The 72,089-nt window shown below is 40.3% G+C and overlaps 3 protein-coding genes and 1 long non-coding RNA gene across 5 annotated transcripts; 1 reads left to right on the top strand and 3 right to left on the bottom strand.

Annotated features, from left to right (window-relative positions):
- Nucleotides 1-11,642: 11,642 nt before the first annotated feature.
- On the bottom strand, nucleotides 11,643-17,241 carry LOC131303448 (uncharacterized). The gene is made up of 2 exons (XM_058330320.1): nucleotides 17,014-17,241; nucleotides 11,643-14,046 (listed from the first exon to the last, which is right to left on the bottom strand). Exons 1-2 carry the CDS (start codon nucleotides 17,030-17,032, stop codon nucleotides 11,873-11,875), a joined length of 2,193 nt encoding a protein of 730 aa, XP_058186303.1. The 5' UTR covers nucleotides 17,033-17,241; the 3' UTR covers nucleotides 11,643-11,872.
- A 9,682-nt stretch (nucleotides 17,242-26,923) lies between these two features.
- Nucleotides 26,924-39,996, top strand: LOC131303458 (lectin-like). Of its 2 annotated transcripts, none has more exons than XR_009192061.1 (3): nucleotides 26,924-27,187; nucleotides 27,477-27,595; nucleotides 39,373-39,996. XR_009192061.1 is itself a non-coding variant. In XM_058330334.1 (3 exons), exons 2-3 carry the CDS (start codon nucleotides 27,576-27,578, stop codon nucleotides 28,606-28,608), a joined length of 381 nt encoding a protein of 126 aa, XP_058186317.1. In that variant the 5' UTR covers nucleotides 26,924-27,187; nucleotides 27,477-27,575; the 3' UTR covers nucleotides 28,609-28,727. The 2 variants fall into 2 exon arrangements, 1 of the variants encoding a protein (XP_058186317.1); XM_058330334.1 differs by lacking the exon at nucleotides 39,373-39,996 and adding an exon at nucleotides 28,248-28,727.
- LOC131303460 (uncharacterized) lies at nucleotides 31,782-34,841 on the bottom strand. Its single transcript, XR_009192062.1, has 2 exons — nucleotides 34,606-34,841; nucleotides 31,782-32,030 (listed from the first exon to the last, which is right to left on the bottom strand). It is a non-coding gene; the product is annotated as an uncharacterized LOC131303460 (long non-coding RNA).
- A 1,382-nt stretch (nucleotides 39,997-41,378) lies between the features above and the next one.
- LOC131303450 (uncharacterized) lies at nucleotides 41,379-50,992 on the bottom strand. Its single transcript, XM_058330322.1, has 2 exons — nucleotides 50,880-50,992; nucleotides 41,379-43,328 (listed from the first exon to the last, which is right to left on the bottom strand). The coding sequence occupies exons 1-2, from the start codon at nucleotides 50,899-50,901 to the stop codon at nucleotides 41,509-41,511; spliced, it is 1,842 nt and encodes a 613-aa protein (XP_058186305.1). The 5' UTR covers nucleotides 50,902-50,992; the 3' UTR covers nucleotides 41,379-41,508.
- Between the last annotated feature and the right edge of the window lie 21,097 nt (nucleotides 50,993-72,089).

Below are 72,089 nucleotides of genomic sequence, written 5' to 3'. Positions count from 1 at the left end.
TTAATGCCTAAGTTAGAATATTAATTTGTGGAGAAAACTATATAGAGATCAAGCAAATTATGTTGCAAGAGTACTCGTGTGACTATCCCTATATCCCCATTGCATGGGGAGTGAATATATAGACGTTTTAGAAGCAGAGCCCTAGTATGAGCAGTGTTCTAAAAAGCGGCTGCCTAGGCCTATTAGCCCCCGCGGTGGTCCAACACCTAAATTAGACAGCCGACTAGTTGGGTGTCTAGTCCTTGCCTAGGTGTTAGGCGACCAACTAGGCTAGTCGCCCCTTTTCTGCCCGACTAGTGCCTAGCGATTTTTAGAACATTGAATATGAGTATATCCTTGGATCGTGGGATACGATGTTGACAAGGGTGGCATCGATTATCTCCAATAGCCAGCCCTATTCCGAAAGTAACACGACCCAATAACTTGGGAGCGTCTATATAAGAGCATCTCCAATCCAATACTCTATTTGAGAGTATCAAAATATTCTATTTTATTCATAAAGTAATTTTAGAGAAAATTACTATTCATATTTACTCCAACCATAAACCCTCTATTATTCATAAAGTGATTTTAGAGGAGATCCTCTATATTTTCTCCCATCCTCTAAATATGGAGGATCAAAATCACATCCTCTCAAATAGAGGAGGCTTGAGAGGATGGGTTGGAGGAATTTCATACTCTCAAATGGAGGAATAAAGCATGGGTTGGAGATGCTCTTAGAGCATCTCCAATGCACCCTCCATTCCTTTATTTCTCCATTTGAGAGGATCATTTTTGGAAGAAATACCATTCCAATCCATCCTCTATTTTCTCCTCCGTTTGAGAGGATCAAGTTTGGTACTCCAAATATGGAGGATGGAGAAAAAAATGGAGGATGTCCTCCATTTCACTATTCACCCTCACCAAATCCCATTTTGTTCATCAAATTAGTTTTGATACACTAATCCTTTATAAAATTGATACCAGTCAAAAGATATGTACAATATCTTCAAAATAAGACCCATATTGAGTATTGTTTTAATGAAGTTAGAAAAATGAAAATTTGAGTTTTGGAGGGAAAGTGGGAAAGTTTGAGATTTGGGATGAGTTTTTAAAAAATAGAAGTAGAAATAGAATATTGGGTTGGAGTTAGATTTCCTCCAAAATCACTTTTGCAATAAAATATATTATTTTAATACTCTCAAATGAAGAAATGAAGGCAAAAATGGAGTATTGGATTGGAGATGCTCTAACAAGTTTTTCTTTCCCCTCCCAACTCCAAAGCTGGCTCGTATGCAGTTTGCTCCCGCGCGTATTCTCACACATGCACACACGAGACATACAGCATTAGAAACGAAACCAATAGATCGATCTCCATCTGCTCGCGGACAACCGGAATCCGATGGGCCTGTTATGTGGTTGTGGCGGGGGCTATCAACTCGTGCATATGATCTGATCATCATAAATACATAATTTTTTTTTTTGTTTCTCGGATCATTTGCACTTATCCTAATTTTGCTCGATCGGCTAGGAACCAAGATGAAGAGACAAGTGGGAAAGACTCGAAGGGGAAGGAAATAGCAGCAGCTGGAATTAACAGAAGACGAATTATCACAAGGCCCCAACTCAATTTCTTGGCGATTCTCTACGAACACGGCGTAGCCCTCGACACTTCTCGTCCTGACCAGCTCTGTCAGCAGCTTTATGACGGTGTTTTCTTAAAACCCAACAAACTGGTGAGTAATAACATTGGAGTATTGGGAGGAGACTTTTACTACGTACTAGCAAATATTAAGGTGAAATTGAAATAATTAAAAAAACACAGACATGCATGAATTCTTTGATCAAGAATCAATCTGCAGCATGGTCGAGTTGAATGACCATTATAATAATATCATTGTAAGCTATATTTATCTAACCAACAATTACTGAAGCTAATCATAATTAAAGCAGAAACCAGGGCCCGGCCAAGGTATGTTGGGGGTCCTAGGCCAAATCATCAAATGGGGCTTCTAATTTTTTAACAATTACAATGTAATAAGAAATAGTTTCTATATATAACAATATTAGACCACGTTTCACCCAAAACATGCTTTGGTTTAGTGGTTTGGGTGTTTTTTTGTGTTGACTTTGATAAAGGTTCCAAACCTGGCTAGAACAGTTTTTCCCGTGATGTTATTGTTATTTGACAAATAAAAACTTATAAAGGAAGTGCTGGGCGGGAATCAAACCCGGCCATGATGACGTGTGGGTTAGTAGTCATCTTACCAGCACACCAAGAGGACTCATAGTAAAAATTGTAAAAAGTTTTGCTATTCCCATATATATGTGATTTTTTGAGAGAATTCGTGCATGAAGCTACTTTTTTTCTTTTTAATCATGGATTTTGTTCATATTTTATCTCGTTGTTGCAGAAGTACTATGTTGATAAGAATTCAAAGAAGAATTGCTTCGTGTTATTTGCCAGAGAACTCAGCATCGTCCACGGTGCAAGTCCTCAATATTGGGGATGGATGAAAGATAAGGAAACAAGGTAAGAAAATCATAGTCTAGCAACTTCATCTTGCCATTAATTCGTGTTGCAAGCCCTGTTTAACACTTAACCACTCAAATCAATAACACCACAAGCAATGCGGCCAAATCACGAGCGATTCCTTCATGCTAGGGTTGATGCGAAGATGAATACCCTTGAGGTTGTAGAAATGGGAGAGTGAATTAGTGAGGACTCCACAGAGGTGGTAGTCCAGTTGGCAGGGTTCACTACCCTCCTTGACGGAGACGTGGATTTGAGTCCCGGCAAGTGGCTTGGTCTCACGTTTGTAGATGAGTCTTTGGGCTATTTGGGGGGTGGGTGGGGTGTTAAGCCAATTGTGCACCAGGTGGTGCTATGGTGGATAGGGAGCCCCTATAGTCACGCCCAATGAGGGTTATTGCTAGGCTTATTGCCCCTTCCCATTCTTTTGACTATCAAAAAATAAAAATAAATAAAAATCAGTGAGGAAGTCAAAGAACCACTCGGCCTTGTAAGGTGACCACACTAAGAATAGGGAAATTTTTATAAATGGTCCCTCTAGTTTGCATGAATTTTCATTTTCATTTTCGTCCCTCTAGTATTAATTTTCATTTGGGGGGGGGGGGCGGGGGTGTTTAAGCCAATTGTGCACCAGGTGGTTCCATGGCAGATAGGGAGCCCCTATAGTCATGCCCAATGGGGGTTATTGCTAGGCTGGTTGTCCCTTCCCACCCTTTTGACTATCAAAACATAAAAATAAATAAAAATCAGTGAGGAAGTCAAAGAACCACTCGGCCTTGTAAGGTGACCACACTAAGAATCTAGTAAGTGAGTGATGGAGGAGAAGGTGCTTGAGGAGAGTACAAGATGCGTAGGTGTATTGGTTTCTTGGGACCATAACCCTTTTTGGCTGTCCTCCTTCAAGAATAAGGGTTTTGGATTTTTATTCTAATAATTATTTTATTTCTCTCTGATCATTATTCTTATTTTTCTCTCTGTCACTCTCCAATTATTACTCTATTTCTCTCAACACTTATTACCTATAAATTCAAAATACCAAAACGAACAGGGTCTTAGTGTTTCACTAAGTCTAAGCCCACCGCACAAGTCCACCGCGCGCCACGTGGGGCCTACTTTAGCCCCACAAAAATATAGATAAATATTTATAAATTTTAAAATAATTTTTTATAGAGCCCTGTAAAAAAAATCATCTCCTACGGGTATCCGTAGGTATGTTTTCTGAATTCGTAGGGACGAAAATACAAATTTAGAAAACATACCTACCGATATCCGTTGGAACTAATTTTTTACAGAGTTCCATAAAAAAATATTTTTAAATTTTATTAATATGTATTTTTGTATTTTTGTGAGGCTTGGAGTAAGCCTCACGTGACACACAGTAGACTTGTGAGGTGGATCAATTTGGTGGCCGCAGCAGTGTCGTGAGTGGTTATGGGCAGGCTTATAATCGTTTATTCACTTTGTTTCTCCTATGACATCCCAAACTCTAGAGCTATTTAATATGCGTGATGTCCTATTTGAGTGAGGTGGTTCCTTTATAAATTAAGGTCCACATGAATTCTGGGATGCTATTCATGAGATTTATGCCTGGCAGATGTCAAGTTTGGGTTTGGTTTGTTTGTCCTAACGTTTACGTGGCTGAGTTTAGCTAGTCGTTAGTTTAGCAGTTGCTGGCACATTCCTCCTGCAGTTATCTTGTTAATTACTTAATTTTGTTAAGTTGTTGCCTGTTTGTGAGAATTTTCGCGTGGAGTCTTTTTTTTTTATCGGCAAAAATAAATTTCATTAACGGAAAAAGGGGAAGGGAATCCAACAAAGAGTTGAACAATACATCTCTAGAGCAAAGCCCGGAACACCCAAAGGTCTGAAATAGATAAGCAATAAAGCCCAACCATATAACCAAAATGTACAATGAAAGTCCAAAACACCCAAATCCGGCCCAACCCTTGGACCGGCCCACCCAAACCAACCCTCAAACCCTAACCACCTTCAACATCCACTGTTGCACAAAACACTAGAGCCCAGCCTCGCTATTAAGCCGACCTAGTCTCTCCCAGATGTAGAGATTGGTGAAGGGAACCGGCCTACGAAAATGAACACCGAAGACAGTCAAGGCAAAGAGGAGCACACCACCACCAACATCAGGCCCCAGCAAATCCCCAACAACACTTGATCTAAATCAGCAACAGCAAAAACCCAGAGCGATGAAAATGTTGACCCCTCACCAGACTGAGAAACTTGGAGTGGCCGTCGACCGGACTTCGGCAAACAAAGCGACCTAAGCAATCTAGCCATGGGAATCACATACACCCCACCACCACTGAAAGGAAGCATCATCGATCAAAACTGCATCTTTACCGATCATTTTTGGAGTTTTGAGAAACCTGCAAAACAACAGTTAGAGAAAAAACAAACTATGGTACACCACCCATGACCACCGCTCCACCACCCACCACCACAAACACACCACTTGCCAGATCATCGCCACCAACCAAACCCCTGCACCTCTGAGACTCCCCGCACCACCCAACACCGCTAGGCTCCTGGAGGGACCAAGGAACGTCTGACCGGATGCGAAAAAAGCAAGAGCTCAATCGCCACACCCTCCCACACAAGGGAAGGCGGTGAAATGAACACCAAGCAGAGAAAACAAAGGGGTGAGAGAAAGCAGCGATCAAAGGGTAGAGGGAAGGTGAGAGAGGGAATAGGGGGAGATAGGAGGGAGAGAGGAGCCCAGGGGGAGGGGGGAAGGCGCCCCCCCCCCCCCCCCCCCCCCCGGCGAAATGAACACCAAGTAGAGAAAACAAAGGGGTGAGAGAAAGCAGCGATCGAAGGGTAGAGGGAAGGTGAAAGAGGGAATAGGGGGAGATGAAGGAGGGAGAGAGGAGCCCGGGGGGAGGAGGGAAGGCCCTCCCCCCCCCGGCGGTGACAACAAATGAGAAACCCTAGAGGGGAAAACTCACCTAAGGGAGAGAGAGAGTCGTAGCTCTTTTTGGGTGGAGTCTTTTGGTACAACTTATCTTATCTTATATGTGGTCCCAAGCCAAACTATGATGTTGTTTGATAAAACTGAAAGCTTAAACTAAAACCTAAAAAATTAAGTACTATAAGCTGAATGAAGAATTTTTTAGATTGAAAAGATGTTTGAGAAATATATTAAACATTGGATTGAAACAAATACCAAACAAACAAAACCGAGTCTCATGTCCCAATAAATTTAGGCAGCTCGCTACATGAATCATATTTTTCCATTGAGTCTATGTCAGGGCTACCTGTTTAGTAAGCCCAAATTCTCTCGTATCACCCCATTCAAAGTCAGTTAATCCTTCTAATCTTACTATGATGAATTAATTATAGTTCCACTAGTTGTAATGATGTCAAGTATATATCTGCAATTACAGAGGGATACTTCACACAAGATTGAATGCTGAATTAAAACAAATGATGAATTATATTAGTTCCATTAGGTCTAGTGATTCTCTTATAATTTATTAATGATCACCATGTATTTGTGGTAATTTGTGGAGTGGTGATTGTGGTGCCGATGGTGGAGTGATACTGGTGGTGGTAGAGTGATGGTGGTGGTGGTGGAGTGGTAGATAGTGGTTGTGGAGGTTTTGGTGGTGGTGCTGCAAGCTGGTGCTGGTGGAGTGGAGGCGTGCATGGTTGAGGGAGTCGTGGTGGTGGTAGTCGTAATGGTGGCAGCAGAAGTGGCAACAAAGTATTTATGGCAATGGCGGAATGGTGATGATAATGGCGATGACAATGATGGTGGTCACTGCAAGAAAATGCACTATTAGTGACTAAATTTGCCGACGCAGCACAAATTTCATTCGTAAATGTAGGCTTTTGGCGATGACAAATTGATTATGTTGGCAAAGAATTGCAACGTTTGCTCTTTTCCTTGGCAAAGCTTTTGGGAAAAGTCAGCTCATGGAGGGAAAGATTTTGCCAACACCCAATTATTCTTTGGCAATGTGTTATGGATAGGTAAAAGATGAAATCTTTCGGCGACGAGCTCTTCAAGTTGGGAAAAAGCTAGACCCATACAATTCATACATGGACCTTTTTTCTAGCATAATTTGACCAGTAAGACATTTGAATTTTTTTTGTTTTAAGTGAACATTTTTTGGCTTGTGATTGGAATGTTTAATAATTTTTATTCCTCTTTCAAAAAAGCGAAAACTATGGAAAATTTTAATTTTTTACTTTAAAAGAAGAAATTAAGATGAAAAATGTGGACTCTTTTTTTTTTTTTTGGTCAAACTATCACGTGATTTACTCATAAAAATTTTACCAAAGAATAAAAAAAATAACAAAAAAGGAATTCCATAAAAGAGTAAATCACGTAATACAAAAAAGATTTATGAGTAAATAAAAAATAGAACCCATTCCCCGCTATGGGTACACCAAATGTACACCGCATTTAGTGGGACTCATTTCGGAATTCCACATAAATGATCGGAGACGCTCAATTTTTTTAAAATATTTTCCAAGGGTCTCCGCATAAAATGAGCTCATCTAAATATCGATAAAGGCTTGATTAGTTCTTTGCTCAATTTCCTATTAGTAGTTTGTCTATAGAATCGATCAAGTCTTTACCGATATTCGGCTAAGCTAATCTTTTTCGAAGTCCCTTAAAAATGTGTTTAAAAATTAAGCGACTCTGATAGTTTGTGTAGGATCTCAAAGTGTGTCCCATAAAACGCAATATACATTTGGTGTGCAATGGTATATCCACAGTTCTATTGAATCTAGTTGTCACGTCCCTGATTTTTAACATAAATAAGTAATACATTTTAATAAAAGAACCTCGCGCATTGTACATATTACCCAAAAGAGTTTCCTACCTGTTTAATTTACAAACAAGTCCCCATGATTTAAGAAATACAACCTTGGCACTACGGCCCACATTAACTTAGATACAATACGACATATTCAGGATGTTACAAACTTTAGTCAAAAGATAATTCACGAGCAAATTAGTTACAAAGCCATCTTTGGCCAAAAGTTAGTCTATTTCAAAGATGAATTAGTAACTAAATGAAATTAGCTTCCAAAAATTTTCATGTCCAAGCACACCATTGCATGCAGTCTATTGCCCAACATTAAAACCTGAAAAGAAGGATTTTTTTGAGCTACACTAGCCCAGTAGGAAAGTCTTTACCAACGCTAAATGCAAACTTGTTGATAAGTGCAAACGAAGAATGATAAGAAAACTCAGCTTGAATATATATATTATTCAACCGACTTGAAAGTGAACTTCTATCCAGTTTAAGTGCATGAGTCATGTGACACAAACGACTTAGATAATCCCAACTCGACTCGCTAACCCAAACTCCCACCATTTGTATTTCCACCCCTTGCGTTACCGTACAACGCCACAAGGATTACCGTGTTACCACCCCGTGCGTCACGGTGATCCCTAACGACTCGGGTTACCCTATTCCCACCCCTTGCGTTACAAAACCCCTCTAAGTCTCCGTATTTCCACCCTTTGCGTTACGGGACTCCCTAAACCAACTTCCAACCCATTCGACTATTTTCTCACACAATATACAAGCTAAGACTTACCCATGACCACATTCATAGATGGGACATCATACGTTATGCCAATGTCATCACAAATGCACCAAGAACAATCACAAGTATCAATAATCTATAGAATACACTCTAACGACATTTTAACTACGTAATTTCTTATTCGATTCTTACTAACGGAAGACCATCGGAACAAGGATAGCATCGAGAAGTCAAAGGAAGTCAATTAGATAAGCTTAAGATAGGTTAGGAGGTGTCCAAAAGGATTTAGAAGTGATTGGGGGTCAAAACAATCGACGGAGAAGTAATAGGAGCAAAACTGGAGTTAAGCTCCTGGTATCGATACGCGCATAATCCGTATCGATACAACACTAACTGTCCAAAAAGATAAGCTTACTGTATCGATACGCCACATAATCCGTATCGATACCACGGGGCTTCGGGTAGCGATTTCAGCAGATTTTCGAGGCATGCTCAACAAACAAAATCCAACAGCCCAAGGCATGAATTTACACCAAATCAACACATAAACACATAGAAGAGGTAAAGAAGTCCCTACCTCGCAACAATGACCGAGATTCAAGCATTTTGAACGAGCCCTAACCTTTCGAACTCCGAAACTTAGATTCAAGCTTGACCCACGGATCTCCGAGCTCAAGAATGCGAATGGAAGGCCTGAGGGAGGTTGATTCTTGAAGATTTTGGGAGATGAGGTGGAATTTTGAGTGAGAGGAGAGGAGAGAGAAAGAGATCGGCAGGGAGAGAGAGGGAGAACGGATGAGAGATAGAGAATGGAGATAAAAAAAAAAGTTCTCCTACTCCTCACACACCCCTATATATACTCATGTATCTTTTTATTACACCACTCCCTCAATTCTCTATTCTTTCACTCTAGTCCTCAATCCAAATATCCGCCAATTTATCCATATTTTCTCGATTAGGCATTTAGTTAACAATTCAAAAATTAAAATTATTCGGGTCTCTACACTAGTAGTAAAAACAGAACCCACGGAAAGTTTTCGCTCGTAAAATTGGCGCTCTGATATTTCCATGCGTTCCGAGCATAAACCTGTTTACACCCATTTTTGGCTAAAATTAGAAAAAGAATAGAAGACTGGCCTTGGAGGTAGTTTCACGCCTTGAGAAACCTTATAAATCGGTCACCTGCAAAATTGGGCCAGTTTGAATGCAAAAAGGCCAATTGAGTTTGCAAAGTCTTGGGACAACCCACTAGGTCCGAGCGTTTCATCCAGGCCCAAGCCAGTTCTTAGAAACAATAAGGCCTTCTAGTAGGTCCAAATCAGCTAAAGCCTGGGTTTTTCTCCAAGGGCTCACAAGGCTTTAAATGATGGAGGTCTATGATTCACCTCAAGCTCAGGCCCAAGTGACGGATGAGCCTGCTTTTTAAAACGTCTCATATGGCCTTTAATTGGCAGGAAAAGGCCTTAAGTTGCTCATAACCAGCTTGAAGGCCTAGGATGTTCTTGCTTAATAGGTGGTCTAGGTAAGCTACTTACAAGCAACTCAGGGCCCGAGTCTCTACTATTCTTCAGCATGAAGAAAGGCTTGGGACACATGGCAGCCATACACGGCGACATCCCAAGCAGCTCACAGGTCTAGAAGGTTCTCTCTAGCAACATACAAGCTGCTCAATAACAGCTCAATTAGGCTTCTTGTATAAAAGCTTAAAGAAAGCAAATGGTAGGGCACAAGTCCCACGAAATCTCTCTATTCCATATATAAATATGTGTGTGTATATATACACACACACATACCTAAAAATAACAAGTGGGCCATCAAAAGTGGCTCAAGAGCCAATGAAATAGCTGAAAGGTTTGGTAAAATTTTGGCTTTTAACCTTGGCGGGCCTAAGATCTTCTATCCAGGCATTCAAGCAGCTTACAAACAGCTCAAAAGGCCTAGAGATTCTGTACAGCCAAAATTCTTTTTACCCTTTTACAAGTTTTTATGCAGGAAATGAGAATTTTTTCAGGCCTTCCAGGCCTCAGCAGATTTCTTGGAATGAGGAGTAAGGCTTGGACATGTGGCAATCACTCATTGGAGGAAGTAGAAGCAGCTCAAGCCTAAACCTTTACCAGGAGGACACTTGACAGCCATGCATAAAGGCCTTTGGAAGCAGCTCAAGTAGCCGGAACTTCTGCCTATAAATACCACATTTGAAGGCCTCGGCCTTGGTCCATGACCATCAAGCTCACGACTTATCCAATTTATCTTTCAATTATCTTTACTTTACCGTTCAATCTAGCCAAGAATACATTTTATTTCATTTCATTTCATTGCAATCAGACTTTGTTTAACCGTTAATAAAGTACTTTTAGGTCTTGTTCTACTTTTCTTTCCATTTTCTAACAACAATTAGGAAATTTTTAATTCCTTTTCGATAAAGCAAACCACGAACCTCCTAACGGTTTTACCCTTAAGCCGTGTACTTTCGTTCGATTAAGAGTCAGATTAAGACTTCCAAGCATTGATACAAATTTAGACAGCAATCTCGTCCTAGCACGCCTGGGATTCCAAGCGGATTTGGTTTAAAGGCATTATTTGGTTCAAATCTGACAAAATATGAGATGGACAGACAGAGAAACATTGAACGAGACTCAGCAGTGCTATCTGCTTTGGGATTAAAGACCATGTCAAAGGCATTATTTGGTTCAAATCTGACAGCCAAGAAAAAAACTATCAAGGAGGGAAAGAGCAAGATGGATTGTTGCAATGATATATGGTGACTGTTGTGTTCGGTTGGTTTCATTTATATTCATCGATCATTTTGCTGCTGTCAGACTATGTGCCTAACATCGTCAGTGGGATTATCTATAGCTTTTTAAAAAATATTTTATTGCAATTTGCTTTCATTTATATCCATTTTCCTTTCCTCTTTGCACAAATATTTTTAGTTGGTATGTCTTCGTAAATATATCATAAGCTTACAATTTTAAGATTAACAGGCTGAACTGGATGCTAAGCTTAAAGAACAATCACAAGCCAATTTTATTGATTTGTTGTCCAAAGAACATGTTTCTGTCAATGTGCTTGGGAAGCGATCGGTTTTTTTAAGGAATACGGGAGTCCCAAGGACACCCCCTCATCGGTTATGTGAACTGTGTATTATTGGGGCTACGTGAACTGTATGCTATGTGAACTGAGCGCTATATGAACTGTGTTATGTGAACTGTAGAGGGTATTTCTGTTTGAAATAATAAGTCAAAAACTATATTGGGTAAAGATAATATAGGAGGAGATTATTCAAGGTTGAGATGAAACCGAAGCTAAATAAAGGACCTGCCTCCAAAAATCCCAACTACGAGGTATTTAAAGGAAGACGTAGAAAATCTTCCCAAGACTAGTCGCTAGCTGGATTTAACAGGGTACATGACATTGCCTCTCACAATCCACATATATGAACATCACAAGGACTCCTATTCCAAGAGGGAAGTTGGATTAATTGATATAACTAACACAAGAGGAAAGTTCGGTGGTTTATATATCAGGAGCTAATCATATGGTAGTCGTAATATGTTACCTAAGATAAATTAAAAAACGCAAACAAACAACAGAAATAGATACTTGATAGGCAAAAAGAAATTTTTATTAATCTTTGAAGATGATAACGAAGATTAAAAAGATCACGGGCACACCGGCAAAAGCCTCTTGAAAATCACACCCAAAGAAAGGCAAGAAGCCGACCAAAAACATCACAAGAAGCACGAAAGCCGCAAAGTAACCTAACACCAAATTAAAACAGCCACAATCTAAAAGAACGGCTACTAAACAATTAAACATTCATACCCTTAGTTTTGTTTACCTAAAAACGGCCTCAGCTACAGCACGACTACGAGGTATTTGGAAGTGATCAGTTAAGCCAAAATGTGCCATGAGAAGCCAGAGATGAGTGAGATACTCCCCCCCTCGTCTCAACTGTTGAGCATGTTGTCGTCCTTTGCATTGGCTTGCAGCATAACCCAATATTTCCATCCAAAAAAAAACAATTACATTCCATATACGTTCCTGTTCGTCGTGTCTTCCTTGTTCCTGCTCGTACTTTCCGAGTTGTGACGCGAGCTTACAGCTGTCAAATATCACAGAATTACTCATGTCCCCTCCTCCAACAACCATGTTCTCATCCTTCACCAAGCCTATCAACAAATCCGCAGCGTCTTCTTCTGTCACGTCTTTAAGCGACTTGGATGTACGCATTTCTATGAAGTCCGCAAGGTTGGAATATAGGTCTCTAAACTTGATTTGTCCCATCCCAATCGGCAACATATCCGGATGCTTAACTAGGAGGTATAGCATATAGCGCGACATGCACTTGCCCCTGTCGTGGAAGTACGACGGGGTATTAGTAACATCCGGCTTCATTATGAAATCGAGTTGGTAACGTATCTCTGTAGCAAGGTGCCAGACAAGAACGCTCCGCTCGAATGCCATATCCACGCTCCACTGAAGATCTTTGCGGTTGTACATTTCGAGCACTAGGCCTCCCCGATAGCCGTACAGGGACTTTAGATCTGTGTCTTTGTTGTTATTTCTTCCCCAAGACATAACATCCTTGACCCGTTTAAAGATTTGTTTTGGTAAATCTTCGTTTAATCCGAGATAAAGTGGGTCTGGAGGAGTAATGCTCTGGTACCAAAAAATCTCGGCAACTTCCTCAATGTGTAACAGCTTTAGGATTTTGAGGCAAAACAAGGGTTTTCTTCTTGTGGCAAAGCAGAATTCTAGCAGACTGAATTGTTCCACGGTTTTCGACCACCTCTTGCGTTTTCGACCCCAGTTTGTTGGTATCATGGTACGGATATGATTGATATTTTCTAATATTGCATATTTCCCACGCTTAATCAACCAATGAGCAGTTTGGTCGGAGAGCAATAGTTCCCCAAATGCACATAAATCCAGAATCAAAGCAACTACCAACAACACCAGAGTTATGGTTAGGTCAGTCTTGGAGGAGTTTTTTACCACCAGTGCACCGTCCAGTGATACCATCAGCAATACGCCTAGGATCAGAAAACTTCCGACGATTCGTTGAGTGACCCCCCAAGCCGAATAGACTACTGTTGCTTTGGTGTACATAACATCGTACATCAATCCGAGTTCAATCTCGACTACCGTTAAAGCCTTCTCAGGGTTCATTGCGTTGCTTTCAAAGATTGCCCTACTGGCATCCCGATCTTGGAAGCCAAGTATGAGGTCAGCGAAGAGACGCTTGACCATCTCAAAGAAGGCATTGGCCAAAAGTATTTCCTTTGCATCGTGAGATTCGGGAATCCGATCATCGACCACCGGGACCTCAGCCTCAAGAACTTGATGCGCGGTGACATGGTACCCCTGCAACTGCTTCATCTTACATTCCTCCATTATCTTGGACTCGCTAGTCGGGATTTGAGGAATCGAGTCCCTAAACCTTTTCTCGCTCGCTGAGAAGAGAGACCAAACTCGTTCGCAGTACTTGATCAGGCCAACAAAGAAGACCACGACAAATAGTGGCGAAAGACGAGACGACGTTGACCACGACAAGAGCATGATGTACGTGGTCGTCCCTGCTTGGGCAATGACGCTGAAAGAATGCCTCAGCCATAGCTCATTGTCTTCCAACGAGTAGGCGGTGATGGTGTCCATCCCACCCAAGTGCAAGAGCAAAAAAGAGGCCCAAAATGCCGTTAACTGGTTATTCGAAGAGCGAGGATTCCTGTTCTTACCCTTCCAGTAGACTTCCCCGATATCATCCGACAGGATGCCGATGGCCATTGTGGCTACAGAGTCGGCAAGCAAGTAGAAGAACCAGACAATGGTTCTGACCCAAGGTTTGGCGATGTACTTTCGGCGGTTTCCGAGACCGACGAGGACGATTTGGGCAGTGAGGCTGAGCAAGATCAATCCTCGGGGCTCCCATTCCCTCCACAGGTTCGTCCAACTCGATGGAATGAGTTGGCGGGTCTGTCTTCTGCTGATCAAAATCACACTGCCAACAACTGATCATACAGCTATTTCAATATGTGAAATCATGTCGAATACTAGTTTATAGCAGTAGGAAAGTAAATTAACGGACTGAACTTTCTAATTCTTACGCTCCATATGTTGTTCCGGTGGCAAACTTTCCAAGGGAAAACAATTTATTACGTTTCGTTGCAAGAGAGAAATGACTTATTCACGGCTCCGCACAATCATGGCCGTAAATTTCAACGATCAATGGTTGAGTTTTGCTTTTCAAATTTGACCCGTAACAATTGTTTTTTAATCCGAGCCGTCCAAAATACTATTGGACATGCGCTATTGAACATCGTAAATTTATTTATGGATTGCTCCGTAAAGAAGTTTTTCTCTTCATTGCAATCGTGACAAGCATGGTGCTAGCTAGTGGCTATGGTAATGATGATGGTCAAGGACGAACTGGACATTTTCATTTTTTGAGTGAACATGTACGGAAAAAAATATTGCTGTATTAAGAAACTTTTAAAAATGAAAAGACTATCATTAATTAATTCTACTGTAACAATCATCGTTACCATATGTACCTCCCTGGTCCATTTTCTTGTTGTGTGGTGTTCGGTGTATGGCTGACTAGGAAATTACTCTCTCCATCCCAATTTATTTGTTCACTTTTTAAATTTTACACATCCCAAAATATTTGTCCAATTTTAAATTGATTTAAAAAAAAAGTCCTCTTAATACCCTTTCTCTTTAATTATGCCTAAAAGAATGTGCAATATCATGTAGTATCATAATAGTGAGGGGTATTGTTGGAAACTTAACTCTTTTTGGTAGTAGTCATTTTGTCTGGTTAAAAAGTTGGAATCTCAAAACTAGACAAATGTATTGGGACACAGGAAGTGACATAAGGGTTGTTTGATAATCTAAATTCAGCACTTAAAATTAAATCAATTAAGTAATATGTGATTAAGTAAATTTGATAATAATATTTCACATTGCTTAACAAATTAAGTGTCTTAAAATGTAGGCTAAAAAGTTTTTAAAAAATATGTGTTTTCATTCAACCACCACCACCACAATCACTCCCGCCACCATCACTCCGCCACCACTACTATTCCACTACCACCACCGCCACCGCCACTCCACCACCACCATTCCTCTACTACCACTACTACACCACCACCATCACTCACCACCACTATTACTCCACTACCGCCACCACGATCGCCACCACTCCACCACCACCGCTGCCGCTGCCGCTACACCACAACTTCACCACTATCACTCCACCACCACCACCATCACTACTCTATTAATACCACTACCACTTCACCACCATCTCCATGCCATCACTACACCACCACCACTACTCCACACCACCACCACCACCACCACCACCATTACCACGCCACCACCACCACTCCACCGCCACCAATACACAACCACCGCTACCATTACGCCACCGCCACCCCTCTCATTGTACCGCCACCACCCACTGTCACCATTACACCACCACAACTCCATCGCCACCATTACACAACCACCACCACCATTACGCCGCCACCACCACCCTCATTCCATCACCACCAGCCCACCACCCCCACCACAATCACCACTCCACTATTATCACAAATTCGTTGTGACCATTAGTAAAATTAAGAGAGGATCGAAACTAAAGTTATTTACCATTTTCTTAATTCAGTACTTCATACATTTATCAAACAACTTTTCAACTTAAAAAATTCAGCATTCAGTATTTAATTTTTCAGCTTTCAGTTTTATCAAACATCGGCATCCATTATTCTTAACCGTACAAATCATTTGCCATCTACCTCAATATGTGAAACTAAACTTATATATTCATTATTCATTAAGTAAAAATAAAATCTGAAGTTCTGAACTAAAATATTGAAAAATTCTAACGAAACGAAAGCACAAAAATGTGAGCATTCATTGTTAAGTGTTCCCATTTTTAATGGATGACCATGAAATTAAGTTTTGCATGAAAATATCATCGGTACGTACGTCCATCAAGAATATCTTGCAAACAAAAACACTAATTTGCCCAAATAATCAAGATACGTCAAAACTTACAAAGACCGGATTAAAGCCCTAATTTCACAATTCATAGAGAATAATCAGCTCGGTTCCTAATTCGGTGTCAAAACCTCCAAACACCAAAAAATCATTTGAATTTGTTTGGGGAAATGACGGCCAAGGACGTGTTTGATAATTAATACACACTAAGGACATTTTCAGTATTAACAAATGTTTTCAGCATATCATTGACGAGTATTAATTATCAAAATAAGTTCTGGGCGGTCATTTTCTCAATTTGTTCACATTCCCCTGCTTCAGTCCGCGCCAATCACTGATCATATTGGATAATGGTGTGGTGCTAAGAAAACGGATAATTTTCTTTGGATAAGTTCAGTTCGTTGTTGAATTATTATTGACAATTAACATTTTGTGACTTTTTTCCTCTATCACAACAAACACCAAAAAATGTGTAAATTATGTTTCGGAAAACATTTTTCACCAAAATAAAATTTGTGCTGCAGTATTCCTTAACTAATCATCAAGGCCAGCCAGGGGTAAGCCCAGCAAGCCCGTGGGCTTGGGCAACAGTATTAAAAAAAAAAATCAGTGGCAACATTTTAATAATCGTCCGTTATGTATCATGTCGGCTAATGCCTAATGGTATTTTAAGCCTTTCAATATTGTTGCACCCCCATATACCGGTGAGACGAGAAACTACATGTGTATGGGTGATTTAAGCCGCACTCAAAATAAACTTTTTAGGCCGATACTAGCTTGACCGTTATGAGTGATTTAGGCCACACTCAAAATTAACCTTTTTTGTCAAAAATAATTTTCAGAAGTTGACGACTGCTACAACCATTTCCCGTTACTTGTCGTTCAATATATACTTCCGCTCCAGCTACCGCCCGATACCCCATTATTCAAAATCTTGAAAATGCCAAGTTGTTAGATTAATGAGATAGTACCTGCTTGAATCAACATCATGATTTGTGTGACTTTACTTCCAGATTAGCTGAATGGTACCCTTCTTCTCCAATAGACACACACAGAGACAAAGAGAGAGTGATGGCTATATATTTAAGTGGGGTCTCATTTTATCTTTGATGATTGAGTAAAAAGGAACTGAGAAGGAACGACGGGAAAAGCCCCTCTCTCTCTCTCTCTCTCTCTCTCTCTCTCTCTCTCTCCCTCCTGGATCGCTGGACTTGTCCACCGTTATTAGAAAAAGAACATGGCACAAGTGTCCAAAAGAAGAGATTATTCACGGTCCCAATGGCCCCAACTCCCTTCCCCATCACGTAAGAATCTGGTGCAAGTCATCCAATCACAAATAGAAGTGTTGCGCGGAAGTGACGAACAAATCACAAATTGTTGTAATGTAAGTGTTAGATTTTTTGGAGAGTTCCAACCTAAAATTGATTGGCTATAAATGTAGTAACCAAGCTTGAGTGGCTTAAATGAGCGATGTCGGACAAGTCTAACATTCTCATTTATTCTCACTCATGTGCAGCCCGGATGCACGTGAATGTGACAAACTTAGGCGACAGAGATGAAAGAGACTTTCCTACCAGAAGTGAGGCCACCGAAGATTTAACTATGATACAATGTTAGATTTCTTGGAGGGTTCCAACCTAAAACCAATTGATTATAGGTAGAGTAACTTTTAGAATATATTAACCAAGTTTGGGTGACTTAAATGAGCGATGTGGGACAAGTCTAACAGTAAGCATCACAAACGAAAAAATTAAACCAAACCACATATTAAGGGTGAGAGAGAAATGCAAACAATCAAAGGAGACAGACATTTATGTGGTTCAGCTTACCGAAATGCAAATCCGGTAAGCTAACATTGATCATCTGACTTGTGTTTATCTGCAAATCTCTATAATCAAGTTAACTCTTAGATAGTTGGCTGCTGTAGAAATATTGGAATCGAACGAAAAAGAATAAGTTATTAGCTTGAGATATTTATCATTTGTACTAATTCCCTATTCTTCTACAAAAACTATTTAGGATTGTATTAGCATCGTTTTTCAATCTGCATGCATGTGCAATCGCTTCTTAATTGTCATGTGTAGCCTCTTTATGTATATTTTCACGTAACATTTTTCTTGACTTGCATGTTATTGTGGGGTATATATCATATCCTGAGTTTTCTTCATAGTGGGTAAAAGTTGATACATTTTTTATTTTGCACCTAAATGTACGTGTAATGATGATGTCTCCATAGAGGATAAGTAGGAAAAGTAGAAGTAAAAGTTGATATGAAATGTGTAATGATAGTGTCTTCTTAATAAGTTAGAGTTACGAAATTAGACACTTAAAAAGAGACGGAGAGAGTATCTACTTTATGAAGTTATAAGCAAAATCTCTGTAGTTTCCGAAAATAGCATCCACATAGGGGTATGAAGATTTGAAAATTTTGGAAAACATAATCAATTTTGGTGAAAATTACGTTTTGTTGTTGTTGGGAATGCCTTGTATTCTTTAGTCCCACATTGGTTAATTATGTTGTTCCCGTTTTTGTAGCCTATTATAAATAAGGCTTTTGGGGTACTTCTAGAAATTATCTTTTGGGCTTTCATATTGTGGCCTTTCTAGAGTTACGGATTATAGCCGGCTCTTTGTATCTCTTCTTCACGTTGGTTAGTGAATCCTCTCTCTCCTCGCCCGTGGACGTACCCATCTTGGGGAACCACGTATATCTTGTGTCTTTGTGATTTCTTGTTTAGTTTTCAATTTCTCGTTCTTAGCTTGCATTCATAGCGTTCGTTACAACAAACTGGTATCAAAGCCTTAGGTTGCAAAAACTAGGGTTTCGTTTCCGATTGTGGCTATGGCGGCTAAATTTGAGATTGCGAAGTTTGATGGGCAGAGCAGCAGTTTCAGTCTTTGGAGAGTAAAGATGAAGGCTCTGCTAACCCAACAAGGATTGCACAAGGTTTTGTTAGGCAAGACTAGTTCTGGAATCAAAGAGGAAGATTGGGATGATACGGATGCCAAAGCTCTGAGTTCTATTCAGTTGAGTCTGGCAGATGACGTTCTTCGCGAGGTGGAAGAAGAAACTTCAGCAGCAGGAATTTGGCTGAAGTTGGAAGGCATATATATGACAAAGTCGCTCACCAACAGGTTATATCTCAAACAACGTCTTTATACGTTTCGTATGCGAGAAGGTATACCTGTTAAAGATCATTTAGACGAGTTCAACCGTATTATTATGGATCTGAAAAATATTGATAGTAAAATTGAGGATGAGGACCAAGCCCTAATTTTGCTATGTTCTTTACCACTTTCGTATGAGCACTTTGTTACAACCCTATTGTATGGCAAAGACACGATATCCATGGAGGATGTTAAGGCCAGCCTATATTCGAAAGAATTGAGGAAAAAAAGTGTCAGGTGAGGGTGATGCACATGCGGAGGGTTTGTTTGTTAGGGGAAGAACAACAGAAAGGGTGGAGTCGAGTAATAGGGGAAGATCCAGATCATCAGGTAAGAAGAAGGGAAAGTGCAATTATTGCAAGAAACCCGGGCACTGGAAAAGTGACTGTTTAAAACTCAAGGAGAAGGAAAAAGAAAACCAGAAAGGGGGTAAAGTAATTGCTGGAATTGCTGAAAGTTCAGATGAGTCAGATAATGTGTTATCAGTTACAGAGGGCGATTCTCGCTCTAATACCGAGTGGGTTCTAGATTCTGGATGTTCATACCATATGTGTCCGCATAGAGAGTGGTTTTCTACTTATGAGGCGGTCAATGGTGGTACAGTTTTGATGGGCAACAACATGGCCTGTAAGACTGTTGGTTCAGGAACGATTCAGCTTAGGATGCATGATGGTATTGTTAGGACTTTATCTGAGGTTCGACATGTTCCGGATTTGAAGAAAAATCTTATATCCCTGGGTGCTCTTGATTCTCATGGTTGCAAATTCCTCGGTGAAGGTGGAGTTTTGAAAGTCTCAAGGGGTGCATTAGTACTGATGAAGGGTCAAAAGCGTGGTAACCTTTATACACTCCGGGGCAGTACAGTTTTAGGTGCTGCAGCAACGGTTGCTTCATCCAAGGTTTCAGATTCAGACTTGACTCGTTTGTGGCATATGCGCCTTGGGCATATGAGCGAGAGGGGGATGACAGTTTTGAGCAAACAGGGTTTGCTATGTGGCCAGAAAATTGAGAAACTGGATTTCTGTGAGCATTGTGTCTACGGCAAGCAGTGCAGGGTAAAATTCAGTACAGCTGTTCATCGCACCAAAGGCATGGTGGATTATTTTCACTCGGATCTTTGGGGTCCCGCAGAGGTAACTTCTAAAGGTGGTTTTCGATATTTTATGAGTATTATAGATGATTTCTCTCGTAAAGTTTTGGTGTATATGTTGAAACATAAGAGTGACGCCTTTAATACATTCAAACAGTTTAAAACTTTGATTGAGAATCAGACTGGTAAGAAAATAAAACGTTTGAGAACTGATAATGGTATGGAGTTTTGTCTTGGCGAGTTTGATAGATTTTGCAGTGATGAGGGCATTGTGAGGCATCACACAGTGAGAAAAACCCCTCAGCAAAATGGTGTGGCTGAACGAATGAACAGGACTCTTTTGGAGAAGGCACGTTGTATGTTGTCCAATTCCGGATTGGGCAAAGAATTTTGGGCTGAAGCCGTTTCCACAACATGCTATTTGGTGAACAGGTCTCCGTCGACTGCTATTGAGTGTAAGACTCCGTTTGAGGTATGGTCAGGTCATCCAGCTGATTATTCTGTATTGCGTGTTTTTGGGTGTCCAGCTTACGCTCATGTGAATGAGGGTAAATTGGAGCCACGAGCCAAGAAGTGTATTTTCTTGGGTTATGCAGCAGGTGTCAAAGGGTACAGGTTATGGTGCTCTGATGATTTGAAGTTTTTGATCAGTAGGGATGTGACTTTTGATGAAAATTATCTGATTAAGGAGTCTAAGCAGGTTGATGATACAGTTCAGGAACATAGTGTTCCAAAGCAGGTGGAGTTTTTGGGTGAAGCTTCCGACTCAGGGAAGAAGCACATTGAGAAGCCAATTGAAGAGGAGTTCAAGAGTTCAGACACAGAGGTTGATGCATTAGTTGAGCAACCACGCACTATTGCTAAAGATAGGCCAAGGAGGGAGATTCGGCCTCCTGAAAGGTATTCGGCTTATTCTGAGATGGTGGCCTATGCTTTATCAGTTGCTGAAACAGTTGAGTATGAGGAGCCTTCAAGCTATACGGAAGCTGTTTTGAGCGCTGAGTCTGCACAGTGGTTTGTTGCTATGAATGAGGAGATTGAGTCTCTTCAGAAGAATCAGACATGGGAGTTAGTAGAACCGCTGAAAGGGAAGAGGATTGTTGGATGCAAGTGGATCTTCAAGCGCAAACCAGGTATTCCAGGGGTAGAAGACGCTCGGTTTAAAGCTCGGCTAGTGGCGAAAGGATACAGCCAGAAGGAAGGTGTTGACTACAATGAGGTATTTTCACCAGTTGTAAAACATAGTTCCATTCGCACTTTACTTGCTATTGTTGCATGTTATGATCTTGAGTTAGAGCAACTTGATGTCAAAACTGCGTTTTTGCATGGCGAGCTTGAGGAACAGATTTATATGCGTCAGCCTGAGGGATTTGTTGTTTCTGGTAAGGAGGATCACGTTTGTTTACTTCGTAAGTCTTTGTATGGCCTCAAACAATCCCCTAGGCAGTGGTATAAGCGGTTTGATACTTTTATGATAAGCCAGTCATATTCTAGGAGTGAGTATGATAGTTGTGTATATTTTCGAAAACTTCCAGATGGTTCATTTGTTTATCTACTGTTGTATGTTGATGATATGCTTATTGCTGCCAAGAGTGTGTCAGAAATCAACAGGTTGAAACAACAGTTAGGTGGTGAATTTGAGATGAAAGATTTGGGTGCGGCAAAACGTATTTTGGGTATGGAGATTTGCAGAGATCGAGTAGCTGGCAAATTATTTTTGAATCAGAAGTCTTATGTTCTTAAAGTACTTGAGCGCTTTGCCATGCAGAACTCGAAGCCAGTCAGTACCCCTTTGGCAGCACACTTTCGACTTTCAGCTGAGTTGTCACCACAGTCGGAGGATGAGGAGAAGTATATGTCTCAGGTTCCATATTCGTGCGCAGTTGGGAGCCTTATGTACGCCATGGTATGTACTCGTCCTGATATTTCACATGCAGTTAGTGTCGTTAGTCGTTATATGGGGCGTCCAGGAAAGGCACATTGGGAGGCTGTGAAATGGATACTACGGTATTTGTGCGGAACTGCAGGTGTTGGTCTATTGTTTGGGATTGTCAATTCTGGTGATCATGCTGTTGGTTATGTTGATTCGGATTTTGCCGGTGACCACGATAATAGGAGGTCTCTGACAGGTTATGTCTTTACTCTGTCCGGAAGTGCCATTAGTTGGAAAGCTACTTTACAGGCTACAGTTGCGCTGTCTACAACAGAAGCGGAGTATATGGCCATTGCTGAAGCTGTGAAGGAGGCATTGTGGATGAGAGGTTTGCTTTGTGAGTTTGGTCTTGCACAGGGTGTGAGTTCAGTATTTTGTGATTCGCAGAGTGCTATATATTTGACTAAAAATCTGATGTATCATGAGAGGACTAAGCATATCGATGTCAGGTATCACTTCGTTCGGGATATTATCTCACAGAAGCAAGTTGAGGTGAAGAAAGTGGGTACGGCAGATAACCCAGCAGATATGTTGACTAAACCGGTTCCGGTTGCCAAGTTCAAGCATTGCTTGGGCTTGCTTGGTATTTGCAGTTGATCGCCCCTCGGGGGCATTTGGCGAGTGAGAGGTTAGAAGGGGATAGCTATATTTGGTGATTTGGTTCAGTGGAATTCAAGTCAAGGTGGAGAATTGTTGGGAATGCCTTGTATTCTTTAGTCCCACATTGGTTAATTATGTTGTTCCCGTTTTTGTAGCCTATTATAAATAAGGCTTTTGGGGTACTTCTAGAAATTATCTTTTGGGCTTTCATATTGTGGCCTTTCTAGAGTTACGGATTATAGCCGGCTCTTTGTATCTCTTCTTCACGTTGGTTAGTGAATCCTCTCTCTCCTCGCCCGTGGACGTACCCATCTTGGGGAACCACGTATATCTTGTGTCTTTGTGATTTCTTGTTTAGTTTTCAATTTCTCGTTCTTAGCTTGCATTCATAGCGTTCGTTACAACAGTTGTGACTTCAAATGCATTGAATTTTGTGTGTTTCCTAAAGAACTTAGAGCTCTCAAAAGGGACTAAAATTGTGCGAATGATCTCTTACGTAATTACGGGTGAGTTTCCTCTATACTAAATGGAAAATGGCTAATATTTTTACGGATTTCTAGATTGGTTATTTTCCTCAAATACACCTACTAAAATACCATTTAGCAAAATTAACTTAACTATTATTATTAGCCTGAAGACAACAAAATTTAGTGAAAACAACCCCACTATACTCACGCAATGCATGACTATATTCTATTCAACAAACATAAAAAATTCTCAGTCTTCGCCTAGGATTCTTCGTTGTATCTAAATGGAGTATCATGCAAGAAAAAAGTACCAAGCAATAATGAGACAAATGGTTTAGAAAACATAAGACATAAGGATCAAGAAGAAGTTCAAGATGCTATAGATTTTTCCGTACGCTAATTCTGTTTTTGTTGTTGCCGGGTTGGTATCATGTGATGCCCACCTGGCACATACGGGCCGTTCAAAAGTATATTGGATGGCTCGGATTTGGAGAAAGAGAAAAAGGAGAGAGAGGGTTTTAATTTGAATCATCCAACACACTTTTGAACGGCCTGAATGCACCGAGCAGGCACGGCCACGTGGTATTCATCTGGTACCCAAAAATTTCTTGTCTTTCACGCTAATTACTGTGGCAGCTATTTAATTTTGTGGGTCCTAAGGGCCATGAAGTACTGAAAGAGTAAAGGTAAAAAGGGAAATAGAAGAAGTGTAACTTAGAAACAAAACACGGACAACAAAAAAGAAAGAGACAACGACAATTGGCCCCGTTCCAACTAACCTTCCTTTTTAAAAAGTTTTTTTTCTTTAATTTTCAAATTCAAATATAATGAAAATGAAAAAATAATTTTTTGATTTTTCTTGCACCGTATAAAAGATCTCAATGAAATCTATCAAACAAGATCCATATTGGTAGAAAAATTATTTGCATAAACATATAATTTTTGAACTTGAAATTACATTCTTTTTTCCAAAACCTTCTTTTTGTTAAGTTGGAACACCCTGTGTCACTGAATCACAACTATATTGAAGGTGCTTTACGAGGTAATAATTTGGCTACATATATGAAACACTTTAAAAGGGTGCTGATTTTAGCACTCCTCATTTTTGTGTCATTAACAAAATGTGGAGTGTCAAAATCAATCCTAATATGAAATTGATTTTGAGGTCATTAACAAAATGGAGAGTGCCAAAATCATTAGCCTTTAAAAATCCCATAAAAAAATTGCCTTAACTTGACTTTTTATTACATTATGATAATGATAGTCTCTTTTTTCTTTAATAATTATCGAGAACAACGTATTTTAAAGAAGTAAATTATTTTCACTTGAAATAATTTTAGCTTCAAATTTTTAAAAAATAAAATTATTATTTTTAACATAAATTAATTATCAAAAATAAAATTGGGCCTAATTTTTCGAAGGAAAAGAAAGATGTACACAGAGAATTTTCTTTCCATTTTGGTTAATTCACAGGGTTTACCTATTGCACTGGTAACAAATTATTTGTTAGTAACCTATCGTAACATTTTAAAGGGTCCAGATCATTTTTCAAACATACAATAATAATCAATGAGGGTGCATATGATACACACTCAAATAAGAGATGTGTATTATAGTACTTCTCCTATATTCTTTTCAACAAACATAAAAAAAATTCTCAGTCTTCGCCCAGGATTCTTTGTTGTATCTAAATGGAGTATCATGCAAGAAAAAAGTACCAAGCAATAATGAGACAAATGCTTTAGAAAACATATATAAGACATAAGGATCAAGAAGAAATTCAAGATGCTATAGATTTTTCCGTACGCTGATTCTGTTTTTGTTGTTGCCGGGTTGGTATCACGTGATGTCCACCTGGCACATACGGACCGTCCAAAAGTGTGTTTGATGGCTCGGATTTAGAGAAAGAGAAAGAGGAGAGAGAGGGTTTTAATCTGAGTCATCTAACACACTTTTGAACGGCCCGAATGCACCGAACGGGCACGACCACGTGGTATTCATTTGGTACCTAAAAATTTCTCGTCTTTCACGCTAATTACTGGGGCAGCTACTTAATTTTGTGGGTCCTAAGGGCCAGGAAGTAATGAAAGAGTAAAGGGAAAAAGAAGAAGAAGTGTAACGTAGAAACAAAACACGGACAACAAAAAAGAAAGAGACAACGACGAATGACACTGAATCACAACTATTGAAGGTGCTTTACGAGGTAATAATTAATACTACTTCATATTCTTATCCTTTGCGTGTCCTCAAGTGAGCACATCAATGGATTTTCATACTTCTTTTGGTAAAATTTCACTCAAGATTTTCAATTCGAAACATTAATTAATTGTTAGGTCTTCCTGTGTGCACATAAGCCTAATCTGTTGGAGAGTATTTACAAAGTCCCGACCACATCTCATGGATCCAATATACATTGAATGATCCGTATCCACTTAAAAGGCTAAATCTTGTAAGAGTTGAGTCATCCAATTATATATTAAGGTCCAACTCTTTTTCTATTTATCCGATCTGAAACTCAATCTTTCACACATGTTTCCAGCAATCTCCCTTTAATTTATTTTCTTATTCTTTTCTTCCTTAATGAGGAACCAAACATCCACTGATTAAAAGTTCTTATATTCCTTTCGTTTCCTTGGTTTTCCCTTATGTTCCAAACAGAGGGTCAATCTTTTTCAACTTCGCAATCAAGAGTTCCATTAATTCCATATGATATTTTCATGTGATACTTCATCTGTTCAATCGTTTTGAACTTTGCAATCCACAGTTTGATATGATACTTCCTCTGTTCTAAATTGCTAGTTCGCTATAGGAATTCAAACATTTTAAGGAAGCATGCATTAATAAATGCATTTACGCTTAAAAAGGTACATTGATTTGAAGCAATGCCCTTATATTTCAATTTTTGAATAAATCATTGTTATTGCGGACTATTTTGGAGGATTGAATACATTTTGTTTTGACTTATCGAAAAGAACTAACAATTTAAAACATCTCAAAGTAGAATAAGGAACGAGCAATTCAGAACGAAAAAAATACAGCGCTTGTTTGAAACTCGGGGATAAGAAAGGAAAATAGAAGAAAAGAAAGAAAATGAAGTGTAAAGGAAAATTACTCTCTGTTCTGTTATTTATCTTAATGTTTCCTTAAACCAAACAAAGGAAAAGTTAATTTCCCTTCATTTCTTTTTCCTTCCATAGGTTTCAAACAAAACTCTTTTATTTCTTTTTCCTTCCATAGGTTTCAAACAAAACTCTTTTATTGGGTGATTGAAAAATAAAAAGTGACGTAAATATATTTTATAGTCTTTCATTTTTCCACAATATTCTGTAAATCACACCGCCTAATATTTCGGTCAACAATGCTACAACAAATACATAAAACACTTATGCACACTCACTCACAATATGGGTGGATCTCACACATTACCCTAGGTCCTGCGTGTATTTCGGTAGTGCATAATAAGTTTTTCTTTCCTCTCCAACTGGAAAGCTGACTCCTTCTTTGCTCCCCCATCAATCTGCTTGCCAACGACTCGAATCGATAGATCAGATGGCACTGTAAGTGGTTGTGGCACTGGTTCTTTTTGCACATATTCCTTCATGGAAACATTGATCAATCAGCTCGTAGTGCTTATGGTTTTGATCAAAATTTCTCTTCATTTTCACTGCTCATCCTAATTTTTCTTGGCCAGGAACCAAGATGAAGAAACAAGGGGGAAAGACTCCAAGGGGAAGGAAATAGCAGCTGGAAACAGTAGACGAATCACAAGGCCCCCACTCAGTTTCTTAGCGATTCTCTACGAACACGGCATAGCCCTCGACACTTCTTGTCCTGACCAGCTCTGTCAGCAGCTTTATGATGGTGTTTTCTTGAAGCCCAACAAACTAGTAAGTTCTTTAACCGAGATCCCAAGAACTAGATTCAATGGGACAACGTTGTTAATCTGTGATTCTCGCCCGGGATCACTGAGGATGTTAATTTTCCTACCCATTAAAATGATAGAACAGTGTGATGCCTACAATGTTTTTAGGATACGCTTTGCTGTCAATCACCGTGGAGTAAAATTGCATGAGTTTATTGATATGTGATTCAATAAGAGCCTCGTGCATGAAGCGACTTCTTCTTTTTACTAGCTAGCTCATGGGTTTTGTTCATGTTCTTATCTTGTTGTTGCAGAAGTACTTTGTCGATGAGAAGTCAAACAAGAATTGCTTCGTGCTATTCGCAAGAGAACTCACAGTCGTCCATGGTGACAATCCTGATTATTGGAGATGGATGGAAGATAACGAAACAAGGTAAGAAAAATTATTTCTAGCAAATTCATCTTACCATTAATTAGTGCAAGCCCTATTTAACACTTACAATCAGTACTCAAACCAATGGGCCAAATTATGAGTGATTTCCTTAATACTAGCGCAACATCGGAAATCTATTTTGCTATGTGGGGCGAAATTCATCTACCCTAGGTTAATGAGAAGACGAATTCCCCTGAGGATGTAGAAATGGAAGAGTGAACCGGTGTTTAGGATGGCATGTTGCAGGTTTGGATCACTTTTTTTTTTTTTTTTGATCGGCAAAAATAATTTCATTTATCACGATAAAATCGGGATACAAAATGAAATTAGTGCAATACAGTAGGATAAAAAATGCATTGAGCAACTTCTTCTTGCAAAACCTTAACCTACATCTCCGCCTCTCGATTTTTAAGTAAAATAGTGGCAGCCATTGTATTTCACATGCTATTACCATCACCATCCAAAGGCCACCTTGCTTGTTAAAGCATCTTGCTCTTGAACATCTATAGTTTGAAGTACTAGCCAGCAACAACAGTAGCACTTGAAATTCAAGAGCTTTATAATTGAGTACTAATATATCCACTTACATATACCAAATCTAATAACATTTTCCGACATTGATAGTTTAACATTCTCATGACTTGTTTTGTAGCGGGAAAGACATAGAAGTGGCTGAGCTATTGAAGATATGTTGGTTAGAGATTGGAGGCGCTATCCGAACAATTAATCTCTCACCGGGAACTTTGTACGAAATTGTATTTATCCTGATGAAACGTAACAACGACTCACAGTTCAATTTGGATCTTACAATCAAACCCCAGCACTCAAAAGCTTTGAAGCGCTCTGAAAGTTTAGAAGACAAGCCTCTGAACAATTGGTTTGAGGTCTTGGTAGGTGAGTTCATGTTGTCGGCACAGTACGTTGGATACATGGAATTCAGCTTGGGGCAATATGATGGGGACTGGAAGCACGGACTTGTCGTGAAATGTGCCATCATACGACCTAAGAAGTAACGACATGAAATTTGGGATGCAATCGGAATTTTAAGCTTGATTGAAAACAAGGGATGTCAAATGTGTACTTCCGTTTGTTTATCTGAAAGTTCATGGCATTGAATTTAGCTATTCATTAGGCACATTTCTTTTGCTGTTATCTTGTTTCTTATTGATGTTAAGTTGTCGCTTGTCCAAAGTTAGTACCCGGAGTGCCCTACTATGGAACCCAAACCTCATGGGACATCCGACTTCAACCCGAATTTGAAACCTCAAAGTGAGATGTCGAACTACCAATCTTTACGAAAGGCAAAAGATCCTCCGGAGATCCTAATAATCTCTGCAACCAAACAAGTTATAACATTCTAGGAAAAAATACAAAGGGAGAAAAATGGACAAACAACTCCCTTAGCAGAAATCTCAAAATGAAAAAAAAATTCTACGTACTTTAGTATAACTCCTCCGATTTGTGTCGCAACATCATCAAGAGCTCCAGGACTACAACCACGGCGCTGCAAATAGGTTGTGAAAACTTTATATCCATCTCAAAATCAATTGGCAATGAGTGGAAAGATCTCAGATGCTATTAAGTGATCACTCATTTCACTCTCAAGCAATATGAGACTATATTTCCTTAACACCTCCTCACATGCAGCCGTGTTTGAGGTCTGTCAAGTGTTACTTGTTTTTGGGTCTATCATTATGCAATCTTTTTGCTAGTCAGTCATCGTAAAGTGTGGATGGTAAATTTTATACAAGGTGGGGAAAATATGGGGTGGAACGGACCCCGTTCTGATAGTATGTGAAAATTTTATATTCATCTCAAAACCAATTGACAATGAGTGATCGTTGTAACTTGTAAGCAAAGGTCGTTAAGAGGCTAAAGCTAAAGTGGTTAGTGTTAATCTTGTAATTAGTTAAGTGAGCTAAGTGTTGGGGTCCACCCATAGTGGTGGGGTTATTTTGTATAACACCCTTAGTGTTGAGTGTTGAGCGTATTTACCCTTAGGGGGTGTTCGGACAAATAAGCCACTTTGGCTTATTTTTTGTCCTTATTCAAATTTTTTTCGTATCACTTGGCTTATTGTCATTTTTTTGAAGATTATTGCATATCCTCACGTCAAGAGGAATCTAAAAAGTAAAAAAATTTGACCGAAATCCAATTTTTTTTGAATAAAGATGAAAAAAAATCAATAAGCCAATTTTTTCGTCTTTATTAAAAAAAATTGGATTTCGGTTAAAATTTTTTACTTTTTAGATTCCTCTTATTGTGAGGATGCAATAATCCCCAAAAAAAATGACAATAAGCCAAGTGATCCGGAAAAAATTTGAATAAGGACAAAAAATAAGCCACTGTGGCTTATTTGTCCGAACGGGCCCAGAGTCCCTTATATATAGTTGTAAACCCTATTAGGGTTAGGGTGTGACATAATGTGAGAGAGAGGGTGAGGTGAGCGTGGGGAGCCAGGTTGTGGCCTCTCGGAGAGGAACCGGCGTGTGATTCCCGGAGAGTTTTTTCATCTTTATTTTATATTGTGTGAATATATAATCAAAGGGAGTTTTTCTCTGAAACATTGCGTGGTTTGTGTGCATGGTGTCCCTCACGGTCCTAACAATTGGTATCAAAGCGGAATTGAAGAAGAGGGTCACCGGAAAAAACCACGGGTTCGATTTCGAAAAAAAAAGATTGCTCACAAATCTTGTGTTTTGTCACCCAAGGAACAAGCACGGAGCATGGCCTAAGCTGGGTTCTCGTTGAGCCATTTGAAAACTCAATCGGACCAGTAAGGGTTGTGCACCTCACTGAGACGAGTCTATCGGAGGTGACGGGGTTGAGTTTCGTCACCAGATGAAGGCTCGGGAGCCATTCGATCGCAGCGGGCGGAGTCGGCGGCAGGTAGAGAGGCTGTTTTGAAAAGCCCGAGGCCGTGGATGATCAAAGACTAGTTCTGAGCACTGGGTTGTGTTCACCTCGAGAAGACGATCGTGGATTGGGGTAGCACGTCGCCGGAGGAGCTCGGAGGTGGCGGCAATGGCCATTCGAAAGGCGGCGGCGAAGTAGCGTAGAGGCAGTTGAAGGACAGCCCATACAAGGAGTGGTCGGATGCAAGATTGAAGCACGGGGTTGTGTTCGTCTCATCGAGATGAGCTCGGGAGTGGTCGAAAAATCACCAAGCGACGCCGGAGTAAGCCGCTCGCGCGGCCAGATGGAGCTGCGCGAGGCCGCGAGTCAGATCTACTCGCGGCGCATGAGCTGCACGCGTGGGAGTTGGGCTGGCACCCGCCAGCATGTGGAGAGCGTGTGCGGTCAACGCCACATGAGCGGTCAATGCTGACTAAGCGATGAGTCAGCAGCCCAGTCAGCATGCCATGTCATCAGCCACGTGGCACTACCACATCAGCAAGAAATGTCCGGATGTGCCACGTCATCAGGTCAACGATGACGTTGCTGGTCAACGGTCAACTGCCTGGTCAAACGGGAAAATTCCAGACTGGTTTTTTGCGATTTCAGGGTCGTTCGAACTCCGTTTTTCGCGTATGAGTAGTCGATTTTGACTATCTCGACGTTCCGGACATAACCGCACACTCCGTTTTCAGTTTTGAGGCTCCTAGGCTGGTGCAAGTGCTTAGTGAAGCAAGAAAACGCGTGTTTGGAGACGATTTGGGTTACGAGTTGGCTTGGTGCAACATAGGGATTAGTTCCAAACAGCCATGGGAGGTCATGATCAGTCGTGGGAGACCTAGTGAGCAAGGATACATTCTTTCAAGTGTTACATCCCGGTTTGGGGGGGTGCTAGAGAGCTTGTCTGGTAATGATATAGGCACTTATTAGGGGCGACACATCGGAGATCAAAGGTTGCAGGGAAAAGCCTGGAGTGGAACGAAGATGGACCAAGTGGCAGGAGAAGGCCCGAGAGAGATGACTGAGAGTGGTAGGATGTGCTGGGAGTGGCAGATGTGATGAAGACCTATCATCGGCAGTTACAGTTGTGATTTGGGCTTCATGAGGATGATGATGGGCAACTGATACATGCTTGTGGAGAGTACAGACAGATAGTGTCACGACCTCGATTTTCAACTAAAATAATAATATGTTTATTACAAACAAAAGTCTTTTTCTCAACTATATCTTCCTTTAAATGTCGTGTAAATCCAAACAGCCAATCAAGTCGCTTCTTTTTCTTCTCTCTAAATTTTTATTTTTTTTTATAAAGTCTCCCAAACATTTACAATTAAATGGGTTTCATAATAGTCAAGGAGAAGAGTTTATACATGGCTTTATAAATATTCTAATCAAAAGGGCACAACCTTCAATTGGGAGTAAAGTACACAACATGAATTGGACTAGCTGATGAACACTTCCTTAATGATACCAATGAAGCTCTCACGAGACGTCTCAATGTGCACTCCATGCAATCCAAGCTAAGTGTCATGACGAGTACCTGAAAGGATAGGGTGAGCTACACTAGCTCGTAGAGATATCCATACCTAAATTATATGCAGAAGTGAAGACAGATCACAAGGGGAAAATATTTTCCAAAAGCATATGTGTTTTGTCAAAAGTGAAGCTCAAAATGTCATACTCACGCTGGAAAATATTTAACTCCATTTTTCAAACACCAACACTCTCAACCACACACACCGATATTCTTAAAAATCTCAGCTACCGCTACGACATTACCCAACCCAATCCCTGCTTTTTCATTTCCATTTCAATGATCTAAAGATTAGTCTGAGTTCTTTAACAAAATGTTTTCACTTCCTTATCTCCTACAACCAACCTCTCACCAAAAATATACACACTAGGCATGTAGAGCTAGAACATAAAGTAAGCAATGACAAGTCGAACAATACCGCACCTCAACAACAAGGAAACTCACCCGTCAATCCCAAATCAAACTTCAAATCTCAACATCTAGCAAAACTCCTCCACATTAAGATTTCCCTTATAATTCTGACAAGCAAATACCATACATGAAACTCTCACAATGCATCACACCACGAGGTACCAATTACACATTCACACAGAACTGCCTATCACACATCAGGAGAATAAGCCACAATGATTTGGCGGTCTAAAGGGAAAAATAAAAGAAGACATGTATTGACACATTAGACGTTCCAAGTTACCAACTCAAACTGACATTTTCAATCTTAGTATGATAATAAAAAAATAACAAGATTCTCCGTTTTCACCATGTCACGCGTTTCGATTTTGTTTCCGGGCATTAAGGACCCCGTGCGTCCTATGTTCATTCCGGCATCACACCTTTCGGTAGATCCGTGGCTTTCTTGTGCACTTCCGGGCATTAGGGACCCCGTGCGTCCCATATTCATTCCGGCATCACACCTTTCGGTAGATCCGTGGCTTTCATTCCGGCATCTCACCTTCCGGTAGATCTGTGGCTTTCATTCCCTTTCAATTATCCACTATGCCACTCATATAGTCACATATTCTCATTGAGCAAGTAATTTCATTATCCTACACTTCTCCACTTCCCACTCATAGCAAGACGCAGACTAAACCCACCCATGGATACAACACATAAAGAGGAAAAACTGTTCATTTTTCTCTTAGTATCAATTAACATCAAAGTCAAGTCATTTTCTCACATATCAATACACCAATAATGTATATCCCTTATACACCACAAGTTCTCACGTATTCTTTGTTTCAATATACTTATCTACATAGCAACTGTTACACTTCTCATTTTCTATTTCATTAACAAACTAATCATTAGTCAATACGTAACCCAACGTGTTAATCAATCCTATAAGACCTCATTCTCATGGAAGCAAGTCAAACAATCAAAGCCTAAGCGGACCATTCATTTCACTATTCATATTCCATTTTATTCCCAAACCTTTCCTTGAAATCCATATATCCTACCACATCATCATATCTCAAATGAAAACATCAACTTTTATCCTTTCTAGTTCTCTTTAACCAACACTTAAGTCACCTAGATCAACTCATCGTATCCCCCTCATATCGAATTGGTGAAATTAATCATTTACATTTGAGCATATCCAATTAAACAACATGAATTCAAGGACGACCCTTAAACCATTGAAAAGTAGACTTCTCCTTTGAATCCATAGATCATACATCAAAAACGGAGTTCGGGTAACTTAACTACGGCCTTTCAATTATAGCTCCAACATAACAGTAAAAACTGATACAAAGGCAGAATTTAGGTCAACTTTGGATGCAAATCTGTTATCGCTCGGACATACCCATGATGCATGGGATGTATCGTTGGAAAGCTCCGTGTCTAGTTTCTACCAAAACAAACGGTGTGTCGTTTCGAGTCCCGAGCTAGGAGTTATGGCCATTTTACCTAAGTCCGCCGGTGCTGTCAGATTCTACGCGGGAATAAGTAAAATTGATTGAAAAATCATAACTCTTTCATCTTAAACCCAAAAATAGTGAAATCAAAGCCAAAAGTTGCACCACGACAAGCCCTACACTCAGTAAAAATCCCAGGTTCAGAAACGAGAGGAGATTAACCCAACAATCAAAAGAAAAACAGTTTCGCAACCATTTTCGCACCTATCAACCAACCCAGCTTTAGAAATTCACCAAAAATTGTATACTTAACCAAATTAATTGATTCCAACGCCAATCTCTTCTTAACTTAAATATGCACCTCCTGTAAAAGACCCAAAGCCACCCAAAATGTTCGTCATGCCCAGAAAGTTAAAAGAAGACAGCCACGCACAGATTCGCACATCCAGCAAACAGCCAGTATTCAAAAATTCATAACTAATTGTGTGATTATCGGTTTTGCATGATCTTGGTACCGAAATCTTCGTATTGAAACGTACTTTAACAGTTATGAAGATACCAAAAATTAATTCCTAGCAGAAAGGCCCCAAAAAGACAGATTACCAGAACCCACGAAATTTTCAGCATACACTAGATTTATTCAAGACTCAAAATAGATGATCAAACTTAATCCTTGCACATCAAACCAACACTTAACACATATAAAGAAGGCAGGAGATCCCTACCTCAAGTATCAAGACCAAGCTTTGAGCTCAAACCAAACCCTAGCCTCCAAATCCGAAATATGCCTCCACCGAGCTCTTCCCACGCGATCCGAGGGCCGAGGATGAAGAAATGTGCGTGGTTTTCAAGGATTGATGGTGGAGTAGCAAGAATTTGGTTGAGGGAGTGAGGGAGAGGAGACCGAGAGAAAGGGAGAGGAGGGAGAGAGAGCTTCCGCTAAAAAAAGAAAAGGGGAAAGAAAAGTGTTCTCTTGGTGTGTGTTGATACATATAGCCCTAATGCACTAACACCCCTCTATTCAACAAACATCACATTATAACCCCCAACTCATACACCCTCACACATTAACAACAACATTTTGTTCAAAACTTAAATTCATATATATATATATATATATATATATACATTTTATTTTTATAGACCAATTGCATTATAAATACCAAAAATTAAATGATGAAATTACGGGTCTCTACAGATAGAGCTGATGTTTGGTACTAGACAAGCAGTATGAATTTTTTGTGACAGTGAACAGATGAAGCAACAGTTGCGGAGACACACAGGAAGGGCACTGGAGTACGAGGAGTCATGACCTGAGATGTATAGGAGTGTCGGTTAGTGAATCAGATTGTGTGTGGAATAGTCTGCAGACGGCGTGCAACTGGTTGTTTGGGAGATGTTCACGGGAGCTCTGGACAGAGGGATGGAGATGGAGACCAGACGATGCATCGCTGGGATCTCTTCCTTTGTGGATTTTGTGATTGGATTCTTTCAATAGTATGCGGCTGCATAAGAAGGAGAGATGGAGTCACGAATCGTGTCTTGTAAGGATGCAGGCACTTCGGTCAAGGGGGTGCGAGCACTCTATTGAGGGGGTGCTAAATATCGGCGGAGATGTCAGTATTGCAGCCGGACAGCGCTACGGGTTTAGCCTCGGAAGATCTAGTCTTGCAAGGAGACATTCAGTCAGGCAGAAGTACTTCGGTGATGAGGTAGCAGCTAGACTTGGAGTGACACAGACGCTTTGCTAGAAAGGCTGGACGGATGCAAGGATTAGCCACTCTGGGTGGAGGGGGTGATTGTTGGGGTCCACCCATAGTGGTGGAGTTATTTTGTATAACACCCTTAGTGTTGGATATTGAGCGTATTTACCCTTAGAGTCCCTTATATATAGTTGTAAACCCTATTAGGGTTAGGGTGTGACATAATGTGAGGGAGAGGGTGAGGCGAGCGTGGGGGGCCAGGTTGTGGCCTCCCGGAGAGGAACCGGCGTGTGGTTTCCGGAGAGTTTTTTCATCTTTATTGTATATTGTGTGAATATATAATCAATGGGAGTTTTTCTCTGAAATCATTGCGTGGTTTGTGTGCATGGTGTCCCTCACGGTCCTAAAACTAAGCTTGTTAGTAAGGTGAAGTGTTGCGTAGTGCTTTCTGTTGTGTTTCTGTTGTAACCGCCAAGTGGCAGTCGTTTCTCATCTCTCTCTGTTTTTTGTATATAAGGTTAGGCTTAGCTTGGAAGCAATTCAATCAAGACAGAAATGAAAAGTTCTCTCTTCGTTCTTTATTTTCTCTCTCTAGTTTTTGAAATTCTGCTATTAGTTTGTAATTCAAATCTCTAAAGTGATGCTAGGAGTATTAACTTCGCCCTACTAGATGACTTCAATCCCACAACAAAAAATCAACCAAAGAACGAGACAAAGTTAAGTGGAAAACTTCAAAATCGGGTAAAAACCACGGGAAGAAATTATGCGCTAAAATAAATGTACGATTACAAATATTCTTACTAATTGACTGTGCATCCTCTCCACAAGTCCTAAGAACTATTTGCCAAATCCACCTTCATCGTATCACCGAATCCTAAATCCTTAGGCCTTCCAAAAATCCTTTCGAACTCCACGAAAGAATGTCGTACAGATGTTGAAGCAAGAACAAGAACAGAGCCCCTCAAAGATTAATATTCAGCACCCAAGGCTGCTGTACCGTATGTTGAAGTAGGAAACCAATGAACAGCCTCTCAAAAGATTTTTAGCACCAATTGATTAATCAAACTTCGGTCCGTCTTCAAGCAGCCACCAAAACAAAAAAACAAAACTCTCGCAATCGTCACTACTCAGCTGTAAGAACGAGAGTTAAATAATTGTCGTGCTCGACCTCCCTGTGCTCGACCTCCTTTCTGATGACCTAATGGGTCGATGCAATTAAGGCCCCAAAAATGCATTCGAGCAAAATAGAAATCGGCCCAGTACTAAGAATTTTGTTTGGCTTTGGCAAAATATCCTGTTTTCCAACTCTTTCATGAACCGGCCCAATAAAAACTCGACTAACATCTACCACACTAAAAAACAATATAATATAATGATTCCTTTCCACATCCTAAACAGACGCTTCTAATCAAAAGAAAAAATTACTACTTGATAAAATGGGGATACATGGAAAGGTGTTATTTGGTCATGAATGTGCCAACCAAAAGGAAGCTCGGCCTATGGAGCTTCAATAATGATGTTAGAAATTCCACAAATGATGTTAACGATCATCCAAACAAGTAAATTTACAAGAGAGAAACATATTCACTGAGCCTCCTCCATGAATAGGCGCTCAATCTCGCCCGTACGTTTCAGTTTTGGACGGTCCAGATTTTGGTGAAATTTTTCCAGGGGAAAGCTTAACTCTTCCCCAGAAAAGTTTCATTTACACCCGGACCATCCAAAGTTGAAACGGACAGCTGAGATCGTGCTCTATAAATAAGTTTTTCTCAATTTTGTTCATATTCAATTCTTATCTTCTAGTTGCAGAAGTAATTTGTTGATGAGAAGTCAAACAAGAATTGCTTCGTGCTATTCGCAAGAGAACTCATAGTCGTCCATGGTAACAATCCTGAATATTGGGAATGGATGGAAGATAAGGAAACAAGATAAGAAAATTATTTCTTGCAACTTTATCTTAACCATTAATACTGCAAGCCCTATTTAACACTTATAATCACTACTCAAATCAATAACATTAAAAGCAATGGGGCCAAATTATGAGTGATTTCCTTAATACTAGCGCAACTTCGTAATCTATTTTTGCTATGTGAGGCGAAATTCATCGACCCTAGGTTAATGAGAACACAAATTCCCCTGTGCATGTAGAAATAGAAGAGCAAACCGGTGATCTGGATGGCATGTTGCAGCTCTTCACTCAAAGAATCACTCGGCCTAAGGTACTGACCAGAGGACACTAACAGAGTCTAGTCAGTGAGTAATGGATGAGAAGGAACTTGAGGAGTGTCGTCGTTAGAAGTGCAGGCGTATTAGTTTAATGGGACCATATCCCTTCTTTTCTCTCCTCCTTCAAGAATACAAAAGTGGTTACGAGCATGCTAATGGTCGTATATTCTCTCTGTGGCGAAAAATTGATTAGACTTGAGTATGAAAGTCGACGATTGAAGACATACATACTCACAGCTGGTGGTGTTGCTATAAAGGATTGAGTTTCGGGTTGTTAGATGATTCCGTAGGGTGGTAGAAGAAAGTACGTAAACTTGCTCATATTTGGTTTTTATTGCCATCGTACGTGGTAAATAATTTTGTTCAGCGAAAAAATTGATAGTTTTAGCATTTTATATTCTCCATGTGAAAGACTAAAAGCAAATTAAAGTGTGAAAGATGTATAGGGAGTGTTTTTAGCACTCTCCATAATGAAAAATCTACAAATGTTTCAACGAATGAAAGGCGTTGAGTCTTTAGAATACTTCTGGCTGCATGCGTTGTGGACCCCTGCCAAACTGTAATGCTCTTGGTGAGCCATTGGGATGAAATCATTAGCGCTTCATTCAACTGCTTTTTATCTCCCTCATGCCAAATATCGATAGAAATAATATAGTGGCTTTTTCCGATAGTTGTGTTCCCTCTCTTGATGAAGAAGGCGAGGGCAACGCTTTAAGTGTGAGCAGTGATGCAAGAGCATGTTAGGATCGAATTGCAATCTAAATTTGATGTAAACATGAGTTTCGTGATCTGAATTCTGATATGACGAAAGTGTGTGGATTAGGGGTTAAGCCACAAGTGGTTCTAATTTTCCCTCAATGAAGAGGGCTTCAATGTTTTCAACTATCGTTACTTAATGACTAGCGTACGTGAATACTTGCACGTTGGGGTGCATGCCTACACAAGATGGATGTCTTTGCAAACTTTTGACACCTATTTCGCATCTATTCGAAAGTGCTCATTGGGTGCACTTTATTTTTGGAGTCACCACTTGGTTTTAGAAACCAAGAAACCAAATATAGAGATTCCATAGTTGAGTGCCAAGGATGCGAAAAGGGAAAGATTTAAGGATGCGAAAAGGGAAAGATTTTAGGCACCCGTCTTGTTGTTTGAGATTTGGCGTTTCAAAAGCTTCTTTGGTTTTAGCAAATAATTAATTTGAGCCATTTGGCAGTGTGAGATATAGACACAAGAGATAACAGTTCAAGGGGAGACGGGGAAGGGAGCTAGCATGCATGTAATAGAGTAAAACAGACCGTTTCTCTAGTGACAATATCTCGCATCCTGCATATATATCTTGCGGCCTTGGAATCTACTAGCAGCCGCGACAACTACTACTTAAACAATATAGAGGCTGGCACTACTAGTAGCGGCCGCTGTTCCTCTTTACACCAGAAGAACGTAAAAAGAGTAAAATAGGGGTTGGAAAAATCAACGAAAAATAAAAGGTTCAAATCTACTTTCATTTCCACTATTTTCCAGATATTAATAGTTTAATATGCATTCTCTTGGCTTGTTTTGTAGCGGGGAAGACATTGAAGTGGCTAGGCTATTGAAGGTATGGTGGTTAGAGATCAAAGGCGCTATCCGAACAATTAATCTCTTACCAGGAACTTTGTACGAAATTGTATTTATCATGAAGAAACTTGACAAGGACTCAAACTTCAATTTGACTCTTATAATCAAACCCCAGCACTTGAAAGCTTTGACACACCGTGCTCCGAAAGTTTGAAAGAAAAGCCTCTGCAAAATTGGTTTGAGGTCTTGGCAGGTGAGTTCATGTTTTCGACGCAGTACGTTGGGAACATGGAATTCAAACTGGAGAATACCGGTGGGGACTGGAAGTGTGGACTTGTCGTGAAATGTGCTATCGTTCGACCTAAGAAGTAACAACACATGAAATTTGGGATGCTATCGGGCTTTTATATATGCTTGATAGAAAACAAGGATGTCAAGTTAATGTCTGATTTGGTTTGTTTATCTGAAAGTTGAAACTATTTTCAATTCTCTGGTGGAGTCTTTTTGTAGATTTTATAGATTACATTGTGGCACCAAGTTAAACTACATCAACATCTTAATTATATTTGCTAGTAGAAATTAAGAAGAATGTCTGCCCTGAAGAGAAACAAAATCAATCAGTTTGCAGGATGTGATCTTTGTATTTCACACATGCCATGATACCATTCCTCTCTTTTTGTTTATAGGTTCGATTCTCCTTGCCAATAACTCTTGGGGCTACCTCACCTCAATGCGTGAGCATGTGAAACGATTGTGGGAGGGACTGTAGGGATTAGTTCAAGGTGTGCGCAAGCTAGCCCGGGACACCCGACACAAATTTTGTGAGGGATCCATTTTGGAGACCCATAATCAAATATTTCCCACAACCAAATTACACCTGTACTATTGGAAAATCACTTAAAGCTAGGTAATCTACTTGCACCCTTGGCATTTCTGTGCCGACAAATGAGTCCGATAAAACATGAATTCACGCGTAGGCGTGTTCTGGATCTCTCGCCAAAAGATAGTCCCCGACTGCCTTACCATGAATTCCGAACCTCACGCGACATCTGAGTTCAACTTGAATTTGAAACCTCAAAGCGAGATGTTACTATATATGCCAACTTTACAAAACGAAAAATCCTCCGGAGATCCTAATAATCACTGCAACCAAACATTCTACGAGGGAGAAAAATGCGCAAACAACTCCCTTAGCAGATCCCAAAATTAGAACGAAAAAAATCCGGTCATAATAACGCCTCTGAATTATGTCCCAACATCATCGAAAGGTTCATCTCAATTCTCACCACCACTGTGAAACGGGGAGCCTGCCATGCTAGGGAGGCATCAGGGTGTGCCGTGAGATCAAACAACACCGTTGGGTTCCCCACGTCACCTGGAAAACTCAGATGTCTCGTTCGTTGTTCGGGTCATTTTTCTTGCATTATTCGTCGCAATAGTACAATTTTTTTTTGTAGTTGGGTCCATATATAATCCCATATGATAATATGATCTCGTAGGCTATGCAATCTAATCATATGGATCTTACTGAACAAAGTTTTCGAAATCATAAAAAACATTATAGATATAGATATAAATGAGTTGATTTTTTACGAGAATCCTTAAAAACATGTTTTAAACAAATTGAGCTGCTCCGATTATTCATGTGGGCCTCCGAAAAATGTGTTGTCAGAAATGTTGTCAAATGTATTGTCTCTAGAACCGGCCCCATATATATTGGTAACTAACATTATAGATTTCGACATATAGATAATTGTTCGAGTGACACAAAATTGAAACAAGATCAACAATTTGGGACGAATGGAGCAGTGTTGAGGGATTAATAATGTCACACCTCTCATCCTATATATTATATACTCAATTTTGCGGTAGTACATAAGACCTGCGAAATATTCCGTTCGACCATAAAAGTGATATATAATCGCTTATGCTATGTAATCTAATCAGACAAATAGTGAAGGATTAACAATATCACAACTCTCATATTGTTCTATACACTCAACTTTTTGTGGTACATAAAATCCGAGAAATATTTCATTCCACCATAAAAGTTTCAATAACATAACAAATGTGTGATCCGCATCAATATATAGTGTGATTCGATGATTTTATATAATGAAACATGCATACCCTGAATTTTGTTTACCTTAGAACGGCCTCAGCTATTGCACGACTTTGAGGTATTTGGAAGTGATCCGTTAAGCCAAAATGTGCCATGAGAAGCCAGAGATGAGTGAGATACTCTCCTCCTCGTCTCAACTGTTGAGCATGTTGTCGTCCTTTACATTGGCTTGCAGCATAACCCAATATTTCCATCCAAAAAAAAACAATTACGTTCCATGTACGTTCCTGATTGTCGTGTTTTCCTTGTTCCTGCTCATACTTTCCAAGTTGTGACGCGAGCTGCTCGAATGCCATATCCACGCTCCACTGAAGATCTTTGCGGTTGTACATTTCGAGCGCTAGGCCTCCCCGACGGCCATACAGGGACTTTAGATCTGTGCCTTTGTTGTTATTTCTTCCCCAAGACATAACATCCTTGACCTGTTTAAAGATTTGTTTTGGTAAATCTTCGTCTAATCCGAGATAAAGTGGGTCTGGAGGAGTATTGCTCTGGTACCAAAAAATCTCGGCAACTTCCTCAATGTGTAACAGCTTTAGGATTTTGCGGCAAAACAAGGGTATTCTTCTTGTGGCAAAGCAGAATCTTAGCAGACTGAATTGTTCCACGGTTTTCGACCACCTCTTGCGTTTTCGACCCCAGTTTGTTGGTATCATGGTACGGATATGATTGATGGTTTCTAATATTGCATATTTCCTACGCTTAATCAACCAATGAGCAGTTTGGTCGGAGAGTAATAGTTCCCCAAATGCACAAAAATCCAAAAGCCAAGCAACTACCAACAACAATAGAGTTATAGTTAGGTCAATCTTGCTGGAGTTTTTTCCTACCAGTGCCTTGTCCAGTGATACCATCACCAATACACCGAGGATCAGAAAACTTCCGATGATTCGTTGAGTGACCCCCCAAGCCGAATAGACTACTGTTGCTTTGGTGTACATAACATCGTACATCAATCCGAGTTCAATCTCGACTACCTTTAAAGCCTTCTCAGGGTTCATCGCGTTGCTTTCAAAGATTGCCCTACTGGCATCCCGATCTTGGAAGCCAAGTATGAGGTCAGCGAAGAGACGCTTGACCATCTCAAAGAAGCCATTGGCCAAAAGTATTTCCTTTGCATCGTGAGATTCGGGAATCCGATCATCGACCACCTGGACGTCAACCTCAAGAACTTGATGCGTGGTGACATGGTAACCCTGCAACTGCTTCAACTTACATTCCTTCATTATCCTAGAGTTTTCGTTGATCATGAGTTCAGGAATCAAGTCCCTAAACCTTTTCTCGCTTGCGGTGAAGAGAGCCCAAACTCGTTCGCAGTACTTGTTCAGGCCAAGGAAGAAGACCACGATAAATAGTGGTGAAAGACGAGACATAATTGACCACGACATGAACAAAATGAACATGGTCGCCAATGCTTGGGTAACGATGCTGCAAGAATGCCTCAGCCACAGCTCATTGTCTTCCAACGAGTAGGCGGTGATGGTGTCCATCCCACCCAAGTGCAACAGCAAAAAAGGAGCCCAAAACGCCTTTAACTCGTACTCCAAAGAACGAGAATTCCTATTAACCTCCCAGTAGACTTCTCCGATATTGTTGAAGAGGACGCCAATGGCCACTGTGGCTACATTGTCTGCAAGTAAGTAGAAAAACCAAACAATGGCTCGGATCCAAGTTTTGGCGATGTACTTCCGGCGGTTTCCGAGAATGACAAGGATTATTTGGGAAGTGAGGCTAAGCAAAATCAGTGCTCGTAGCTGCCATTCGGTCCACAAGTTCCTCAACTTTTGTGGAGAAAGCTCGGTGCTCTGCCTTCTGTTCATCAAAATCACACTGCCAACAACTGATAAAACTATTTTAATATGTGAAATGTTTAATGCTATGAAAAATCTAGGAAAGAAAATTTACACATTGAACTTTCTAATCCTACGCTCCATATTAATGTTCCCAACGGAAAACATGCAAGTGATTGGGGTTCATTGCAATACTGCAAAGGATGGTGCTAGTGACTATGGTGTGACCGATTATGGTCAAGGACGGACACGACATTTATTTTTTGTGAGTGAACATGTACAGCAGGAGAAAATTTTGTTTACAGAGCAGCTGTAAACAAGTTTTTTTTGGAGCTCAATCTCGGTCGTCCAAAATACATTTGGACGATCTGGATTGAAAATAATCTCTTAACAGTAATAATAACTATTACCGTTAACAGATTATTTTCAATACGGGCCGTCCAATGCCGAAACAGACGGCTGAGATCACTCAGCTCCGTAAAGAGCTGCTTTGTAGCTTGAGCATATACGTGTTTGGCTCGAAAGCCTCATGAACAGCGACCTCATTTTGTAAGTACTAAAAATGTAGGGATACATTAATAAATATCTTAATAAGAGACATGAGTCGGCACCAGTTTTACTTTACAGTACGTGTACTATTGCGTCCAAATAGAAAACCTCTTATGTGACATATGAAAATTTAGGGCTACTTTAAATCCAATATAAATCGTTCATGGAGCAATTCAAAGAGTTCATAAGAAAATTTAGAGCCGCTATCACATTCTTCTAGCTAGGGTTTTATGTGACGTAGCGGAATTCACAAGAGACTAGTTAGTGTACTAGCCCAAACGAGATAAACAACTCGTAGGAACGAGCAATTTAACCATGTGCACAAGGAAGAAAGAGAGAAACTCTACAATATTATTAATAAAAAGCTACATAAACTTTAGATTACAAACCCTTATATATAGGCCGAAACTGTAAAAATAAACTCGGAAAATAAAAAGTCCTAGAATTTGGGGTTTTTTCTAAAATTGAAAATGGGAAAGAAGAAAAACAAGACTTTCCCTAAAAGAATCAACTAAAAAGGAATTACGGTCTAAGAGTTATTAACAAAACAAAATTCTCCTAAAACGGTAAAATAACGCAATTGAAATTCTAAACGAAGGAAACAGACTGAAAAATACCGGGGCTCACGAACTTAGGGTCGTGAGCCTTGACCGGAGCGCGAAAATAAGTTAGCCCATGAAGTTTGGGCCTATTCCGAGCTCGTCCGAATGTTGCCAAATTAGATAATCTGAAATTAAACACCGTTTGGGCTTCCGAGGCTTGGCACGGTCCAGGTGATCATGGAATTGAGTCTACACGTGTTCTACATCATTATGGTTTTGAATTAGCCCATTTTATGTTTGAACTTAATGACCTTAAGCTCAAACTTAAAAGCTCGAAATTCAAGAGGTTAAGCTAATGCTTGAAAGTTCGAGATTGACTTGCATATTTCACAAACCAAGTCAAGCTTATTATGAACACAAAACTTCAAACTCGAGCCAAGCTTGTACAATTACTCTTGAAAAGTTCTCAAGCTCGAGCCAAGTTTAAACACATGTAACAAGGAGTTGAGCCAAGCCTAAATAATACTGTGTTTGGCTTGTTTGGATCGATTGGCACTCCTATATAGTCACGGGTCACCTCATGGGGCCCATGCCTGACATACTTGGGGAGCAAGTGAACTCATTCTATAAAGCCTCAGCTATGAATCCTAAAGAGGTGCCGTTTCTAGATCGATCTTTACTTTTCCTTTTTTCTCTCCGAGTGTTGTTGGAGCGTCTTCCAGTTGGATTCAGTTGAAAAGCGCTAACTGATTCCTTGTTTTGCAGACTAGCTTGAGAAACACAAAAGCTCAATCGAGACCTGACCTACAAAGTACTGAGAAAATCACCACCCGACAGTGAACCTCCCTGGTCCATTTTCCATCTGGTGGTGGGTGTTCATCGACGGACCTAGAAATTTAACATAATGCATGGGCGCACCTACTATTCAAAGCCAAAAAAATCATTTGCAATCAAGGTCAATAGACCAAAGTAAACCTAGATATTCTTTTTTTGGTTCTTAATTAACTTAGATATTCATCATTAAGTAAAAAAATTCTGAACAAAACTAAGAAAAAATAACAAAAATTCTAAACAAAAGCACAAAAATGTATGTACCATTGTTAAATGTTCCCATTTATGAGATGACCTGACAGGCTTTATACTATGAAAGGTTTGAATGATGATATCATCCATAAATTATCCACCAAGAGCATCTTCCCCAAAACAAATACTACCAAAAGAAGTATATTTGGTGGTAAAAAAGTGGCCGGCGACGTTAAAAATAAATCCGTCATTGTTTTGACAATTTTCGTCACGAAATTATTTTGTCATCAATTATACCTATTTAGTGACTAAATCACCAAATTTCATCTCTAAGTATAGCAATTGACGACAAAAAATATTTTCGTCGCCAAAAGCATTCACCATTTGGCGATGAAAAATGCATTGTCACTAAGGCTCCGTTTGTTTCGATGTAAAATGTTTTACAACGTAAAATATTTTTTCAGAAAACGAACTTCAAATTTTTATTTTTCGGTGTTTGGTTGGCCCTTGAAAATATTTTAAAAAATCAACTAAATAGTGTAGAGAGGGTGGGGGGGGCATTAAACAGTGAAGGGATATAAGATTATTGGAATTGAACGGGGGTCAGGACTGACGATCGAGAAAACTGAGCAATGAGAATTGCAGTAGAAGGCAGCGAATTCATTTCGGAAAATAACTTACGGAAGATTTAAGGGTAAGTCATTTTCATCCAATTGATGAAAAATGTTTTACATATAAAATGTTTTCCTTATTTTTTACATAACCAAACACCGAAAAATGGGTAAAATATTTTACCGGAAAATATTTTACGTCCAAATAAACGGAGCCTAAACGTACCCATTTAGTGACGAAATTTATGAAGGTTGCATTTCAAAAATTATGGTAAGTTAATTTTCTTGCTTAACTTGTATTTTTTTATCTTAACGTGAACATTAATGTTATTGGTACCGGATAATTTGCGGTAGTCAAACTGTAAAGACAACCCTCAAACTTTTAAATACAACCACTAAAATTGAATCGAATTTCATTTCAGACCTCCAAACATTAAAATTAACAATTTTGATAAACATAAAAGTTGTAGCATTTTGTGTCACTATTCAAACCCAATTTATGCTTGTGCGTAACTCTTTGCTCAGATCTCCAATTAAGTTAAATCAAATTGGGTTTGACCAACAACACAAAATGCTTCAACTTTTATGTTTATCAAAATTGTTAATTTTAATGTGTGGAGGTCCGAAATTTTGGGCATAACTCTTTGCTCAGATCTCTGATTGAGGTAATTCAACTTGGATTTGAACAATAACATGGGACTACAACTTTATCAAAACTCCTAATTTTAATGTTTAAAGGTTCAAAATGAAATTTGAATCAACTTTAATTGCTAATTTTAATGTTAAACATATATGTTATGTAATAGATATTTTAAATATAAACCTAAAAGTGTGTACGGTACAGTTTGTTGAAGCCTTGCGCTCGAAGGCTTGTGTTTCTAGAAGACTTGGGTTTGAAACCCAAGAGACGCAAGAGAGTGGGATTATTTTTCCCATATCAAAACGTCTTTTGTGACAAAAAAAACTTCGTCACTTGATTTCTTATATTAACAACGGCAATTTTCGTCACCTTTGGCAATGAATTTTTTCGTCCCCAACACAAATAATTGGTGAATTTTTTAGTCGTAGAAAAACACAATAGGCAAGGAAAAAAATTTCGTCACCAATTATTCCTTTTTGGCAACGAAATATTTCTTCACCAAAAGGTACTACAGCTTTCGTCACTACATGGAAATCCTTGAAAAACCTTTAGTCGACAAAAAAAATAAAAACCGCGTCATCCATACTATTTGTGACAGAAAACATGCAACTTGTGACTGTTTTCATTCATCTGTAAAGACCAAATTTCTTGTAGTGAAAACAAGAAAACACTAATGTCGCCAACTAATCAAGATACATCAGAACATACAAAGGTCGGATTGAAGCCCTAATTTCATATTCAGTATAGAATCAGCGTAGTTCCTCATTCAATATCCAAAGCTCCAAACAGAAAAAGTTATGTCGTAGCATGGATATGCGACATGACAGTGATACTATGAAACCTAAATTATAAAAACTCACGTTCGGGACACATTTCAATTAAAACAGTTTTAATATTAATTAATTTGATAAAAAATACAAATATAAAGCTCTTCTTTTAATTATGTAACATCGCGTATACCTTGAATCATAATTATCATTATATACATTCAGGAAAGTATTTCAAGCAAAAACGTTAGGCTTCTTTATAAGCAATTAAATATCAACCGTGACACACAAAAAAAAGGACCTTCAACATTCCTAAGTTTTAATTTGAGTCTAATACCCGTGACTTGTTTTGCGAGTATTCTGAGAGTGTTTGGTGTTGAACAAATGTCCAACAGTGGTAGGTGACCTCCGATGTAGGATCCATGCTACATAACCATGACAATGATCAGAGTTTGAGCAAAGTGCCCCTACCCCAGTCAATCGTTTTTTGGATAATTGTTGGGTGGTAGAAACACGGATAATTTTGTTTTTGTATGTTCACTACATTTGTTTTTATTGAAGATAGTTACTCCCTCCATTTCAAATTGTGCACCCCTACAAAAAGTCATGCAATTTTTAGATAAAAAATAAAGTAATTCCAAACATCATTTTTAAAATTTGTTTACACCAAATTAAAGTACATCATGAGCTCTTTAATATAGTGCAAAGAAATTCAAAAAATTATGCTCGGACGTATTTTATTTTTTTAATCTAAAAATTACACGTCTTTTGTAGGGGTGCAGTAATTTGAGACAGAGGGAGTCACATTTTCTGTTGTGCTTGTTTTGTCTTCTATGACACCAAACAACAAAAAATGCATAAATTATGTGTCGGCTGCAGTACTCCGCCTTCAATTTTGACGATCGATCGATCGAATTATATATCAATCAGCAGTCAATCGGAATCTTCTAAACTGTGGGACCAGACGAACAGACCGATCGACCGATCAGGTTGTCAATCGGCAGTCAATTGGAACCTGCTAACTACTTCTTTGAACGTTAGCGTGACTTGTTCTTTTAACGTAGCGTTGGGTTGCACACCCATCAACGCCGCTTGGGCCGCAAACGGTCCAGCCAATCAAGGAACATGGATGTGATCCACTCGATACTCTAGAACAATTATTTCTAAAATTGAAAGTTCCTAACAAAATTACTAAAACCAAAATAAGAAAAACTAGTGAATGTTATTTATTAAATTATATGAGAGAGAAGATTAGGAGAGAGAAAGAATTAAAAGATTAAGAAAGAGGAAGATTTGAAAGATATAAGAGCAAAATTGAGACAAATTTTGTTTTGAAATTTTATGAAGAGAGAAGATTAGGAGAGAGAAAGAATTAAAAGATTGGGAAAGAGGAAGATTTGAAAGATAAGAGAGCAAAATTGAGATAAATTAGGAAAAATTTGAAAAGAGAAGTATTTAGAAAATTAGGAGAGGGAAAGGGTAGTTTGGGGTTTATTTGAATTTGAGAATCTTAATTATTCAAACCCATTAAGATGGTGACATAAATAAGTACTTATTTGCAATTTTTAATTTTAAAAAATGGACTTATTGAAATAATTTTTTGTATAATATGGATCTTGTTTGATAGATCTCAATGAAATCTTTTGAATGGTGCAAAAAAAAATTTGAAAAATTATTTTCATAACTACATTATTTTTGAGTTTAAAAATTGCAAATAAATACTTATTTTGTAAGAACTCTTAGCGAAACGGAGCTAATTCTGCAAATAGGATGACTATTTAATTTCTTCTTATTTTAATTAGGTAACACCGTGTACACCTTAAATCAAAATTATCATTATATCATTCATGAAAGTATTTCAAGCAAAACCGTTTCATCATCTAGGCTTCTTTATAAGCAAAAAAACATCAACCATAAAAATAAAAAAAAAGACATTCAACATTCCTAAGTTTAATTTAATTAGAGTCTAACACCCGCGACTTGCTTTGCAAGTATTCTGAAAGTGTTTACAGAGTGTCGGTGTTCGACAAATTTTCCAGCAACGATAAGTGACCTCCGACGTAGGATCCATGCTACATAACATAACCAAAACAATGATCTGAGTTTGAGTAAAGCGCCCCTAATTCAGTCTACCCTTGACAGTCGTTTTTTGGATAATTGTTTGGTGGTAGAAACATGGATAATTATGTTTTTGCACGTTCAATACATTTTTTTTATTGAAGACATTATTCCTTCTGTCCCAAATTGTCTACCCATACTAAAAGTCAGTGGTGGCTCCCGAAATTTTTAGTAGAGTGTTCAAAAACTTACCTTAACTCTATTAGCTGATCTATAACCAACAATATATGCACAAATTTCATATAAGGAAATTTATTTTTTTCTAAAGTTCTTATATTGCATAGTGGATAGTGTTATGAGAATGGAGGGAGTAAGATTTTAATTTTGTCCTAGACAAGTTATCATATTTGTGCCAACGTTAAACCAACATCTTAATCCATTAATACCCCTTTGAAAGAAATTGTCGATAATAGGTTGGGGCCAACCTCTTTAAAAAGTATGCTATTTTTAGGATGATATGATGCGATTTTCTATCATAGTCTTGAATTCGAAGGAATATTGTTCAAGTTAACTAGATGTTGAAGTGTAGTTGATTTTTTTTTAAGCTCTGTCTTTAATTTTATAAGCTAACCAAACATAAAAAAGTAGTTAATGTCATGAACAAGAAATTAACACATTTAGACTATCTACAATATATACACATGGAGAGAGAACGCAAAGTATGATAGTTACACCAATGTATTCTTCCTTTTCTCTATCTTTTTTTCAATCTTTTTACTATGATTGTGCATTTTATTAATTTGAGATAATGTGTTAGGTGTTCAAATACGAATTACCTGGATTATTGGGCTGTAATTGGATTGTGGCTCAATGTTTAATTATTTTTGTGTTGGGTGTTCAATTATTTTGGGTCCAAGTGTTCAAGACTATTAAGATTGGGTGTTCAAAACATAACTAAACCAAAGTTACTACATGTATTCTAACAAAAAAAAATTCCTAAGGGTGTTCAAGTGACCATGCAACCATGGTTGTAGAGCCGCCTTTGTGAAAAGTCGTGTAATTTTTAGATCGAAAAATAAAGTACTTCCAAGCATCATTTTTAAAATTTCTTTACACCAAATTAAAGTACGCTATAAGCTCTTTAATATAGTGCAAGGAAATATTCAAAAAATTATGTCTAGACGTATTTTATTTTTAAATCTAAAAATTGCACATTTTTTCGTAGGAATCCAGTAATTTGGGACCCTCTAATTTGGGACAGAGGGAGTAACATTTTCTACTGCACGCGTTTTGTCTTTCTACGATACCAAACACCAAAAAATGCATAAAGTATGTATCGGTTGCAGTAATCCTTGACGTGTGTACAAAAAATTTGCCAAGTGGTAGTTTGGAAAATAAAAAGAAATAGTACCAACTGCTTGAACCAACGTCATTTTGGGGAGTTCACCTTCGATCCGGATTAGCTGAATGATACACCCTTCTTCTCCACAACACACACACAGAGAGGCAACTGATGATTGGGTAATATGTAAGAGAGAGAAAGAGAGAGAGAGAGAGGGAACTGATGATTGGATAATATGTTTAAGTGTTTCTTATGTCATCTGGTAGGATAATAATAGCTTATGGCTCAATTTATCTGTGATTCAGTGAAAAGGAAACTGAGAAGAACGCCTTGGGGGCCAAGTAAGGAAGCAAGTTGTTTTTCTTTTTTGGGGCCGGATCCCATCCATTTGCTTCGGACCAAGTTTGGCTCATTTGGTACATTCAAGCCGTCCAAAACACTTTTGGACGGCTCAGATGCACTCAAATAGACCGAACTAGTTAGAAGCAAATGGATAGGATCCGAGTCCTTCTTTCTTCCGGACAATAGGAAGTTAGTAGATGTCCAAGAATTAGTTGTTACAATGGGAGCCAAGCACCTACTCTACGAGGACTTGAACTCAAGACATCTCCCTTAGAAGGTAGAGTGAAAAACAAACCACACCAACCGGTTGTTCCCTCTGTCCCATTTTTTATTCTGTCATCTATTTTGAGATGTCCTCGATCATGTCCCTGAATAAATATTTACTTTACAATGTCTTGACAAAATCTTTGTAGTTTTCGGAAATTAAATATCCGGGGGTATGAACTTTTCAAAAATTTGAAATACATGAAAATTTTCGGTAAGAAAATACGTTTTTTTTGTGTGACTTGAAAGGGCATTACATGTGTGTTTTCTAAAGAAGTTTAGAACTCTCAAAAGGACAAAATTAAATTAAGGGAAATATCTTGTATGCCTATCAAACCCGGCTTAGAGGGGAAGCTGAGGAAGTCATTGCTTTCTGCCCCTAATTTTTTGACCCGAAGAGGGCCTTGAAATATATAGTTTATAGTTTTAAATAATACTGTAAGGAGTTTAAATTACCTTCAAATAACCTCTTCTTTGTGGTGTGACAACTTATAATTAGGTTCTTTGGATGTTTGAGAAGCTTGGTTTGAATCTCCACCCCTTTACTCTTCCTCAAGTTTTTTCAAAATTCCGTGCAAAAATTCGTATGCGGAGGTAAATGGCCCAATATTAGAACTTCTGCTTCAGACTCCAAATATCTTTGAGCCGACACTGAATTGCAAAGTACATTTCCGCCCACATGCAGTATACTCACGCAATGCATAACTATGTTCTAACAGTTTCATCAAATTCACCAACAAGCATCGAATGTTTCGATCTTCACCTGGAATTCTTTGTTGTATCTAAATGGAGTGTCTTGCAAGAAAAATAAAGGTACCAAGCAATACTAATGCAGAAGCAAAAAAAGAAGTTAAAGATGCTATACAATTTTCCACACGGTCGGTGAATCCGAATGTCTTTCACGCTATTAATAACCGTGGCATGCAGTTTTGCTAGGATTATGATTAAAGAGCCTGAAAAGGCTCACGTGGCCTGCCGTTTTTGGGGGTACTAGGGGCCAAGAATTAGTGTAAGGGTAAAGGGAAAAAGAAGCGTAAATAGAAGCAAACACGTACAACAAAATAGAGAGAGACCAATCATCTCTCCCAAAACTTTGAGACATTGAAACACAAACTATTGAAGGAGGCTAGGGGTTTCAACATTGTATACATGAGCGACGGGGATTTTAGAGACTATTCGTGTAACGATCTGGATTTTTAACCCTATTTTTTTATTTAATAATAATATTATTATTAAGTCTATTTTTGCATTCAAAAAACTATATAGTTTTATACATATATATTTTCGTAAACACATGCATGCATGTATTTCCCGTACCTCTCTCCCTAGCTCCCTCCTGCAGCCTCTTTCTCTCCAGTCATTACTCCCTTCCCTTCCTTTTCCTCCAAGCAAAACCAAATTCGTCCCTCCTCGCACAAATCAAAAAAAAATCCTTCACCACCAAGAAAAATCCAAGTTTAATTCGGTCATATCCTCCTCATACACCTTCCCTGACCTTAAACTCAACCCCATCTTGTCCATTCTAATCCCCAAAACTTCAATGAAATTAAATTCGATCTTATCATTTCTCTTTTAAATTCACCTATATATACCTCACTCCCTTGATCCACGGGTACACCACGATACTCCTCACATTCCACCAATCCGAACAGAAGAGAAAAACAAAAGAAAATCAAGCTCCAATCCATGGAGCCTTAGAGAGAGAAAGAAAGAGAGAGAAAAGTGGGTTTGTATCCTAGACCCAAACAAAATCCAATTCAACTCTTCCAATCACTTCCCTCCACTCCTAGCATTACCAAACGACCATCAATTCGATCCCAAGGTCCCCCGATCAAAGAACTCGATAAAAGAACCCGAAGTCATCTTCTCCAAAATTCAAAGTCTCGATTTTGAATCAATTCAATCAAACCAAAGTATTATAATCCTATCCAACTTCTTTTCTACGTATATTTATGTATTTTTAGGCCTAATTCATAGCCCATGTGGTTCCATGCACGAAAAAACGAAGCAAAACAAAACAAAAAAAAAAAAAAGAAATTCCCGAGCCAACATTGCGGCCGTAAAGTTCGGGCCGCAAGGTCCAGAGAAAACATGGCGGTGGAAGCTCCCAACGCAAGGTTAACCGGGTCAAACTTTGCGGCCACATACTCCATTCGGTTTTCAATAAAAATGGTTCGAAACAACTTTGTGACATTTCGAACAATATTTTTGACCCTTGAACTATTTTTTCTAGAATCCTTGGACCTCAAAGATGATATCTTATTAATATCAAAAAAATTTATTTAATTATCTATTTATTATTTATTTTACAAAGTTTTCAATCGAAATAACTTTGCGACCTTATAAACCATGTTATTAATGCCCGAATAATTTTTGTAGGCTCTTTACACTCCTAAGATAAAACCTTGTTAAACTCAATATATTTTATTTAATAGATTAAATATTACCTATTTATTTTACTTTCGGTAATTTCCGGTAATATCTTTATCTAAAATAATCTCGCGACCATTTGGACCCGATTTTTGACGCTCGATCACATTGCGTAGAACCATAGGACTCCTATTAAGGTCATGTCAATTATTTTAATATGTTTATCTATTTAATGTAATCAATTTAGTTATTAATCAATATAGATTTATAAAAACAAGCCTCGATTTTTTTTTCTTTATAAAATTTTTATTAGATAAAATTTCCTACAGTAAATTTAACTTGTTGGCCATACAAGATTAAGGGTAACGGCCTATTCATAAAAAGTTACGTGATTGTCCCGCTTATTATTTATTTCAATTATCACTTTGATTACTTGTTTATTTCTCCGACTCTTGATTTATTGCGGTAGATTGGATCCTAGAGACATGGGATGATTCACGAGTAGGATTTCACCTAGACGTTACTAGGCAATGTTTATTTGGGAGAAAGAGATGTTAGAAGATGCCTACAGGCAGATTGTGTGAAGTGATTTGAAACTGGTAAGTAGTCCAATGATGTGATTTGAAACTGGCGAGTTATCCAGTGATGATTAAAACTTGGCAAGTAGTCCAGTGATGTTTCGTGATAATAAAACCTGGCGGGTAGTCCAGAGATATTTTGTGCTTGATAAAACTTGACGGATAGGCCAGAGATGTTTTGTGATGATAAAAGGCAGGGTCCAGTGATATTTTGTAATGATAAAACCAAAAGGGTGGTCTAGTGATATTTTGTGATAATAGAACTAGTGAGAGTCCAGTGGTGATTTTGATGTGGTGATTAAGGTTGGTGAAACCTAGTTATGGTCCGGGCATGACTAGTTTTCTCTTGTTGTTAGGCTATTGGTCAGTAATGAATAGGTTTATGTGAACTACTTCTAGTTTACTTTTATGCATTAATAATATATTGTTTACCTGCTAGCCGTAATGTAAAGGGGGTGATTGGGTTGGATTATATACTACGGGGTGAACTCTTTCACTCATGTACGGATTGTTTGGCATCCGTGTCAGATTTTGCAGAAAATCAGGAGGAGACTCAGGATCCTGAAGGAGGGCAGTACAATCCGGAGATGGAGACTGAGCCAGAGTATGCTTGGGATCCGTATCAAGCTTAGGAGTCAGCTCTGAGTTTTTTCAAATTCAATACCACAGTCAAATTTAGTATTTCCACATTGATAGGCGCTGCCTATCAAGTAAATCCGACTGATTCCTAGCCAACAACCTCTGCTCCCTCTTCAACTTCCGCTGGCTCTTAGTAATTCCTGTTACACAACCAAATATTTTCTCCAACCAAGTCTTAGTATTAGCGCTAGCCGGTGGTGGAGTAAGCAACGACCCCTCAATCCCTCTCAACTGAGCCATTGTAACGCCCCGAATTTTGGGTACGTTAAAAAGACAATTTCATTGAAAACCTCAAAATAGAGTCTGGCTCTTATTACAACAAACTTCCACAAGAGTTCAATATTTACACAAATAAAGGGGGTTCTAGGGTTCCTAACTATAGCTTCTCCTGCTCCTCCATTCTTGCCAGCTCCTCAGCTTCAAAAGCTTCCACGGTGATCTGCTTACCCTGATTATCTACAAAATCTGACACATTATACCAGCATCGTCACCGATATAATATGTCAGGGTCACCAAAAAGGCAACACCGTGAGCTACAAAGCTCAGCAGAAAAATCTCATACCCGCTAACCCATATCTTAAAACAACAGGAAATAATAACACATCGATTTCCACATGATATATATATACGCAGCTAATCAATGACACATCCACATTCGTTAATCAACTATCGTTGGTGTCCAAGATTTTCTGTGTATCTCCTACGCGACTCGTTGTAGACCGTGTCATCATCATCATTTACAAAACAATCTTTCAAAAACATTTGTTTAACACACCCAACCTTTCAAAATCATTTGCATTGGCTCCGTACCGCGGATAACCAAGCTACACACCCAACCTCGGTTCCGCCGTTCCGGACTCCCGAGTATCCTCACAATGGTTCCGCCGTCCCGGGTTCCCATTGGCACACACACACCCAACCTCGGTTCCGCCGCGCCGATCTCCCGAGTATCCTCACAATGGTTCCGCCGCGCCGGGTTCCCATTGGCACACAAAAATATTTGCATTGGCTCCGTACCGCGGATAACCAAGCTACACACCCAACCTCGGTTCTGCCGCACCGGTCTCCCGAGTATCCTCACAATGGTTCCGCCGCGCCGGGTTCCCATTGGCACACAAAAAAAATATTTGCATTGGCTCCGTACCGCGGATAACCAAGCTATACCTCACCATGGTTCCGCCGCTCCGGATTCCCATGGGAACGCACACAAAAAAATATTTGCATTGACTCCGTACCGCGGATAACCAAGCTATACCTCACCATAGTTCCGCTGCTCCAGATTCCCATGGGAACGCACACAAAAAAAATATTTGCATTGGCTCCGTACCGCGGATAAGCAAGCTATACCTCACCATGGTTCCGCTGCTCCGGATTCCCATGGGAACGCACACAACCTCACAATGGTTCCGTTTTTCCCGGATTTCCATTGGAACACACACAAAAAAAAACACACACCACACAATGGGCAAGTCCGGCCACATTGCGGTTTACAAAACATTTCAAAAATTGTTCATTTAACTCACCCAACCTCGGTTCCGCCGTTCCGGGTTCCCGAGTATCCTCACAATGGTTTCGCCGTCCCGGGCTCCCATTGGCACACATTGCATTGGCTCCGTAACGCGGATAACCAAGCCACACACCCAACCTCGGTTCCGCCGTTCTGGTCTCCCGAGTATCCTCACAATGGTTCCGCCGTCCCGGGTTCCCATTGGCACACAACACACACACATAATGCCACACAAAACTGGTCATTATGTAGTTTCAAAATATTTTCTTCCTCGAAAAACATTTCCTTTCATTACTCACACCCTAGGTGTCATGTTTCTACTTTCTCGGTTCTCGTGTCTCGTTACATGCAAAGACTCCGCGGTAGGACAAAAATAAGTATGAATCATTCTAACAAGATCATCCAATTCTATATTACTTATCATGCTAAATCATCACTTATAGCATAACGCCACATGTACGGACGCCTTTGGAGTGTATCACTTATGCTTTATTCAAAGCACAACGCCACATGTACGGACGTCTTTGGAGTGAAATCACTTATGCTTTATCACACCACAAGTAATACAAGCAACTCATATACGCATACTCATAATCATCTTAAAGATCAAAATACAATATTTCTAAACAAACGATAAGTACGTAAATAAAGATAACCTACTTTATACTTGGGGTGAACGATAAGGATAACTACATATACGTAGAGTTAGGGGACAAGGAATCCTACTTATACGTTGAGTTAGTGGACAAGGGACTCTACTTATACGTTGAGTTAGTGGACAAGGGACTCTACTTATACGTTCCAACATACGGTTCTACGTTATACGTTGAGTTAATGGACGAGGGACTCTACTTATACGTTCCATCATACGGTTCTACGTTATACGTTGAGTTAATGGACGAGGGCTTTACTTATACGTTCCAACATACGGTTCTATGTTATACGTTGAGTTAATGGACGAGGGACTCTACCTTTCTTCTTGGCGGTAGGGCGGCTACGGAAAGACAAGTCGGCTACGGAAAGTACGTCGGCTATCGGGCGGAGTGACGTCCTACGGTATGCCTTCGAGTAGCTTCGAAAGAGAAAGGTTTCTCTCGAAAACTTCTACTTGACTAACACTACTCTACTGTATGGATCGAGGGGTGGTCAGGTGGCGGTTTAGTAGCGGCCTAGGTTGAGCTTTTTGAAGAACTCAAGAACTACTCAAGAACATGAAGAACAAAAGAAAGAACAAAGAAAGTACATAATTTTTCTAGAGAGAGAAGTTGCTAGGTGAAGGTGTGAGTTGAAATGGCATGGGAATGGTTCTATTTATAGGCAAAACTTTGGGCTCTCCCTCTCCTCTCAAGGCCGGCCCCCCCTCTCTCCATGGCTCACAATTTTGACACTTGTCAAGCACTTATGGAAGGTCAAAGTCTAAACCCTAGGTTTGCATGGCTAGGTTAGGCTAAATGGTAGGGTTGCATGGCTAGGATTTGTCCTTGGATGGGATTATGGGAGATTTGTTGGAAGATTTGGAGACAATGGTACAAGATTTTGTTTAAAACAAATATAGAAGTACAATGGAGGTTAATGGAGGGTTAGTTTCTTAGCTAGGAAGGAAGATTCACCAAGGATTTGAAAATATGAGAAAGATCAAGTCAAGGTACCACAAAATTTCCTCTCTCTTTCCTCCTCTCTCTCTCTCCTCTCTCCCTCCTCTCTCTCGGCACCTCTCTCTCTCTCTATCAGCATCTCTCTCTCTCTCTCTTTCTCTCTCTCTCTCTCTCTCTCTCTCTCTCTCTCCCTAGTACACGTATATATATATATATATATATATATAACAAGAAAGAATAATAAAGGTACAAGTACAAGATTCTTCCAAATCCAAAAACCAATAAACAATCTTAATTAGACACATGTCCCATAAAATAAATAAACTAGTGTACTAATGTACTCTAGGAAGATCAACTCCCCAATAAATTAATCCAATTGGGTACAAAACCCCAATACAAAATAATAAAAAGGTACTTAGGAGAATATTAGGCCTTAAAGGCTATTAAGGCTACTAAGTACTTTTAATAAAAATATTATGTACTTTCATCACATGGGGATAAAATAAAAATTTAAATAACCCATGTATTTGGTTGAAAGAATAACTCTTTTACCCAATGGACAATAATTCCCCTAACTTTTATTATCCAATGGACAAATGTTTAAAAGGAAACTTTTATTAAAAATAATTAAAGTTATCCTTTAAGGCATGTGACAAAAGCTCTATATTTAAATATAGGTGTGGTACCAAGTATCCCAATTAAATAAAAAGGCTAGGATTCTCCCCATTAGTTTTTAATAGAGTACAAGTACTAGGAAATTTAGGGTTTAGATATACCCCAATAGTTTAATGCATAAAAGTACATGGGAATCCAAATCTTGATTATTTAAATAAAATCTTGTACTTGGTAGGAAGATTTTGGCTATTACCTAATGGATAATAATTTCGCTAGCGGTTAATAACCAATGGGTAAAAAAAGTACCAGTACTTTTATACTTAAAATAAGACTTTGAAAAGACTACATGTACTTTTAGTCAAATATAAAAATAAAAAGCTTATTGTCCAATAGACAAAGATTACCCTAACCATTATGGACCAAAGGATAAAGGCAAAAGGTTCAAAAGTTTCAAAAGGTCCAAAAGGTTCATCGAGTAACTAGGTAAGTTGGTTGCTCGGTTCCTCCAAGTAGTCAGTTGGAATCTAATTCGATTGGCCAAGTAGGGTTTCTAGTCGAGAGTTTAACCAATGACCAAAAAAAATCTAACTACGACGGAAATTAATAAGTAATCATATAGCCACACAAGAGAAAAATAAGTAATTCAAATAAAATTCAAATATTTAACGAAATTTTTATTGACCAAAATTCAGGGTCGTTACAGCCATACTCCGCTTAATGATCGAGGAGTCTATATCCCCAGGCAGTAAATCATCATTACTATAGAATCGCCTCCCCTGCTTCCTGATTATCCCTCTCAATCTGCTCACGATCCCTACGCTTAGCCCGACCCCTTGGAACTTCCTCTTCCGCGCCAGAGGTTCCAGCCACTGCCTTCCCCTTCCCCTTGCCAATGTTCTGGTTTTTGGGTGCCATGACTTTGTGGGTTTTGGGCTAAAAAAAAAAATGGGTTTGAAATTTTCGGATCTGAAAATTTAGGGGGTTAGAGGAATTTTGGTTTGGATAATATGGTAGAGGAAGGTGAAAGGAGTGTTTTTGTGAATTTTGGTGAAGAATGGTGGAGTTTTGAGGGTGGTATGGAGTTTTAAGGGTTAGGGTTTTGGGTGGTTATGGAGGATTAGAAAGTGGAGAAGATGCTGATGATGATGAAAGGAAGAGAGAGAGTTTTCGTGGGTGGGGAAGATTGGGAAGAGTCTGCAGATAATAAATATAGGGTGGACCCCCCCCCCCCCCCCCCCCCCCTTCCTTTTGACCGTCCATTTCCCCTTTTTTTTTTTTTTTTAACGGGCATGCCTAGCGCTACACCAGTTTTGGTATAGCGCTCGCGAACAGCTAACATTTTTTTTTTTTAAAGAACTTGAAATATGGTCAAAGGGGTCAGTTGACTTCTTCCCCTTTCTTTTTCTTTTTAAACTCTCTCTTATTAAAAAGGAATTATTGGTGGGGATAAAATGGTTCAAGGGTTTGGGGTTTTGGCTGAACATGGTGGACCTTTGGGGCTGTTTTGATGATGGAAATCAAACACTGTTGTGCCACTTTCTGGTTAGCTCTAAGTACCTCAATCCCATTTGATCCTGGGAACTTCACCATCTGATGGTAAGTCGAGGAGACTGCCCTTATCTTGTGCAACCATGTCCTTCCTATAATCGCGTTATAGGAAGAGGGAACATCGACTACTAAAAAATCTGTCCTCAACACCACTGACCCAACCCGAACAGGTAGTGTTACCTTTCCAAGGGGCCAGACTGCTCCTGCACCGAAGCCGATCAGGGGTGTTGTAGATTGCTCTAAATCTGTTTGGGCCAACCCCAGCTTCTTGAACGCATCGTAGTACAACACCTCTGTACAACTTCCTGAGTCCACAAGAATCCTCTCAATGTCATATTCCCCAACTCGTAGGGTTACGACTAATGCATCGTTGTGGGGTATTTGGACCTCTCCTAGGTCATCATCAGTGAATGTTATGCTCTCATTGCACACATCATTCTCTCGCCCTCTCTTGTTTCCCAATCGCATCACATGCTGATCGTGCTTGACTTGCCTTTGCAACAGCCTAACCTCATTCCTCGTATAAGGTGTGGCCAATCCATGTATCATATGGATTACTCCTTTAGGGTTTTGCTCGTAACCCAGCTCCATGGCTTTCCCTTTCTCCTTTGGATCCTCCTCGATAAATTCCTTGAGATAGCCTCGAGAGACCAAATCATCAAGGTGCCTCTTATACATCTCACAATCCTCGATCATGTGGCCCCAATCTTTATGGTAACTGCAGTGCTGATTCGTAGCATGTTTTGCATCCTTGTCTCCGCCTAGACTTGGTGGCCATTTAAAATATGGCTGATTCTTTATTCGATAAAGAATCCTATAAATTGGCTCCTTTCAAACTGTAGTGATAGAAAAGAAGGATTTAGGGTCAGGAGCTTGCTTATCCTTGTACGACTCTTTATTAGCCTGCCCATACTCCCTTCTCTCTCTATAAGTCTTAGGCTCTGGCTTATCCACTTTTTTGGCAGATACCTTCGGCTGTTCGGCAACCGTCCTGCCATCCTCATGGAGTATGTCATCCTCCATTCTGGCGTGTTGCTCTATCCATTCCATCAATTTGGCCAGTGTGGCTACCGAATGTTTATTCAACGAGCGACGCAGCTCTCCCCGAACAGGCAAACCAGTCTTGAAAGTGGCAATTACATACTTCTCACTGCAACTTTCAATCTCGTTGAAAGTCTCCCAGTACTTCTTTGCATAATCCCTGATCTGCTTGTTCTCCTCCTATTTCATGGTGGAAAGACTTTCAAAGGTCTTTGGGGCTTTTCTACTCGTTAGGAACCGAGCAGTGAATTCTTCAGCCAACTGCCTCCATCCTCGTATGGATCGCGGGCCTAGCTTATGAAACCAGGCTAAAGCCACTTTGCCAAGACTGGAAGGGAACATCTTACATAAGATGGCATCATCCCCTTCATGCATGAACATAGCTTGTTGATAATGCTGTATGTGAGCCATGGGATTCGTATTTGTCTCGTAAAGTACGAATGCACCGTGCTTCACTCTGCTCGGCCACCTAGCCTCTTGTAGCCTCTTTGTAAAAGGGGAGGCTGCAATATTACTTAATGCCTTGCGTGCTGCTTCTCGTGCAGTCACTGTCCCATCTTCGAACTCCTTTGACTTGTGAGCCGTTGCTTTTGCCCAATCAGCATTAGGTCTCTCGTACCTGTCTTGATGATGTTTCCTTGTTCCCTCCTCTTCGGGGGTGGAACTTCTGTCTCTGCTCCTCCCTTTTCGTGAAGAAGCCTTTCTCTCGGGTGTTCGGCTTTCACTTCTTCTTCCCCTTTTTCGTGGAAAAACCTCATAACGCCCTATGATAGGACTTTTGCTCCTTCTTCTTCGTGAATGGGTCTGCTTATGGACTACCATAGTCCGTCCATCCCTTTGGGAAATTCTTCGAGAAAGTCTAGAATCTTCTGGGTGATCTCGTATCCGCTGCAACTCCTGTATCTCATACTCTCGTTTCTTAATTAAACGAGCATACTCCTCGATTTCCCTTCTCTTTTTATCTAGAAGATCGTTATCACCGTGTATACTTCTTGAACGGGTGACTGACTCATCCCTTCGATGAGACCTACTCCTTCTCGTGGAGCCAGTAGCAGTTTTGTCTCCTTTTTCTCTGGGGTTATCCCCATTATGTCTACCAGTGGGCTTTCTCGGAGCACCTGGTGGGGATTTATCTCCTCCCCCACCCAACTGGTCCTTCGGACTAAATGGTGTGACTGGATCTTGTTCCATCATGATTACTTTTCAGAAAAGTTTGTTCGTTTCTCACAGATGGCGCCAATTGTAGGGGGATGAAAACAATTGATGCTTCAGATCAACTAGATTGCAACGGCTTATTCGTGCCTCTTCATCGGAACCCTAATTCGTCGTCGGAACCCTAATCTGCAAAATAGACAGGGGGTGAGCGCACCTTTGCCTCTCGTGGCACAGGCCCTCCGATGCACCTTTGCCTCTCGTGGGATAGGCCCTCCGATGCAAAAGTTAGTATCACGTACTAGCAATCAAACCCTAATTATCAGTAGGAAAGCAATCAGAAAGCAATGTATTGCGTACCGTTTATCTATAGGTTTACCTCTTATTTATAGATTTTCGTATGCTTGTTGCCCAAGCATCCCTGTTGCCATAGGATTTCCATCTCGTATAAGAAACCCAGGATATCAAGGATTCTCGTTTCCTTTACCAGTTTATTGGAAAAGAGTCCTCTTTGGATTCTTTTCCATAATGACCTGAACATCCCATACTCGTTGGGTATCTTTCTCAGATCCTATATTCTTGGGATCTCATCCCTCAACGGAATACCACTGTTTCTGGATCCTTCCAGAGTGTTCTTTTTATTCCAACATCTGATTGGATTTCTTTCTCTGTTCGGCTTTCTCATCGCCGAACAGACTGTCTGGATCAATCACTTCACTTGTAACTGGTCCTTAAGCTCGTACAACCTTCCTGGACTATTGACTTCTCATGTCACTGGTCCATATTACCGAACATTGTTTATCACGATGACTGTCCTGTCTATATTCAAACTATGGTCCCACGTACCATTTGTTCGGATATCAATTGCATTGCTTTCATTCCGTCATCCCTCGTATGACGTGTTTGGTTCTTACTTCATCTGTTCGGCTGTATCATAACCGAATAGTCTCCTTGGACCAGCTACTTCACATGTAACTTGGTTCAATGTAATCGAAATGTCTCTAATTGCCGAACAGTCAGTTTATAACCATGACTTCTCGTATTATTGGCCCTTATCGTTGTTTTAATGCACTGACCACCGATCAGTTATGTTCAATTTCTCACGTGTGCTTATACACCACGTGTTCGGCAACTAATTGTATGTGCTCGAGAATATCTCCCTACATTTTTATCTTTGTAGTAATTGAGAAGTGCAGATTGTTAAATGACTCCACAAATCGAAATTTCCATTAGTAATGATAAATTAGATTTGATTAGTAATTGAGAAGTGCAAATTCATTTGTCTATGCACTAGATACGTTTGACTTTGCAACAAAATTATTGAACGACACCACTGATCAAAAAATTATTGAATTGAACTGAACGTGCACTAGATATGTTCAGTTCCATAACACTGATTACATGTGCACGTTCCTGGTGCAAATACATGGTGATGAAAAAACACCCTCAGGATTCTTTGACGCACATCGCTTTATTTTCTAGCAGAAAGAACATCCAACGCGAGTAATTTTCCAGCAGAAAGTATATCAAGGCAGCAGAAACTAATGCGAAAGAGTGAGGTTTTTTTCTTTATCCTCATCTGCTTCCTGGGACACCGAGAAACTTCAAACTGGAAGTACCTTCAACGGTAAATTGAAGAATTATCAGGCTAAAATCCATCTAATAAAAAGCCATCAATTAATTGCATAATCCAAAACTGTGGTAACTGATGCCACTTCAGAATGCATTCGCCTTCAGCACATATATATAACACCACGAGGAAATTTAACCTTGTTCAACTAATTCAATCACCTCGTATGAAGATCAAGACCTACCCTACCAGCGTGATTTGGACACGAAAAAAACTGCTACTCTGACAAATAAACCCGCTAGGATAATTCAACCGAAGGCCAAAAAATAAATTCAACTTCTATAATACTCTGGGCATCACATCTGCATTGTGAGAATCACTCCTAATTATAACTGCCACTATTCCAGTTCATGTTATAGCTCTTTCATGTTCCTTTTATTTTTATTTTTTTGATCGACAAAAAAGCTCTTTCATGCTCTATTTCCCGAGATAGGAATGCTTCATTTCCTCCCTCTTTCCTTGATGAACCTCTTAGTTACACCTGGATTCTCGACTCTCCTGACTTCTTCAAGCTAGTCAATATACCATCAATCAACTTGTCCTTGTTATTATCCCCAGCCGGATCCGTAACAAAAGAATAGCTCTTAACACTTCTTGGTTTCTGTCCGCAGTTCGCCACTGGATTTTCAACTTTGCTGCCAGCCTCCAGAAGAATCAGAAGGGTCCAGCACATTTTGCGAACAATCCACCATGCCGTCCACACTATCCCTCCCCTCCTTTCTATTGGCTTCCTCCTCAGAACTATACCACGAGTCAAGAATCCGTAACAATGAGCTATCTTCATCGTCTTTCTTAGGCTTCGTTTCTGATTCTATCAATGAGGTGTCTTCGTCCGAATCTGACAGGTAATCGTCGGACAATGTTTCATGTAGGGGTTTGAATTATCGGGATCTAGATCGTGGTGTTGGTTAGGTGCCTTCCTCCGTTGATCCGCCTCCAACCACCAGACCTGTAATAAGTCACTAGGGCTTGGTTCAGCCCAGTGACCCTCCGATGATTAAGTTAGATCTCAGAGGAAGAATGTAGGTCTAGGGTTTTGGGGTCGGATTGCATACCTCTCTTGATGAGCATCCCTCTGTATTTATAGACCTAGGTTTACTTATCCTCCAAGCCAACGCGTGGAGAACACGCTCAGGTAACCGCCCCAGGTGACTTCAAACGTGACGGGGGGTAAAGCGGTTATGGAGCACATGACCAAGTCTGATTCTCATGATTACGTCCGCCACGTAACCCTCATGGACCCCTCTTGGCATAACTTCTCTTGGGAAACTAAGGGAGCACCGAAGCGAGAGCACGCCGCGTCAGCATTCACCGATCCTCAAACCGAACCGTATGGCAAGACTTCTAGCTTCCACCGTCTTGACGACCGCACCCCCAAGGGGACATTGGTTCGGAACACATGGCCAGGTTACCGTCTCGGTAACCGAGGCCGCTACATTTCATAATCACGTTTTGGCCCATTACTTTTTGAGCCCAGGTCCTTTACATTTCGTGTGGGTCCCATTTTGGCAACAGGCCCAAGTTCTGCCCACGGAGACTCACTTGATGCATCGGATATTTCCCCATCTGAATTTGATATTGGACCGCTAACATGATTTGCCAAAGCACTTTGAACTGGAGTTTCTAGCCGAGAGCTCTTTGCAACATTACAAGGCACGATATAAGAAGATTCTATCTTCACCCCGGGCATTATTTGTATCAGAGTGGCCAATTTTTGGTACCCAAGCTTTTGTATATCCCGAGGATAGCCTTATCGGTCAAGAAACTGTTTCCTAAAGGAACCCATGTTAAACCCTTCAGGGTTTTCCATCACAAGTTTATGAGAATCCGCTAATATATCATTTCTGGATTTGCAATGGGGTTTCTTGTTAAAAAGCGGTGGAGAAACTTCCACTTGAGGAGGATTTTGGTGCCTTATCTCTCTCTCATGTTCCGGAATTCTTTGTTGAGGAAATTGTGATGTCCTTAAAAAGATGGACCGCAACCGGTTGGAATTGGGAGAATTGGCTGAAGTTGAACTGTTTCCGCAAGGTCGATTGAGTTTGAGAGGATAAGTTTGGGAAGGGCATTCTTCCACCCATCTCTTTTCCGAGATCAACAAGTCAACTAGGTGAAAAGATCACTTTGAGTAAAAGATCTGAGAGCCAAAGGACCATGCTTTTGCAGATTCTGAGCCATCTGTTCCCTGTTACGAAAGAACGAACAAAACAGTTCCCTTGTCATTCCAAATGTACCTACGGAATTCAAAGGAATAGAATTACAAATTCTAAACGAAACAAGTTCATCAAAGCACAAGCATTTGGAGCCATTTCTAACATCTTCATTAAACTAACAAAATGAAAGAACAGTTATGAATTTTTGATGATAACATGAAAGAAAAATGAAAAGCCTTTCACAATGGCAATATCTCTCTTTCGTCATGGTAAATAGACAAGGAAACCAACCCTCACTCAGTTTTTCACCATATACATCCTCTCACAAGATTGACGTGAAAGTAAAATTCAGTTTGTTGGAACTGCTAAGTACCCTTTCTTTTAGTTATTCAAAGCTAAGTAACCATTAAGATGTAGGAAATCAAGCAAATGAAGTGAAACACAAGCAAACAAAGTCTATTGCGAAGATCAAATAATGAATTAAGAAGCAGAGTAACAACACGACACAGCAATGACGATACAGTAATTTTCTCCCAAAGAAATCCTAATACAGACTGTCGGACACTACAGCAAATAAACAAACACACATGAAATTAATTAATATATATATATATATATATATATATATATATATATATATATATATATATATATATAGGGGCCGGTTCTAGGGACAATACATTTGACAACACTTTTGACAACACATTTTTCAAAATTCCACGTGGGACCTTCATACAATTGATCGGAGCCATTCAATATATTTAAAACATGTTTTTAAGGGGTCCCATAAAAAATCAACTCATTTGGATATCGACAAGGGCTTGATCGGCTCATTCAATTTTATCCTGTCAAATTTGACAGAAATCAATTAAATGAGCCGATCAAGCCCTTACCGATATCCAAATGAGTTGATTTTTTATGGGACCCCTTAAAAACATGTTTTAAATATATTGAATGGCTCCGATCAGTTGTATAAAGGTCCCACGTGGAATTTTGAAAAATGTGTTGTCAAAAGTGTTGTCAAATGTATTGTCCCTAAAACCAGCCCCATATATATATATATATATATATATATATATATATATATATATATATTTATATCTTCCTTTATTGCGTCACATATACCTGTAATTTTTCTTTAAGATAGGGAATAGAACAATATAAATAGGAAAGAAAATTCACATTCTATATCGAAAAAGTCGAATTAGAATTCCCATAATATAATTCGGGAAGCTTATTAGTGCACAAATTGGAAGTTACAGGCTTAAGAATACATTAAGTTAAACAGTTGGAGGGGATCAATAACTGCAACTCATCATAAGTTTGATTCTAATAACTGGTCTCAAGCCATTTCTTGTAATGTGACTCGTGTTTGAGCCACAATGCACAAATTAAACAAGTGCCTCTCCTTGATCTCTAGCTATTAAAGTAGCTCAACCAGATCCCAAATTGATTCAACGAGGCTCACCAGCACCCAATGTCCACCTACAGAAGAACGGCATATTCTTTAACCGAAGGGAGAAGTCTTAACTCCATCAAAAGTTCTGCTGTTGCGCTCCCTCCAAACAATCCACACACTAAGGAAATAAGTCCATAGCTCTCTTGTCGTGGAGCGATGCAGGAGGTGGCCCACCTTGGCCGTTGTCCATGAACAAAAAGCTGTGAACGTGTGTGGTTCTTAAAAATAAAAAATATTGACCCCGCACCTTTGGATGTGGTTCCAATTAATGTTTTCCCTTGTTATCTTTTACTTTTGTTTCTTTTGGAATTTATATGTGTGGTGGTTTCGGTCACGAGCCCGGTAACCGTGCCAGACGCTGGAAACTGAGGTCTAGGTAGGGATTCTATTCCGAAGTTCAATACAAATGGGTCATGACGTATTGTTCGAATAGTCGTTTGGTAGAGAATCCTTCTGTGCCAGCCTCGGTAAACTGCCAGCAACACGCAATATAATTGCGTAGACGTTCGCACAGAGCTCGCGCAAGGAGAGTTTGTTATGTCATGAGGGATCAAAAGGGGATACGTGGCAGACGCAATCATTATGGTCAGATCTGATCATGTGCTCCGTAACCATTTCGCTCCTGTCGTCACATATGACGTCATCCGAGGCGGTTACCCTAGCGTATCTTCCACGCGCTAGCTTGGAGGGCAAGCAAACCTTGGTCTATAAATACAAAGGGATACTCATCTTTGAGAGGTATGTCATTCTTCTCTAACTCTAGACCTATAACTTCCCCTGAGATCTGACTTAATCGTCGGAGGGTCACTGAGCTACTCTAGCCTTAGCGACTTATTGCAGGTCCAGAGGCAGGGGAACAGAGCAACGGAGGAGGAATATTAATTCAAGTCAAGATCTCGTCAAATCGAACCCCTACAATTGGCGACTCCGCTGGGGACCTAGCCTCGTCTTGAGTGTTCATCTCCCGTTCTCCAAAAGGCCATCCAGATATGGTGGAACTCGAAGAAACACACCATAGCGACACTACCCCTAGGATTTAGCCCTCTTGAAGGCCATGACCTGACCCCTAGCGGAGCCAACGCCCAGGGAAAAGCTCATTTGTCCCTCGGAATCGGAGCCGGAACCTCAACACCAGACGGCACTCCATCCTCTGAGCTCCACTCCTACATCCAACACCTGGAAAGGAAAATCGATGACCTATCAACGGTTGTAGAACGGGACAAACACGTTCGAGACAAGCTGGCAGAGATAAAGCATCTCTTGCAGATCTCTCCATCTCAATCCTCCGGAAGCCGCGGCGGAAGAAGACACCATCACAGCCCTTCCCGCAGCCGCGAAGGAGGCCACCTAGTGGAACACCGGCCCCGACCCTCAGTCAAAGACCGTTTGAAGCCACCAGATGTAGTTAACGACCGAACCAACCGAGAAGCAAGGCACAAAGAGCGTTCTCATTCTCCTAATCAACCCCGTCGGAGGTTATCCGCCTTCGAAAGACTCAGAGCAGGAAGCGTCTCTGCCTCTTCCACTCATTTGGTTTGGATCGGCAGGGAACGGCGTGAATCCACCCCAAGCATCACAAGGCCCACCAAGGAAGCCCGTAACAGAAGCCTAGTCACAGAGCGCCTCGAGTCTTCCCCCGGGATAGCCGAAGAAACCACGAGCGCTCCCCCCGTAAGTCATCAAGCATCATTCCAAAGAAAAAAGAGTATGAGAGGCTGGATCAACTTGCACTGAAAAAGCGCGCCGCGCCCGAGCGTCCAGATGGTTTTGACCGTTCGATCCGACCTCACCGCAATGCCAGACTCGAAAGACTCACGACCTCTCCCTTCACGAGAGAAATTGACTCAGTCCCCCCCCCCCCCCCCAAAAAAGATTTACCCAGCCCAAGTTTGCCAAGTACGATGGCAAGACCGAGGCATACACTCATCTGGTACAGTACAAGCTCGTCATGTCCCATTTTCTCCGGAACGAGCCTTCGGACGATGCTTTCTTATGTAAGGTCTTCCCTGCAAGTCTCGGCAACCTGGGCCTCACATGGTTCAACCAACTCCCAGCACGGTCGATTTCCTCTTTCGACTCCCTCTACGATGCCTTCATGGCTCGGTTCGTTACGAGCAACAAGCACGAGAAGGAAATTGATTCTCTCCTCGCTCTCTGAAAATGAAACGACAAAACACTCCGACAGTACGCCGGTCGCTATTGGGAGTTGTTTAACGAAATAGAAGGCTGTGATGGTCTCATCTCGGCCTGAGTATTCAAGCTCGGCTTAACCTCTCAAGACGAACAGGTCTACGATGACCTCGCCCGCCACAAGCCCAGCTCCATGAAGGACCTCATGACCCGTATTGAGGTCTGGTGCCAGCTTATCGAGTCCAAGGTCGAGAGGGGCATCGGGAAGTCCACAAGTTCGAAAACAGCATCTGCTTCGGTCCCCGCCCCTGCTCTCATACCCGTCTCGATCTCGAAGAAACAGGTCAACAACATCAAGCAATCCCCAAGGAAGGGACCGAAGCCAAATGATTTCAATGCCGAAAAGACCGTCTTTACCATTCATATCTACCGGATCATAGAACAAGTAAAGGATCAGCCCTTTTTCTCCTTCCCAAATCAAAAGCTTGGAATCGAAAATGGGAAGATCAAAAACCCTATAGTTCGGTGCAGTTACCACAACGAACAAGGTCACTTCACCACCGCTTGCAAACCCTTTAAGTCTTACTTAGAGCAGCTTGTCGCGAAGGGTCAACTTGGTAACCTCATTGACCACGAAAAAACCAGGGCTCGGGCGCAGCGCGTAGAAGGCAACACCGAAGAAGAAGTTCAAACGATCCATGTTATTCATGGCCCTCTCAATTCCGAAGCCGCTCGCGTCCTTCGTGCCGAATTGAATGACGCCACTTCCTCTAAGCGCGTCATGATGGTTGGTCCCAAGCCCAAGCGCCCGAAAACAAACGACGGCTCTAAGTGGACCATCACCTTTACCGAAAAGGACCTCAACCGCATCCAGCTACCTTATAACGACGCCCTCGTGATCACGCTGCGTATCGGAACCTTTAACATCCGACGCATCCTCGTTGATCAAGGTAGCTCTACCGAGGTCATGTACTACTCTCTATTTAAAGACCTGAAACTCTCGGATACCGACCTTCGTCCCTCTGAAGTCCCCTTCATTGGGTTCAGCGGAGCCCTGGTATGGCCCCTTGGTATGATCACTCTCCCCGTTCCTGCCGGTTCGGTGGTCCTCGACATGGAATTTATGGTGGTCGATGTTCCTAGCCCATACAACGCAATCGTCGGGCATACCTGGCTACACAAGCTAAAGGCCATCGCCTCCACTTATCACCAGATGGTCCGTTTCATCGGCGCCAATGGGCGACAGGAAGACGTATACGGAGATCAAACCACGGCCAAAAGATATTATGTCAACACGGTCCGAAGCAGTAAGTAGACCTCCCGGGTCAACGTCATCGAGGTTCCCGAGGCCCCAGTTCTAGAAGACGTCGGCAGACCGGCCGACGAGAAATCCGGAGAAGACCTCGTCACCTTTCCAATCACCGAAGACGGCTCTCGTTTCTTTCTCATCGGTTCCTCACTCAGCGATTCCGACCAGAGCGAGACGTTCGATTTCCTTAAAAGGAACATTGAAGTATTCGCATGGACCCCATATGAAATGCTCGGGGTCGACTCCTCGTTTATCTGCCATGAGCTCAACATTGACAAAGCCAAATGCCCCGTTGTGCAAAAAGCATGGCAATCCTCCCCGATCCATTCCGAGGCCGTCATAGACGAAGTCAACCGGCTCCTAAATGCAAAGGCTATCCGAGAAGTGCAATACCATAGATGGTTAGCAAACACCGTCGTGGTCAAAAAGAAGAACGGTAAGTGGCGAGTCTGCGTTGATTATTCCAACCTCAATGATGCTTGCCCAAAAGACTTCTTCCCCCTCCCGCGGATCGACCAGCTCATTGACGCCACGGCCAGCCACGCCCGAATTAGCTTCCTGGACGCCTACCGGGGCTACCATTAGATTGCCATGAGCAAAGGCGACGTTGAAAATACAGCCTTCATCACCTCTCACGGGATCTTTGGGTATCTCATTATGCCCTTCGGCTTGAAAAACGTCGGTGCCACCTTTCAGCGAATGATAACCAAGATGTTTGAGCGTCTGCTCGGTGACACCATGATGGCCTACATTGACGACATGGTAGTCAAAAGCATGGTTGCCAGCAATCACCTATCCCACCTCGCCGAAACCTTCGAAATTCTCAAAAAACACAAACTCCGTCTCAATGCCGAAAAATGCGCTTTCGGCGTAAGCTCCGGTAAATTTCTTGGCCACATCGTTTCCCGACGTGGTATCGAGGCAGACCCCGCTCAGCTACTTGCCAT

Source organism: Rhododendron vialii, chromosome 10a (assembly GCF_030253575.1).
Source record: "Rhododendron vialii isolate Sample 1 chromosome 10a, ASM3025357v1".
NCBI classification, from domain to species: domain Eukaryota; kingdom Viridiplantae; phylum Streptophyta; class Magnoliopsida; order Ericales; family Ericaceae; genus Rhododendron; species Rhododendron vialii.
Note: the sequence above shows the minus strand (reverse complement) of the source record. Positions and strands in the feature narration are given on the sequence as shown.

Excerpts from the sequence above, each read along its gene's own strand:
- LOC131303458 (XM_058330334.1), top strand. The coding sequence starts at position 27,576 with ATGGAAGATAACGAAACAAG. Across the intron at positions 27,596-28,247 it reads ATGGAAGATAACGAAACAAG|CGGGAAAGACATAGAAGTGG; the intron begins GTAAGAAAAATT and ends CTTGTTTTGTAG.
- LOC131303450 (XM_058330322.1), bottom strand. The coding sequence starts at position 50,901 with ATGACGTTGGTTCAAGCAGTTG. Across the intron at positions 43,329-50,879 it reads GACGTTGGTTCAAGCAGTTG|TTGTTGGCAGTGTGATTTTG; the intron begins GTACTATTTCTT and ends TAGTTTTATCAG.